The 60,948-nt window shown below is 54.9% G+C and overlaps 3 protein-coding genes across 3 annotated transcripts; all 3 read right to left on the reverse strand.

The window, feature by feature from the left end:
- Positions 1-3,643: 3,643 nt before the first annotated feature.
- On the reverse strand, positions 3,644-10,161 carry LOC111139048 (FEV, ETS transcription factor). The gene is given in 7 exon segments (XM_022491206.1): positions 3,644-4,233; positions 6,149-6,223; positions 6,972-7,083; positions 7,085-7,137; positions 7,140-7,191; positions 7,193-7,204; positions 10,150-10,161. Coding segments are annotated over 7 exon segments (906 nt in total).
- Positions 10,162-11,509: 1,348 nt separating this feature from the next.
- On the reverse strand, positions 11,510-14,710 carry LOC111152039 (crystallin beta A2). Its single transcript, XM_022510359.1, has 5 exons — positions 14,687-14,710; positions 14,339-14,503; positions 13,427-13,568; positions 12,153-12,295; positions 11,510-11,712 (listed from the first exon to the last, which is right to left on the reverse strand). The coding sequence occupies exons 2-5, from the start codon at positions 14,497-14,499 to the stop codon at positions 11,565-11,567; spliced, it is 594 nt and encodes a 197-aa protein (XP_022366067.1). The 5' UTR covers positions 14,500-14,503; positions 14,687-14,710; the 3' UTR covers positions 11,510-11,564.
- Positions 14,711-24,030: 9,320 nt separating this feature from the next.
- On the reverse strand, positions 24,031-57,746 carry LOC111145132 (cilia and flagella associated protein 65). Its single transcript, XM_022499820.1, has 34 exons — positions 57,629-57,746; positions 57,446-57,452; positions 57,122-57,324; positions 55,064-55,248; positions 51,471-51,573; positions 50,759-50,925; positions 50,382-50,581; positions 49,947-50,092; positions 49,175-49,397; positions 48,547-48,812; positions 47,966-48,166; positions 47,370-47,729; positions 45,725-45,862; positions 44,046-44,291; positions 43,231-43,455; positions 42,075-42,233; positions 41,725-41,875; positions 41,155-41,283; positions 40,113-40,326; positions 39,666-39,794; positions 34,650-34,826; positions 34,275-34,341; positions 34,019-34,129; positions 31,636-31,827; positions 31,377-31,535; positions 29,900-30,043; positions 29,208-29,321; positions 28,901-29,012; positions 26,975-27,015; positions 26,547-26,746; positions 26,129-26,260; positions 25,122-25,598; positions 24,298-24,435; positions 24,031-24,193 (listed from the first exon to the last, which is right to left on the reverse strand). Exons 3-34 carry the CDS (start codon positions 57,284-57,286, stop codon positions 24,031-24,033), a joined length of 5,634 nt encoding a protein of 1,877 aa, XP_022355528.1. The 5' UTR covers positions 57,287-57,324; positions 57,446-57,452; positions 57,629-57,746.
- Positions 57,747-60,948: the final 3,202 nt, after the last annotated feature.

Genomic DNA, 60,948 nt, shown 5'->3' on the forward strand with positions numbered 1-60,948 from the left:
CTTGATCCTGAGGTCCTGGGATTGGGCCCCCCAAACTCCTGCATCAGGCTCCCTGCTCAGGAAGGAGCTTGCTTCTCCCTCTCCTGCTCCCCCTGCTTATATGCTCTCTCTCTCTTTCTGTCTGTGTCAAATGGATAAATAAAATCTTAAAAAAATAAATAAAAGAGTGGGCTTCTTTGGGACTTGGGATGGAGTAGAGTCATCTCAAGATCACAGTAGCTCAGGGCTTGGAAACATCACCGAGGCAGAGCTATAGCCAGAGCTGAGATGGCCTGCAGAAGAGAACACCCATCTATGGGATTCAGGGGCTGGACACAACCTTAGAAATCACCTTGGAGAGTCATTTTCCAACTTTTTTTCTTTTTGGACAGAGAGAACCTAGGTGACCTCTGAGGTTCCACAAAGTAGAATTCTCAAATCCCTGGTTGAGCCTCATTATTTTAAGGAGACACAATGGAATCCCAGAGAAGAGATGTGATTGCCCAAAGGTGACGAAGCAAGTGAGTTGCCACACTGGGACTGGAATTCATGTTTTCTGATTCCCAATCTTGTATCTTAGCTTCCAAACTGGCCCTGAGTGTAGGAAAAAACAGAGGGGCAGGTGACTTTAAGGATGTGATTTCCTAGGGGCACCTCCCCCTCGGCTCCTCAACAGTGCCTGAAATCCCACTCTTACCAGCGTACTCCCAGGACTTGAAGAGTCTCAAGGTTGGAGACGTTATCTTGTCCCTGCCTCCCCCAACCCCCTAGGGAAGGGGCTGCTGAGTACTGACAACTGCCTTCCTTCAGGATCAAACTGGCACATCTGTCTATCCGTAGCTTCCAACCATGTGTCCCAATACTGCCTTTTGTCACATACATCCAGATCCTCTGTTACAAGCCAGCTCTTTGAGTGATTGAGGCCAACCCTCATGTCGCTTTCCCCAGTGTGATTTCCAGATTACGTCTCTCATTGCCGTTGGTTCTCCAGCTCTCTCTCTTCTCACTGCCCGAGCCCACTATGCTGTATGTTCTCCCTCTGGTGTTCTCTCGGAATTGTTCTCTAAACACTGTGTCCAGTATACCGGGGCACAATTACTAGCGCAAGTGGGTCATTTCCTTCACCTTCACTCCCATAGCTCCTTCAATCCCACCTCAGATCACAATGATTTTTCCGCACTCCACCTTCAGCCTCCCATTTAATATTATGCTAAGAAGCCACTAATTTATACACAGGCTCTCCTGAGCCACTTCTTGCCACGCCTCACACTCTGACCTTCTGTCCTTTCATTTAAAGATCTAAGAGCAGGGCCTCACCCTCCTTGCCAGAAAATTTCACCTTGTTACATTTAGCCCACGATTCTTAGCAGCCCAGATCTTTCTGGATCTCGGTTCTGTCTCTCTGGTGAATCTGTTCTCCTTCCCAGCTTCCTGCCCCCTGCAAAGAGGTCCTTTGATCCTCTCTCCAAGTCACCGGGCCCTTACAACGTGGGACTCGCCCCCTTGGAATGCGTGAGCCTCATGAGGTCTATAGGGCGTAATGAGATGGAACAAGCTCATACTAGAATATTAGGTGACTAAAGTAGGGTGCCATTTAATTCTAAAAGGCATAGTGAAAAGGAAAGGGATTATGTCAAAGAGATACGAATAGTAACCTCTGTGTAACGGGCCTGTAGGTCATTTCCCCCCCATGCTTCATTACCCCCTTCATCCAACTCATATTTAATGAAGGCCATATGTGTGTTTCTCCCAAATTTCCTATGCCTCCTCTGGGAGCCCAGGGTGTTCTCCCTTCAACCAGCAACCCGAAGGAATCTTGGGAAAGAAGTACCAAGACCATGGGGAAAGGGGTGGGGGCTTGCCTTGGTGTGCAGCCCAAGGTCTGAGCAAGCGCCTCACGCACCTGCCCAGGTGTTGTTTCATCTAACGGGACGTGTTTAAGGCAGTTTTCCCGCCAATAGTTTTTGTAAAAAGCCTCTCGAGAGAGCATAAAGGCCATGGTCCCAGTGCGTGCAGGATTCAGAAGGACCTCCAGGTGGGGAGGAGAAGGGCCCAGCCATTAAGCGTCTGCCTTCGGCTTTAAGGGGGCGTGATCCGAGGGTGCTGAGATGAAGTCCACGTCGGGCTCCCCGCTCAGCAGGGAGCCTGCTGTCCCACTTCCTCTGCCCCTCCCTCCATTCAGGTGCACTCTCTCTCTCAAATAAATAAAATCTTTTAAAAAGCGGGGCGGGCAACAGAATGACCCACTTGAGCCACTTCCAGGACTTCCTGAGGGAGGCAGGGCCGAGGTTCCCCTTTGCCCTCCTCTTTGAAGACCAAAGAAAGCCTGGAAGCGTGGGGGTCCACCTGGACGCGGGGAGATGGAACACCTGAGGCTTCACCAGGTTAAATCCGGACGTAGCAGTAAAACCCGGCCCTGGGTTACCCTCCTCCGACCAGCAGAGGGCGCGCGCCACCCAAGAGAAGGAGGGTGCCTCACCAAGCCACCGCGGGTGGCGGCGGGTGCGGAACCCGAGTCGGGGTGGGGGTGGGTAGCGGGGGAGATGTCCCGGTCTTTCTGAAAATCAGGAGGCAGATCCACAGAAGAGATAGCGTTGGCGATAGAGGGGCGGGGGGAGGGGTTGTGAAGGAGAGCGAGAGAAAGTCAAAGAGAGGGTCGGCTGGGGAGGGCAGGGCAGGTGGGGAAGGAGACGAACTGGAGACAGGAAAGGTTGAGATGGCCTGCAGATGAGACAGGCTGGGATGGAGGGTGGGATGGGGTGAGGTGAAGGGGCAGGTGGAAGGCAGGGTGAGGCAGGCTGGGGTCCACTGCCCCGCGGTCAGTCCGGTGGGGCTGCTGCATTAGGGCGGTCTCCCTCTTGGGCTGAGACCACCCACTAGAGGCTCCCCTGCCCCCTGTAGCACCCAAGTCGGCTTTGGCCTCATTCTCTCCAACTCTTCCTTGTAAAGCTTTTCTGCTCAGGCCTAAGCTGGCCATCTCCTTTCCCCCTGAAAAAAGGTTCGGGTGCATCAAAGAACACGAAGAGGAGGCAGTAGGGAGCTTGGGAACTTTAATGGGTCTGGAAGGGAATAGAAACACACCAGGCCATCCAGAGAGAGGGGGAGAGAGAGAAGGAGAGAGAGGAAGGGAGGGCGCAGAAGCTACCTAGATGAGTCCCAGGGTCAGGGAGCCTCACCAAACCGGTGAAGTCCCGGAGGTCAAGGAGCAGGTGGACTGTGTGAGGCCGCTATCACTCTAGGACGGGGCAGCTCGGTGGGAGAAAGAAAAAACGAGAAAAGACTTGGAATTCGAAAAAGAGAGGTCATAACGGAAGGGGCTTCCAGGAGCCAGGCAGACGTACAGGTGGAGGGCAGAAAAAGACACGGGAGGTCCCGCAACCCCCTTAAGGGCTCTGGGGCCATGAAGATGGAGGTTAAAGAAAGCCGGGGTGGGGGGGGGTACAACGAGGTGGCGGGAGGCGGTGGCAAATCCAAAGTTAAAAGAAGACAGAGGAGGCTTCAGGTCCCTACCCCCCCCCCTCCCCGGGGCTGGGTGCTGCGACGGAGGAAAATCTAAGATCAAAGGAACGGTCGGGGAGGCTCCCGGCCCCTTTCCCGGGTGTGGATGGGACCGAGCGAGGCTCTGGGCGCCCGGGAGAGGCCGCGAGGCACGGGGCCGCCCCGTCTAGTGGTAGTGGCCCCCCAAGTGCGAGGCGGCGGCCACCGCGCCGAAGGGCCCGGGCGGGGGCTGCAAGCCGGGGCTGGGGTAGAGGGCTGCGGTGGCGGCGGCGGCGGTGGCGGCGGGGCCCGGGCCCGGCCAGTAGGAGAAGCCCGCGGGCGCGACACCGGCCGAGGCGGCCATAAGGTTGAGTTTGGAGAGGCCCGGGAAGGGCAGCGGGGCGAGGCCCGCAGGCAGCTTGTAGAGCGCGCCGTCCTGGGCGGCGGCGGCGGCGGCGGCGGCTGCGGCGGCGGCGTGGGCGTGCGCGGGAGGCGGCTGGCAGGCCTGGGCCAGACCCTGGAAGTCGAAGCGGTAGGCGTAGCGCTTGCCGTGCACCTTGCTCATGATGTTCTTGTCGTAGTAGTAGCGCAGCGCGCGGCTCAGCTTGTCATAGTTCATGTTGGGCTTGCTCTTGCGCTCGCCCCAGCGCCGCGCCACCTCGTCTGGGTCCGTGAGCTTGAACTCGCCGTGGCCGCCCTCCCACGCGATGCAGCCGGCGTTGGCGCGGTCCGCCAGGAGCTCCAGCAGAAACTGCCACAGCTGGATCTGCCCGCTGCCTGTGGGGAGGGGGCGGTCAGCCAGGGACGGGACGGGGGAGGCAGGAGGGAGGGCAAGAGGTGAGGCGGCAGACAGCGCGGGCCGGTGGGAACCCGCGTCGGGGAGGGGAAAAGGGCGCGTTGGGCAGGGACAGGGTAGCTGGGCGCCGCTGCAGCCCCTGACCGGGGAGGAGCTGATGGGCCCAGCGGTCCTGAGCCTTTCCTGTGCTTCTGCACAATGGAAACATTGTGCTCCCTCTTAGAAGGACGAAGCACCGCGGGCTCCTGGCTTTGTGAGAATGGGGGAGGGGGACGAAGCGCAGCCTCCTCGGCGTGGAGGCAGCAGCGCACCGGGGCCCGCGACTCTGGGAAGCCAGCAAGGGCCGAACACCGGCCTCTATTGCCACCGTGGGCCTGCGCCCTTATTCGGAGCAGAGAGGAGCCTACGGGACCGCACAGGGTAGACTGCGCAGGTGCTTGGACGGCCACATGTCCAGCTGGACCATGTCCGCAAGTCCAGGGGAAAGAGACCCCGGTGCCGCGGGACCACCCGGCCACTAGACGAGGCCTAGGCCAAAGGCTACAGTTGGATCGGCCCCGCCTGAGGTTAGGGTTAGGAAGGTCAGACTCTGAAGGCTCCCCACTCTCTTCAGGATCGGGGTGCGGAGCGCCGCGCTGGCGCTACTTGGGTTCCGCCCTGGTTTTCGGAACAGCCGGGATTCCCAGCATGGGAAGGTGTCCTACTTTGGGGCGCGATGCACAGCTCTGAAGAGAGGAGATAAGACCGGAAAGCCGCTGGGCTTGACTCCCTGCCTCCTCTCATCTTTGGCCATCTCTGGGCTCATGGGGCCTAGTGGTCCGATTTGGGGATTGCTGGAAGCGCCAAGCAGGATTTTCCTGGATGGTGATGAGAGAGAGGACTGCCCGAGAATTCCCACTCCCCTGTTTTGGAGCCTCAGTCAGACAAGTGGAGAAAAATTTTGATACACTGACTTCTTCTCACTCTCTTTTAGGAGAGAGCGGGGAAAAGGATTTTGCTCAAAGTCGTCTGATTATTGATTCGAACCAAGCCTGGTGGACCTCTCTTCCTCTCTCAACCACTCACTCTGAACCCAGACGCTGGCCCTCACCATCATTTCAACCCCAGTCTCTCCACACCAGCTGAGCGAGTAGCTGCCTGACTCCAGGTCGGGAGCTCTAAGGTCAGGATCAAGGGACAGTTAAGGGAAGGTTTAGGTTAAAATGCACAGCTGGCTCCCACACAGACCGACATCAGAGGCTTGGAAACCCATTCTCCTTGGGAGTCATGTGCCCTTTTGGAAAAAGCAGTTGCTAACGTTGTCATTATGGTTACTGTAACTTGGTGAGCTCTAGAGTACTGGGGTGCGGGGAGGCTGTGGAGAGGCTTTGCCTGGAGGGCCAGCCAGGCTCTGAAACCAACAAGGCAAAGCCAAGAGTAATTCAGCGAACCTGAGAATCAACATCAGTGGCCCCGCCGACTTGGCCCCTAGAGCCTGGCGGGCCTGGGCCAGTGAGGCAGGTAGGTGCTGGCCCAGTGCTAGTGGGGAGAAGGGGTGGAGTGGCCAGGGAGTAATTACGCTTTGCTGGGATGTGGCCCCCGCCTTGTGTTCCTGCTGCCAAGAGGGGAAGGACACCAAGCACCTGGGTCCTGGCCCCTCAGTGTAAAAAGGCCAAGGGTCAGGATCCTCTCCCTCTGCCCTGGTGTGCAGGTCCAGCTCTGGGACTCAGAATATACTGGAGTGGAACCAAAGGCCAAATGAATACCCCCTCCCCTCAGCCTCTCCACAGTCATGCCACATTGCACATCCCTTCCACTCTCGGATCTCCTAGCGGTGGCACCTGTCATTCTGGGGTAGGTGTCCCGGCCTCCATCCACTGTCCTCACCCCTCCTCCCCTGCTCTCGGGCCAGCTCACCTTTCTGTACAGCCGGGCTCAGCGGCCCCCAACCGGGGCTCTTTCCTTCCTTGAAGAGACCGTCTCCGACGGGATCTGTAGCAGCAGGAAAAAAACAGTCAGGAGGACCCGGGCGGAGGTTGTGGGCTTGACCGAGAGGGCTCCCGGCCAAGGCTCGGAGGGTGGGGGGTTGAGGGTTGGTTCCTGGGTGTGAGGCTAGGGGCTCGAGCTGCCAGCTCCTCCTCCCCGATCTTGGCCCGGGCGCGCGCCGCGCGGAGCCCCTCCATAACGCCCAAGTCAGGAAACGCGTCCAGGAAAAAGGAAATCCGCTTTCCGAACGGGCCGGCGGGAGCCTTATAAAGCCGAGCAGGGAGTGCGCCAGCGGAGCGGAAGCGCCCAGAGCCCATCCGAGAAGAGAGGAGGGCGCCTGGAAGGCTGGGCTGGTGGGAACGCTCGGAGCACGGAGGTGTGGAGCCAAGAGGGCGCTGGGGCGACGCTCAGCTGACCGCAGCTTCCCAACGCTGAACGCGCACTGAGTCAGTCCCCTGCCACACCGAAGACTCCTGCTCCGCCTACCAGGCTCCCTCAGCCGCTGAGCTCGCGCCCTCGGCCTCCCAGGTTCCCAGTCTCCTCACTTTGAGTCCTTAGATCTCACACTAAAACCCCAAAGCTCTCCATCTGCCTTTAAGGTCCCCCAGTGCCCTACATTGCTCAGTCCTCCCAGCAATCCTAGTCTCTGGACCGCGTTCCGTTCCCTTGGACCCCAGCAACCCCTTCCCATGCCCGAACCCAAACTTCCGGCCCCAGGTCCTGGTGCCTCCAGCCCCTGGCTGGTCCCTGGTACCTGGCAGGTACATGTTGATCAGCAGGGGCTGGGAGGCGCCGCTCTGTCTCATCGCCGCCAGGGACTGGGTGGTGGGAGGTGGGGGTGGGGATGAGAAAGGGGGACGCGTCAGGCTTTGCGCTCGGGGCACGGATCCCCGCCCGAGGCAACCGCGGGTGACAAGAAGACGGCGCGGGTCCGGCAGGGCCTGGCGGGAGGGAGCTGCCCGGGTGTGGCGGGGGATGGAGAGGGTCCTGGAGCGATGCTCCCAGCTACCAGGCTGCCTGGAACCCTCCGGCCCCCCGCGCGGGCAGGGGCCGCAATTTCCGTTTTAATTAAAGCGAAGCTGCCTCGGCCCCCCGGACCCCGCCCCCGCCCCTCTTATCGCCGGATCGCAATAAAGTCTCCGACGTGCAGCGCCGCAGCGAAGCGCACCCAGCAGCCCCCAGCGCCCCGCAACCCGGGAGACGCGCGGGGGATGGGCTTGGGCCTCCCACTCTGATAGGGGTCGGGAGCGCATTTCTTTTGCGCCTCCTTGACTCTCAGCAAACAGCGATGGGGCAGGGTACCCGGCCCCACCTCGGACCCCAGGGGCCACAGCCCCTCCTTCCGCCCATTGCGGCCCCCATCACCGCTCCACTCTCCTCCCCCTTCCTCCCCCCCCCCCCACCCGGGTTCCCGTCTCCAGGCTGCGTTATCTGCATCTTCACTTTTAAATTTCCGCTTCCCTCCCTCTCGCCTGTCGCTCCGCTCCCGGCCCGGGCAGCGGCTGCTCCCGTTATCTCCGCTCCCTCCTCCTCCCTGAGCCTCCTCCCTCCTCCTCCTCTCTCACTCTCTGCTCTTCCCTAGAGACCGGATCTCTTTCCCCGTCTCCCTCTTGCTTTGGCCTGTTTCTTGCCTTTCCAGGCCTCTGGGCCAGCGCCGGGTCTTCCCCCGCCCCCACAACTTCTAGCGGTTTGTCCTTCCTCCCCCTTTCTAGGTCTCTCCTTCTCCCTCATCTAGCCTCTTCAGTGCCATCCCGCTTCCTGTCTCTACTCTCTCTCAGTCCTATGTCTCTCCTTCCCCTCCTTTTTTCATTCATTTGGTCCTGATAATTTGTGTCAGGCAGGAGGCTCATGAGCCCTCTTCCATTTCCCCCAGAAGAATTGCTCTTCCATCCTTCCCCATCCCCTGTCCTCCCAGCCTACCATCCACCATCTCAACTACTGGCCTCCTGGTTGTCCCTGAACCAGGCTGCAGCTGGCGCCTTGCTCTAGGAGTGGAATGACTGAAAAGCTGATGTGGTTCCCAGGTGGCCCGAAGTCTCTGAGTACCGGTGGGGCTTCCTGGCTCAAGAGAGGCTAGCTAAGGAGGGATGCCAGCTGCAGATGAGGCTCTGGGCTTAGGAACCCACCTGCCACCAGGCAGCACCTGGCGGCTACTGTCAGTATTGGTAATCTGAAGTCCTTTCTCTCTTGCTGCTTAAGCCCAGGAGGTGAGGAGGCCTGGGACTCCAGAGCACATTGATCGGAGTGGGCAAGTTTCCTGCAGGATCCGTGATTCTGGGATGCCTGACTGATGACGGCTAGAGAGTCCAACATGAGGAGTTCTGCAGGGCCCAGGTTCATTCCTCACTTGCTGTAACTGCTGGGGTGTTCGCCTTTGTTGAAGGGGGAGTGAGGGAGGCAGAGTCCAGGACCCTAAAGGAAGATGTAGATGAGAAATTGCGGGCAGGGGGTGGGTGGGGGGACAAAGATAAGAGATTAGGATGTTTGCCGAGACCAAACCCAGGGCTTCACAGGAGGGGAGGGCCTTGGAGATGGAGATGAGGTTCCAGTCCCTTTCCTTCATGCCTTCTTATTTCTTTCCCAGATAGAAAATGATGAGCAGGAGGCCAGAGCTGAGAGAGTGGGGAGGCAGTGGGGTTCACTCAATGCTCTCAGCAGAAGGCCGAGACAGACAGAAGGGATAGGTGCTCAGAGCTGGAGGTCTATCCAGATATCCCAGCTCCGGACTGCTGAGGGATCAACAGCTCAGGCTCTGTGTCTCCGCCTCATTGAGGACTCAGGTGCTGAAGGGGTAGGTGAGCTCTGGAAAGAGGTTGAGAGGTGCTCCCCCTCCATCCCACTGTCCCTGGGTCTTGGCTGCACCAGAAAGGAGACGACCTCTTTCATCCCCTTTGGCCTTGGCTGGGTGCAGCCAATGGATGAGTCCCAGGCAGCTTCTTCTCCATCCCCCTCCCACCTGGCTGGGCCCCAGACCCAGAGGGTTCTGCTGACCATCAACCTGCCTGGAATAGGAGGAGGTTGGAAAAGTGAGAACACTCTCAGCCGGGCCTCTAAGCCCCTACTCCTTAGGCTCCAGTGTGGGAAGCAGAGTTGGACCCCTAGGTCCAGGAAACCCTAGAAGGTTTGTGTTGACAAAGCCTGCAGCAAATATTAGCTCTCTTAACTCACTAGTTGTGCAGATGAGGACACTCAGCCCTAGAGACAGGGAGTGTCCTATTCAAGCTCCCACTGCCATTCTTGAAGCCATCTTGCTGACTCTTCCCAGCAGCCACAGACCTTCCTAGAGGGATGGGGAATACTAGATCTCCTTTTGCCCATGCTTACCCCTGCAAAACAGGAAGAGGGAAGAAGGGCTGCTGGGCTCTGAGGCTCGTTTGTCTGGGTTCTAGGTTCAACTCTGGTTCCCCCATTTCTTAGTTGTATGACTTTGGGGGAAGTTAGTCTCTACATCTATAAAATGGGGATTACAGTATCTACCATACAGAATTATGAGGCTTATATAGCCTGTGCTGACCACTCAGACAGGTTCTATACATTAAGTATTGTTACTATTACCATTCTCCAAGGGGACAGTTAGGAGCCTGTGACCAGGCAGGAACTCCAGACTCTTTTGGGGCCCACAGAAGTGTGGGGTTCTGCTGAGGCCTGAGGCTTTTAAATCCAGCTCTGGTCAGCCTTCCCTTAACAGTCTGAATTTAGGATCAAGAGCCCAGGGTTCAAGTCCTGGTTTTGTCACTGGTCATTTGGATGATCTCATCAAGGCTTCTCCCTCGCAGACAGCCCAGCTTCCTTCCTGATTGGTGAAATGGATTAAGTATGGAAGGTTTTAGAAGAACCAAATGCAACAGGGGCATGGGCTCTAGAATCCATCCATTTAGAAAGCAGAACTCATACCCTATCTAGAATTCTGTCCCTTGATCCCTCGACCCTACCCTGGAATCCATGGTGGCGGGGGACCAGTGCAGGAGAATGAAGGCCCTACTTGGACGGCCCCAGTGCTTTTTCATAACACCACAAGCATTTTTAGTGGTTTCTCCTTGAATTCTCACAACTCCATGAGACCGACAAGGTGGAGATCAATAGCCCCACTTTACAAGTGAGGGAATGGAGGTTCAAGGATGCTATATGATTAGATCCCAGATGTTCTGACTTGTAGTCCAGGGCTCTTCCCACAGGAGCAGATGCCTGACTTTGCACAGGTGGACCCTTGGGAATGGCTCAAGTCCAAGTCTAACTGTTCTCTGATATTGGTTACCTCCTCTGGGTTTGGGCGATGACCTGGGCCACTCCTCCTCATTGATAGGTCCCCTAGGGGCTTGAAATCACAAGCATCCCTGAATGACAGAATGAGGGGAGTCCCAAGGGCTTTGAGGGCCCTGCCTATGTGGGATCATGAGTGTCATTAACTGGGCCAAATGGGGAACTGGGTAGAACCTGCACTGGTGCCAGGGGCTCTGGTGGCTGCTACCACTCAGCCCCAGCATGCCTGAGGGCTTCTGCCACCTGCTCCAGAATCCAAGCTCACTATGGTCTGTGGGTGAGGAGTGGCCTCTCCAAATCACCAATCCTCCGAAGAGAGGGGAGGGAGAGGAAGAATGAGTAGAGGGTTCTTTGGAACAGCTGAGAGGAAGGGTATGAAAATGCTTTGTCAATGCTGGAGCTCAATATCATGATGGGATTGTTATGATTCAGACAAAGGATCTGGGGGCTCCACTCAGAGAAAGTCTCCCCTTTAGAAGGCCCTGGGAGGCAGTGGGACCTCTCGCCCATCTCTCCTCTTACAGCTTTGCTTCTTTGTAAAGCAGAAATTCTATAAAGCTGGGAAAAGGGTGCAGGGTTTGCTCAGTTGGATAGGGAGCCAGGGCAAAGAGAAAGGCTGGAAATGTGCTGGGGAGCTCTGCATAGCGTTAAAGAGGTCCTGCTGTGCAGGCATGCAGGTGCCTGGCCCAGGTGGTTGAAATTCAGCTATGAGCCCTGCTGTAGGACTGTGTGCACCCAAACCAGAGGATGGCAAAGGCACCATGTGTGCTATGGTACACATGGCCCAAGCTCATCGGCCTTTACCAAGGAGAGGTGTGGGACTGGTTGTATTTAACAGGACCCCCAGGATTCTTACCAGTAGTTTTCTCAGCCCTATCAGGGTCTAGCCACATATATCCTCAGCCCATTTATGCTCCGTAGTCAAGAATCCTAAAACCTGAGAGGAGGGTCAGGTTGGCAGGCAAGGACCTTAAGAAGAATTAGGATGAAGATTACAAAGCAAGACATCAAGAAAGAGGCAAGAGGGGCAGGCAGGTTCAGGAGCCTTTATTGAGGGTCCTCAGGGGAGATGTCAAGGCTGCGAAGCTTAATGCTGGACTCTTCGAATGGACTGCAGCAGCCCGGTGTGGGCCTGCGTGCCAAATTCACTGTAGTTACGGAACTCCCCACTGTGCCGGTCCCGCTCCAGTACATACTGGTAGCCCCGGTAGCCTGGGTACTGGTAGGCCACCCACCTAGGCCAGTGAGAGCACAAGGGTGGTAAGCAGCCTCTGCCCCCACCCCCACCAAAGTCCCCCATTAGTAGCCCTCCTTTCTCAGCCCCTGCTCCAAAACCATTGCTTCAACTTTTCCTACATGGATCTCTTCCTGCCCTGCCCACTGCTCCAGGTCTTCTTATCATGGTCTTCCCCTTGTCCCCTATTCCCACCCTCCATTGCCTCTTCATCCATCTTTTAAAAAATCCTTTCCTCTATCCCCACATTGGCTCCCTGACTCCTATCTCCTACTGCCTGGCCCCACAGTCTGTCTCCATCATCTCACTTCCCCCATCTCTCAGCTCCCAGCATCTCTTTACCATGTCTCTTAGCACATCATCACCTTTCCCAACCTCGCTCCCTGAAGACAATTGCCTCCCTTCTCTTCTCATCTCCTTTGTTCCAGTCCCAGGACTCACGCTCCAGAGCTGACTTTGAGGGAACCCACATCCTTGCTGGCCCAGCCCATGGAGGGCAGGGATGGGTAGTCATCGCTGAGTTCAAACTTGCTGCCCTGGAAGTTCTCCCCCTCGAACAGTGTCACACGGCTGTCACTGTGATTCTGAAAGGTGGGAGTGGACAGGTCAGGCCCTCCAAAGAAGTGTTAATGGGTACATTCTCAGTCCCATTTTCCCCATCTTCCCTCCCAACACAGCTGTGCAGACACTTTGGCTCCACAGACATTCCCAGAGATCAGTCCATCATGTCCATAACACTCTGGGAAGCTGGGATGTTCAGAAGTCCCCAGCCTAGTCCCTTCTATGGCTTTGATTGGAGGTGGGGAGACTGAGGGTTTCCCCAGAGACCCTTCCAGGCCAGGGCTAGAGGGCATCTTGTAATATGGACCTATTTGCTGAAGGCAAATCAGAGATCCCGAGAGAAATTTGGCCCATTAACCAAGATAGTTTTCCTAAAGACCTAATTGACTACTCAATCCCCTGGCCAGGACCTTGGGTACAGTCTTGCAAAGGACTGGATCCAGCTAAGGGATGACAGAGTCAGAACAGACAGGGCAGGGATCAGTGTTGGTTGGGTCTTGCCTTCCATAGCACTAGAGTCTTCCTCTCCTGGAATGGAGAAACTAGGCTAAGTCAACATTTGCTCTTTGGCCTCTACCTCTCAGCCGCAGGCCTCAACAGAGGGAACCTAAGTCAGCACAAGTGAGAAGTGAGATCCCGCCCTCCAGTGACTTATTTGATTCATTGCCAACCCTTACTCCACATACATACACACAGAGACTGACCCCTTTTCTCCAATGATCCCTAAATCGAGTTCTAGTCTTGTCTTCATGTTAACACTTGTGTCTGAAGGCTCCTTCTGAGCCCCATTTCCACACCTGTGTATGAGGCTAACAGCAGCCACCCCAGCCTTACAGGACTGTGTGATGACAGAGGCACTCTCTCATAGGTGTGGAGGACACGAAGTGAGGAACCATAGGTGCTCAAGACCGGCCCAGTCTCAGTGCTGTCCGTGGTGCTGATTTTGGGTACCTGACTTGGGCCCACTTTTTGAACTTGTAGAAACACTTCTGGTTCTGGGAAGTAATGCCGCTACCACCCATCTAGGAATTGTATTTGTATGTCCCCATACAGTGACTGGACAGCCTTTCTGAGGTGCCATGGTGGGGTCAGGGTCTGAAGCTAGGAGCTAGGTGGTAGGGGCCGGTGGCGGGGTGGGAGGCTGCTGTGCTTACTGCGCAGAGCACTGGGCGGAAGGAGAGCAGCTGGTCACTGTGATGGCCGCCACTGCCACTCCAGGCACTCCAGCGAGGATAGTCACCCTTCTCCAGAATGAACTGCTGTCCCTGGAAGTCGGGGTACTCAAAGGCCACCCAACTGGGGAAAGATAAAGGAAACTGGGAGGCATCTGCCCCAGCCTCACACCTTCTTCCCCCACTCTTAACCCCACTGTGTTCGAGAAGACTGAAACCAGTCTTTTTCTCCAACCCTAGGCCCTTACCCTGACATACACAGCTCATGGCAATCTGGCCCCCTCTAGAAGCTGAAGACCCTAAATCTTACTATCCAGGATTTGAGGGACCCAGACTTCCAGCTTAGGCTCCGCAGGTTGGAAGGAATTTTCCAGCTTCTGAAGATCACCCGACCAAGAGTTCCTACCTCAAGCATTTAGGTGCTTGCAAAGGTAGGTGTAGGACGCCCCACCTCCCCAACCTGCAGTAGAGATCCGTGATAGCAACAACCTGCAGTAGTCGGGGGCCCCAGGCTCTCAGAGACCAGGGTGGAGCGAGAGGAAGGGATTTGGCTTCTTCTATTATACCAAGCGCAGAGCCATCTAACTGCACAGAGAAAAACTCTGGATAGGAAATAACTACACTAGGAACCGCTTCAGGGTTCAGGCTGGTTCCACCCGGCACCCGCAAAGTGCTGTCCGTCGCCTTTATCTCTTCGGTTCACACGTTTTGTCTTATGGCGCATGGCGAGTTCTGGGGAGGCCAAGGGGTTCCCTATGTGGGTCGGTCTCTCCCAGGCAGGGCTAACAGTCTAGGGAAAGGAGGACCGAGAGCTGAGGTCCCAGGCTTGGAGCTTAGGCCAGGGGATCCCGGCGCCCCCCAACGCAGCCTGGCGGTTCCTGGACCGACACTCACGCGCCATTTTCCACCTTGACAGAGCGCACCCTGCGCAGGCCTCCGCGCTCCGCGATGTTCGCGCAGTCGCTCAGCAGCCGGCAGCGGCGGCCCTGGAAGTCCTCCTCGTCCCAGAGCGTGAGGCTGGCGGGCGCCGGGCCCGGAGCAGGGGCGCTGCTCATGCCGCTGCGGGTGAGAAGGGCAGGACCAAAGGTTCAGCGTCCGACGGGCGCCCTCCCGGGCCCAGACCCGCTCAACCCGGGCTGGGGCAGGGTGAAGAACGCCCGGCTGGACCCGGGCTGCTAGCGGCTCTCCGTCACCTCGCCCTCCCCCGCCCCGGAGACACCCTGTCCGAGCCCGAGTATTCACCGGGTGGGGTGAGGGCTGTACTGACGGAAATCAAAGAGGCTGCGCGTGGGCCGGGCGTGAGGGTCTTTATAATGGGCCTCGCCCCCCTCCCGCATTCTCTTCCGCTGGGGTGGGGTTGCTGAGTCAGCGGGCAGGCTGCGGTCAGTTCTGGTGTCCTCTGGGGGAGCCCAGGCCTTTCCCGAAGCCGCCAATCTGGCCCCATCCCTCGGGGATCACAATAGAAAGTGCTGAGGCACACGTCCCGCGCCCGCCGCAGCTGAGGCTGACTCCGCTTTTTCTTTTTGGGTGGCCTGAGTCAGGCAAAGCGCTCCCGACCTCTGTGCAGAATGCGCCCTCCCTGGCCCAGACCTTTAGTGATGGAGGTACCAGGCCACGGGTACCAGAGTACCTGGGTTCCAGGCCACCCGGCTAAGACCTCAAATTCTTGACTTGAGGCTCGGGAATTCTTCCCAACGTCTAAACTCCACCTACTTCCTCTTTTGAGCGACGCTGGACGGGATCAGACGCGGCTCTCCGCAAGAGACTTTCCTCACACCCTCTGTCGTCTTTCCCACTGTGGCTCCTTTCCTCCCAAGCTTGAATTCCCAGACGCGCGCTCAACTCCCGGCTCGGCGCTCCCGGAGTTTACTTGGGCAGAGGCCAAGAGAAAGCAATGACCAGGACTGGCCGCAAGGCGGCGCTGAGCTCAGGAAACCTAAACCGCCCTAGGGAGGGCGCGGATTTATAAAGCGCTTAGAAATAATAGTAACTAAGGGAGCGGCTCACTGTAGGTAGAATGTTTCAACCTCAGCGCTACGGTCCCAGTCGCCAGACAGAGTTCCCGGCTCTGAGGACTCCGGTCTGGATCTGAAGTTTCTAGGCTCTTGCCCTCAATCCCAGAGCCGTGGGGGGAGTGGGGGGGGGAGAAAGGTGGAGAGGGGGGGGGGGGGGGGAAGGAGGAGGAAAGGCTTGGGGCCTCCAACGGAAGCTGCAGGGAGCACATTTCCTCCCAATTTACAGCCGAATTTCCTAACCGTCATAGCCCATACCCGTCAATAAGGCACAAAGACTTCTGGCAAAATCGTGAGTTTCCCTTAATGGAGCGGGTATTTCAGCAGAAGTGGAGGGGAGAGTGAGAAGGCAACTACTATTTTGTTGTTCCCATGAGCCAAGTGCCTTCTTTATAGACTCAACAACAGTCCGGTGAGGTAGGCTTGGACATACAGACGTGGAAACTGAGGCACCAGGGGGCATAGGGCCTCCTCCACATTCCCGCAGCCAGTGTCAGAGGACGATTAGAACCTAAACCCCTTGACTCCAAACCCAATGCTCTTACTGCTCAACATCCTGTGACTAAAAGGACTCATGGGCCATAAGCAGCTGCCCCAGCTCCTGGCAATCTACAATGCTGGCCAGCCCTCCTTTCTCTCAATGGCCAAGCTCATTCCCACCTCAGAGCCACCCACTACCTGGAGTGTCTTAGTCACAGATCTTGGCAAGCAGGTTCATTTGTTACCTCCTGGGTGATGCTGTTCCTGGCACTTACTGTTCATCATATCAGCCTCTTTTCCTTACAGTGTTTATCATTTTGTAAAGTCGATCATCTTTTGTTTATGAGTGTTCGGGGGTGCACTGAGCGTCTCCCTTACTAGAGTGTAAGCTCCATTAAAGGAGGCAGGGGTTACATCTATCTTGTTGTTATCCTCAAACCCAGCAGTCCTGGACACAGAGCAGGTGCTCAATAAAACCTGAGTGAGGGAACTAGGTGGTCAGGCTGGGCCAAATGTCATGGGGGAAGGAGCATAGAGGAAATTCCCCAGTGAGAAAGCAACGGAAACGGTTTGCCCACTCTACCAGCCCCCTTCCCGGCCCCAGACTTCTGGAGTGCTGAGAACAAGCGCTGGGAGCCACTGGAGCCCCCATTGGGTCTCTCTTCAGTGGTGAGGAATTGCTCTTGAGGATCATAAGGTATATGAAGGAGGGAGGGAGGCCAGAGCCCGTTCTGGATTCTTCATGTCCTGGCCCTTGCCCTTGGGCTCACAAGTGGGGACTACAGACGCGGCGGGAGGGGAGAACCCAATTTCTCTTTCCTCCCTTTCCCTCCCTCTTCCGTCTCTATCGGGCAATTCTGGATTCGGCCGCCAGGAGGCGCAGGCGGACCGCGCTGGGTGGGAAGCCGGCAAGGTAGAGTGGGATGGAAGCGGGAGTCGGTGGGAGGCTGAGGTCCGAGGGGCGGCGCGCGCGAGCAGCGAGAGCGTCTGGCTGTGCGTCTGCGCTGGTCCGCGACGCGGGCGTCGGGTGTTAGCCTCGAGGGTGAGCGGGTGTCTGTCAGAGGATGGACGCTGCGTCTTCGGGAGCTGGGGCTGGGGGCCTGGGCGCGGCCCCGGGATCAGGGTTCCACCTGGGTGGGCAGTTTCCAATCCAGCTGTTGGCCAGAGGACTATACGCTACAGCTACAGGAGGCGCGCGCGCGCGTGTGTGGCCAGGAAAGTAGTGGGGAGGTAATAACAGCTGAGATCCCTATTAGAATGAGCTGTCCAGCTGGGATTTGGGATGGAGACCCTTCGTGTGAGACAGGGCACCTTTCTAGCCCTAAATCCTGATCTTGGCTCTGCTCTAAGAAGCTGTGAGGCACTAGCCAGCCTCTTCCCTCCTGTGTACCTCAGTTTCCTCATCAGAAAAATGGTGTGTGGGGGCCCCCAGCCCATGGCCTTTAGTTCTAGCTGTCTGTGACCGGCTCTCTCAGAAATGGGCACACCCACCGAGGCCACCAGTAGCCAGTTGCCTAGCCCTCTCTCAGGGTCCCCACATCCCCCAGACCTTCCCCCTGGCTCTGGGTTTCCAAGCTGTGGAAAAAGGGAAGAAGGAGCCACTGAAGAAGAAGGGGCTGTCAGGCGGCCCTGCCTCATGTGCTAGAATGGGACTCTGGGACACTTGTCCCTTTTTTGTGCTATGGACCCCCTCCCAGCCTCCTTTCTCCATGAGGCTGATCCAGCTCCAGCCCCCCAGCTTCCCCCCACCCACTCCCCTCTTAGCCACCCCCCACCCCCGGCAGCTGGTCCTGTTTGTTTTCCTAGATCAGTTGCGCTGAGAGCTTCCTGAAGGATGGGTGCACAGGTGGCTTTGTTTGCCAGCTCAGTGCTCACTCCCACCTCCTCCCCATCCACAGCCTCAGCCTTTGGGTGTGGATGGGGGAGCTAAGAAAAGAAAAAAATAGTGTCCCCAGATCTAAACTTCCAAGAGACCTCAAGATCTTATAGGGATCTCATCACCCTCAAAGAACTCCCCATCCCCCCCTCCAGTCCTTCATCCCATATGGGGACTTTTGCTCCCATAGAGAAATCTTCACAATTCTACCAAAACACAAATCCCACATGGTACCTTAAGATCCCACAGAGAAACCCTCAGACTCAGTCGTGTGTCCTCAGGGCCTGAGACCCTCAGATCTCACTCAGAGCCCCATCCCATACGTGGACATACAGATCCGATAAAGAACCCCTCAACCTGATCCTGGGTGCCCACCCAGGTCTCTATCCCATTTAAAGGCTTCCCGAGAATCCCCAGAGACATCTCTCTCACGTAAAGCCCCATCCCTGAACAGCCCTACTTCTCTGTACTGCTGGGCAGCTTAGAAGCACCCAGCGGCCAATGTCTTCTCCTCAAGCCTGCCTGCTTCCATCCCTTACTCCTCATTTCCCTGGGAAATCAGCCAGGGCTTTGGTGACTGAAGATGCAAATTCTGTGAAGGGCTCCCTCCTCCTCCCCAGGTCCCCTCACCAGCCTCTCCTCTGCAGCCCTGATCCTCCTCCCTCCCCTCACCCCCACCCAGGTCTGGAGCCCGGAACAAGCAGAAGAGCACCTTCCCTGGGGCTGTGAGGTCTGGTCTCCTGGGAGACAGAGATAACTGAGTGGGAGATCAGCTCAGTTCAGGCAGGGTCTGACAGCTGGCCCAAAAGAGGGGGGGTCCTGAGGGGCTGGGAGCCCCACCCACACACCCATTGTCCTTCCCTGCTAGAAACAGAGCCCCTCTTCTCTGTCCCTCAGTGGGGACACGGGGCTGGCTACCATCCAGGGACATGGGAGGCAGCTTCCTCCCTCACCCCCTCCCCAGACACAAAGCCATGGGGTGGGGGTGGGGGCTGCACAGATGCATTCACGCAGTTCCAGGCACCCAGACACTCACACTAGGAGAGTGTGAGCACTCTCCTAGGATTCAGCAGACCCCCAAAGTCACACTCATGTACAGGCAGACGCTTGTTCACTCACTTGTTCCTCAAACATTTAATAAAATGTGCCACATGCTCCTCTGTGCTGGGTGTCGGAGTCACGCAGGAGTATGCCCTTGTCACTTACACTCGCACCTATCCCGTTCCATGGTCACCAGTGTCCGAGAGAAGGAGAGAAGGCTGTTCCGTCAACTGCCCAGGATCAGACACACATTGGAGGCTTAAAAGTGCTCGGGAGTCTTGCACTGCTGCCTGGGTTCGAATAAGCAGTTCCACTGCTTATCATTGGCACTCTCCTCCTCAGTTTTTCCTTCTGTAAAATGGGAACCATAGTCTTAAAAGCTGTTGTGAAGACTTAAGAGCACGTAGAAGCAGAACGGGCCTGCACTACTTACCCAATAAATGTTATCTATTATTGCCCTTGTAGTTGTGATTATAACTGGCTTTGCTGCTTGGTTTCCCCCTGCTCCCCACACCCCCAGGCCTAGCAGGGAGGGAGGCTGGAGTCAGGGCAGCAAGCACAGCTCTGGGATCTGCAGGCCCCTTCCCACATTGGCCTTGTGGAAGCACTCAGGATGGGGAGCCTTCCTGCCTCCCAGCATTCAAGTAACTCTTCTCCTGATCTCAGTTTGGGAGGGTTGGGAAGGTCAAAGGGGTGTATCTCAATTTCTTTTCCTCTGCCCTTCTAGAGAAAGCACTTGGGAGTGGAACTGGAGACCTGCCTTCTGGTCCTGGGGTTTTTCTGGCTCCATATGTGCCCTTGAGCCGGTCACTCCCTCTCTTGAGGCCCCAATTTTGTACTAACTGCTTATCTTGGGGGGGGGGCTCTTAACCCTGACAGCTCTGATCCTGTGATGCCTCAGGAAGGCTCGCTCTCTTCCCTCACCAACCAGCCTCTGCACACACACACCTCCACCACCACCTAGCCAGAGTGAGGGGGTGAGTTGCCAAGGTCGCCATGGGGACTAATCTCTAAGAAGGTCAGTGAGGCTCCGGACCTGCCTTGGCCGGATGGGGATTAGCACCTGGTTATGAGCAAACCGCCCCCACCCCATGGTGCCTCCACTCCCAGGTCCCCTGACTCTCACCTAGATCCTGGGCAGAGGTTCCAAGTCTGGACCACAACCAGTAGGTGGGTAGGGGGTTAGGGCAGCTGCAGAAGCTGTCTCTACAGCTGTAGCCAAGAAAGCAAAGGGCAGAGATGGGGTCCGACCCATGCCCCTCACTGCTCAGTGTCCAGCAGGGTCTGAGCCTGGCCCCTCTTCGTCTTTTGCCCATTAATGGGGAGCGATGGGTCTCCCAAGGGAGGGGAATATCAGCCCTACCCCCAGCTCTGGCTGTAGAAGCCACCTCTCTCTCTCCTCTCTTGGGGGTAATTTCACCCAATGTGGGGGTGGAGGCTGCCTTCACTTGGTGAACCGCTACCTCTGCACACATCAAGCCTTCCACCTCCGATTACCCTGACCTTTGACCTGGCATCTTCACATCTGTGAGAATTGTACATCCCTGATTATGTCCAGTTGCCTCTGTTCTTCTTCTATGGTTTCTCTCTACCTTCTTCCTACCTCTGGCTTTCAAGGGGGAAGGGGAGGGCTGCAGCTGCTCCCAATCCTGAACTCTCTCCTGGGTCTCCCATCCTTCTGGGCTGCATCCTCTGTCTGTCCTCCCGCCCTGCTTGTGTTTTCCACTCTCCTCCCCTCCCCATTTCTCCTCTGCTCTCCCAGGCCCCAGGCTGTCCACGCTCCAACTGCTCAGTCTCTTTTTCCGCTTCCTCCACTACCTGTCCCCTCCCCCGCCTGGGGTGCTGACAGGGATGACAGGAAGCAGGCTCAGGCTGGGAGCAGGAAGGGGGAGGGGTAAGGGGGCTGCTCGAACACCAGCTGCTGAGTAACCCCCCCTCCCCAAGCCCCGCACCTGCAGGCCAGCCCGGCGCCTGGAGTCTCCGCCCCTGGCCTAGCTGGGAGGAGGGACTTGGATGGGAGGCCTGGTCGCTGGCCTCGTTCAGGAAATGCGGGTCTTGGGGATAGGGGTTGGAGGTCTGGGGAAATTAAGTCCTGGGGGGAGGGGAAAGGCAGTGGCTCTCAGTCACAAGGGCAGACTCAACCCTTGGTGGCCTCATTCTTCCCAAACCTGCCCCCCCCCGCCAATGACTGTGTGGAAGAGGATCATTTCATGGGGGAGATCTCTTCATTGTGCACCCCAAGATCTGAAATCCCAGCCAGAGGTGGAGAGCTCCAGCCCCCTATCACGATTAGGGAGAAAAGAGGAAGCCCTCACAGACACAGGGAAGATGTGCTGGGAGCCAGGCTCGGCCCCTGACAGGCAAATCATTCAGTGCCAGAGGAAAGGAGCAGAGGTCTAGGCCCAGGACAGAAGCCTGGTCAGGGAGGGCAGAAAGGGGGCTGCACACACCCCAGCCTGGGGAACATCGATGCCTCCCTCCCCAGGGCTGCTGAGGTCCGCCCCTTCCCAGACCGGTCTGGAATCTGTCAGAGCCATCTCGTCCCCTCCCCCTCCCTTTCTCTGCAGAGAGGACTCAGCAGATCCCTTGCTGCCTGCCTGCGGGTAGGGACAGGTAGAAGGGACAAGCCAGTACCTCCAAGAACATCCAAGATGGAGCTGGAAGGGACCAGTGACTCCCAACCCGACCCTCGTTCTCTCTCTCTCTCTCTCTCTGGGGGAGGGGGTTGACCCCTGCCTGGGTGTGTAGTGGTAGAGTCCCTACCCCATGATGCTTCCTCACCTTAAGGGGAAACTGTAGCTTCTCACTGCTGAGGCTTTCCTCCACTTGCCAACTACAACTAGCTCCTCTCTCTGGGGCTAGACCAGCATCACCATCCGTTAGGGGAGGAGGAATGGAGGACACCAGAGTCAAAGGACAGAGATTCAGCTAAGGTCTCAGACTGGCCTCAGGCTGCATGGGGAACCCTTAGTGCTAGACTCTGGAGGCAGGAGGCCAGGGTCTAGGGCAGTCTCCATCCCCTCCCCCATGTCAGATCTTAGCCTTTGGAATCCTTGCACAAGGGGGCCGATCTGTCTCATGTTTGGGTTCTCCTGCCTAAGAAGTGGGCCCTTCATACCCACTCTCACCCCACCTGTAGCTGTGTGAAACAGGCGGCCTTGGGATTATGGAGTTTGGGAAAGGGGGTGTGCTGCGCTTCCTGGGGACTCCATCTGGCAAGGGCTACTGGACCCTGAGTGTGTCCTTTTCAGTCAGTCTGTCTGTCTGTCTCCCATACGGGAAGACTGAGGGGCCAGGGAGATGGCAGGGAGTGAACCCTTGGGATGTCAGCCCCAAACAGATCTGGAGAAGCACACTTGATCTTCACCTGGCCATAGCTCCCCCAACCCAGATTTTCCACAACTCACAGCTACAGCTCCAGCCCCTTGAAGGCCTCCAGCTTCCCAGGTCGGGTGGCTCAGAATTATTGCTAGAAGCCAGAAATCAGGATTTGGGGGCTGGCGAGGCCCTCCCAGCGGGCCAGACCAATGGCTCTCATGGAGCAAAGAGGAAAACCGCGGGAGAGGCTGGGAAATGACTTGCCCAAGGCCATAGAAGTCGCTGGGACAGAGCGGGACTAGAAGCTGGGTTTCCACCTCCGGAAAGGCTCCTGTTCCTGCCACAGCCCCTTATGCCACCCGGTGGAGCCTGCTCGGCTGGCCCAAATGACCCGAATCAAGCCGGGCAGCCCATGAGTTTCGGGCAGGACAAGGCAGGGCGGGCGGGGCCGGATGGGAGCCGGATGTCCTCCGGGAGCGGCGCGCGGCCTCTCCGACCCGTATGGCGGCGGCGGTGGCGGCAGGTGCCTGCGTGGCGGTCGGGCCCGGCCCCCGGGCGGGTGCTGAGAGGCCACCCCTGCCTCACGCGAGCCGAACGAACAAAACGCTCAGGTCCGGTTTGTGCGAGGGGCTCGTCGCGGGGCGGGAGCGGAAGGCCGGGGGCCTGGCTGAGGCCCTGGGCGATCTCCAGGTCCTGGTCTTCTGCGAACGCAGTGCCACACCGCGCGCCGCTGGCCGCCGCCCTCACCTGCGCGCGCGTCTGCGGCTGACACGTAGCCGGCCTAGGCGGCCACCGCAGGTGCGCACCTGGTCAGCCCCTCCCTTCCTCCCTTCCTGGCCACCCTTCACCTGGCCGGGCCCTGCTTGGTTTGGTCCCCAGCCTACTCCCTGGAGCTTGTGCTGGAGCCTGGGCTCCGCGCGCTCTTATACGGCCTGTTCAGTCCCCGCCCCTACACACACACACACACACACACACACACACACGCACGCACGCACACACGCTCACACCTGTCCGGGCGCCCGTTTGCTTGGAGCAAATATTGACTCAGAGGGGGCGAAGCGCCCCCTCCCCCTCCCCGCCCCCGCCCGGGCTCTGGGGCCGGAGCTCTTCCGAGGCCTTGGCCGCGGGGGTGGAAGGGGGGGTGTCGGGGACCTGGGCGCCTCTGGAACAACACCAGATGTCACTTTTCCACCCACCTGCCTGAAAGAGGGGGGAGGAGCTGAGGACAGAGGCCGCCGGGGGGAGGTTAGGGGGAGCGCGAGGTGGGTATCCTAGGGAGGGCGGGACATCACCTGGGCTGGGGATTCAGATTCCCGATGGGAGTCGCTTAGTAGGGCCTGTGGGCCACTGTCTAGCTGTGACCTCAACCCGCGTCCCAGAGTGTAGCTCTTAGCCCTCCGCGATGTGCCTCGGTTTCCCTTCCTTCTCAGCCTCTTAGCTCAGTCCCCGGAGCCAGACAGATGCTGAGAAAAGGCCGGCGGTAGAGGGGCCGAGCCCGGGAGCAGAAGCAACGGGGAAAGGGGAGGGGTGGTCACCTCGTCCTGCAGCCACCTGCTGCGCGGATACCGCCTGGCGGTCAGTTTATGTCAGCCAGGCAATGCCGCAGTAAAGGCTAGTTAGGCCCGCTCGAAGCGCCCTCCACTGGCCAAACCCGGTCCAGCGCCCGGCAGCGAGCGGCCGGAACTCTGGCCCAGCTACGCGGCGGAGTGGAGAGAAGCAACCTCCCAACCCCCAAGTCTGCAACGGGTCGCCGCAGTCCACCTCAGCCGCTCCAACCATCTGTCCCTCCCGGAGCGCGCTCGAGAATTCCTTCCGCGTTGGGGAAATAAAGTGAAGGCAGATACAGAAGGCTAGATGCTTTAGTGGCCGGGCAGTGGAGAGGGGGGCACAGAGGGCCGCAAGTCGGCGGGGCTGGGGTGTGGCATCCTCAAAGAGTCGGTAGGGGGCGGCACCACCAGGCGGGACACCTCGGCCTGCTGCAGCCCAAGGGGCGCCGCCGAAAGCAAGTCGGGAGTCTCAATCCTGGAAGACAGAAAGCCCCAGAGGGAGGTTGGAGAGAGCCTTTGGGCCGAGCCTACCCGCCCCTGCCGCCCCTCGCGCCCCTCCGGCGCAGTCGGCGCTCACACCTGGAAAGGCTGAGCGGGGGCAGGGCGATGACGCGCGGCCGCGAGGTGAGCACCACCTCCCCGCGGCTCGCCTCCACCAGGATGTTCTGGATCATGTTCTCCAGCAGCGCCTCCTGCAGGTTGGCGAACGCTGGAAGCCTGCGGGGCGGGGATGGGGGCAGGACGCGGGTGTCAGCACCGCCACCGACGGCGCTCGTGTTCTCCGCGGGCCTCTTCCGTGCGGTGCCTTGTGTGCCCTGGGCTCAGTCTACGTGGATTCTCATCCCACTCCCCGCCCGCCCAGCACTATAAGGCATCCTTGTTCCAACTTTACAGACGCTCTAACTGTGGCTTAAAGGGACCAAGTGGCCAAACATCCTGCCGCTGGAACAAGTCGTGGGCTGGGAACCCAGGCAATTGTCGGTCCCATCTCAGAGCCAGGTCTGGGGAAAGGCATCAAGCTGTGAGAGGGTGCCCAAGGGACTGGGTAGGGCCTAAGGGATCCCAAAGCAGACAGGAAGAGCCACAGAGCAGCCCCAGGCAAAGGCCCTCCAGGAAAAGCTGGCACTTCTCTCCTGGCTCTAGAAAACCATTCAACTATGCCCTGAAGTGGTGTGCTAGAAAATAGTTTAATAGCCAGGTCTGGGAGAGAAAAACTAAAGCCCAGATTGGCATTCTGTAAATACCTCGCTGAAGGCCTTAAGGTACCAGCGGGATGTCACTGAACGCTGAGCTGGGAAGAGCCTTGCACCCAGACAGAGGCTGGCTCCCAGCGCACCTCGGCCTCTTGGGATCCTTCTGCACACACCTGCCTTGCGAACCCTCAGCCAGGTCTGGCTGCTCACCGGCTGATGGTCTCCTTCTCATCCTGCTCTTGTTCCTCCTTCACCATGACCTTCAGCTGCTGCTGCCACCGCCATTTCAGGGACTCCTGGGATGTGGGCTGCAGTGTGGGCTCAGTCTCCGTCCAGGACAACTTCTCTTCCTTCGCCCCCTCCTCCAGCTCTCCCTTGCCTGTCTCCTCCTCCTCTATCTCCTCTTCTTCCTCCTCTTCCTCTTCCAGTTCCTCCTCTTCCTCTGCACTCTTCTCCTCCTCTTCTCCCACTTTCTTGTCCCACCTCAGTTTGTCCTCCTCGGACTCCTTGTCTCTGCTGGCCTCCCAGCTGCTGGAGGATGGAGACAGGACAGGTGCTAACTGCAGGGTGTTGCTCTGGGCCGTGATCTTGGCTGACTGCTCATTCCAGAACTGGCAGAAGTAAGGCATCTTCTCCACCAGGCTTTGGTCCACGGCTTCATGGAATATCTTGTCTTCTAGCAGACCCCTGTGTGGAAGGGAGGAGGAGGAGGTCCTCGCTGAGATGGCTTGCGAGGGGGACTTTACACCCCCTGTGGGGCTCTGGCTTCAGAGCCAAGCCTCAAGGGGCAGTTCCTGACTTCTGTGTCTACAAATGGGTGATTGATGGGGGAGGCCAGCCCTTAGTCAGTTGCCCCGCCCACCCCTCCTTTGGAGGAAGGCATCTCTGGGCTCCATGGGTTCTTAGAGGCAGAGCCAGGAGGTCAGAGTTATGCAGATAAGGGACAGGAACCCCAGGGAGACAGTGAACTGGCTCAGACCTTATCTACTAGCCCTGGACAGGACAGAACTCAGGATCCATCCCTGAGGATCCTTCTAGCAAGCTCCATTAGAGCTGCCCCATCCTGCAGGGCCTGGGGCCACCAGTAGAAGGATCTTGTGAGGAAGTTCTATTTTTCAGGAAAGGAGGGGCTGGGACTTCAGGGGCCATGGGTAGACACAGAGCTGGTTGGCTGAGCTGGTGAGATGACGGGGATGGTGAGGGTCTGGAGGGGTCACCTGATGATGGTGGTGAGACAGTCAATCAGGAGCTGCTTCTCCTGCTTGGAGATGGGGGCCCACTTGTCTGGGGCTTCTTCCTCAGAAGACTCCAACTTTTCCTCCTTGTGGTATTTCCTCTTTGGCAGCTCCCTGGAGCAGGCCATGACATTCTGAGTGGCCTGGGAAAGCCACCATGCTGGGGGGGTTCATGAGCAGTGGCGGTGGTCATGCAGTCAGGAGAACATAGATGAGCTTGGGACAGCCCACCGCCTTGGCCCAAATGTCATGCTACGGCATATGGGGACCAAAGCCCAAATCCCAGGGTCAGCACAGGACCTGGAGAGGCTCCAAGTTGGAAAGGGAAGGAAGGAGGAAGGGCAGGAAGCCTAGGTGGGTTCCCAGGCGGCAGAAACCCCCTCCCTGCCTGAGAATTCACCGGTGCAGGAAGTGCTGGGGAAAGTCAGAGAAGTTGGCCAGGAAGTAGTCGGTGGCATGAGCACGGGCCGTGAGGCCCAAGCACAGCATGCCTGGCGAGGGCGGCTGGGGACGGGGCCAGAATATCTTCTTCTTTGGGATCTTAAGTTTCCAGCTGACAGGCTGGTGGAGAGGCTGCTGATTCTTGATGGGGGGCAGCGTCTTTGGAAAGGGAGAGACGTGGATGACAGGGATTTGGGGATGTCACTCCCTCACCGATGTGTCTGTAGCCCCCCACCCAGGCCTTTGGAGCCAAATCGAAGTGTGACCCCAACCATTGGCACTTCCATCCCTCCCTTCCAGGAGGCTGGGCCAGCAGTTTCTAGCTCCTTCTGGGAGCTAGAAAGGACTGCTCAATTTATCCCAAGGAGACGGGGCATATGAGCTCACCTTGTACTTCCTCTTAGGGACACAGGCTCTACAATATTCTCCTCCCTATGGAAGCAAAGAGACCCGTATTTAGGATATAAGAAGACTGGAGGGACTCCCCTCTTCTTACCCTTTCTGCCAGCCCACGAGGTGGGGGGCGGGGAGGTGCCAGCAGCCAATGCCAGGACCGGCTGCCCTCCTGATCTCCCCCACCTCCCAGCCACACCCCCTTCTAGGACCTTCCTTAGGGAAGTGCTGCCCGCAGACAAGGAACATCAGATCACCCAACTGAAGGAAAAAAAGGAGATGCCAGCAAATATGCGCGGACAGTACCAAGGTGCTCGTCCTCGTGCCTCGGGACTTTGCAGTTCAGTGCGATAAGGAAATTCTCTCCTTTATTAAGATTTAATTCAGAAATCCCTTCTCCCACACCCACCAGACAGGGGATTGTGCCCTCATAGTTGGGCCAGACCTTCACAGGGGTGCAGAGCCTCCCTGGGGGCTGAGTGTGGTGAGGACAGAGGTGAGCAAGGTGCAGAATAGCAGCCCAGGGGCGCCTGGGTGGCTCAGTGGGTTAAAGCCTCTGCCTTCGGCTCAGGTCATGATCCCAGGGTCCTGGGATCGAGCCCCGCATCGGGCTCTCTGCTCAGCGGGGAGCCTGCTTCCCCCTCTCTCTCTGCCTGCCTCTCTGCCTATTTGTGATCTCTGTCAAATCGATAAATAAAATCTTAAAAAAAAAAAAAAAAAGAATAGCAGCCCAGGGAGGCTGGGAAGCTGGGGGAGGAACCGAGGGATGTGTGGTCTCACGTTTACTCTCCGGCTCCCCTACAGATAGGAATAGCCTGCTTAGTGCGTGCTTCCTGGGTGCCAGGCACTGTTGTAGGCACTTCACAGGCTTTAACTCTTTCAATCCTCACAACAGTGCTGTGAAGCGGACACTATTTTACTTGCATTCAAAATATTTTTTAAACTTTTATTTTTACCCTTCTTAATATGGAAAATTTCAAATGCATTGGAAAGTAGAGAGAATGTACCAAGAGTCCACCCAGCTTCAACAATCAGCAGGTCACGGCCAGTCTTGTCTCATCTGTGCCCCACTTCTGGATTTTTGTTTAAGATTTGTTTATTTAGGGGCACCTGGGTAGCTCAGTGGGTTAAAGCCTCTGCCTTCGGCTTGGCTCAGGTCATGATCCTAGGGTCTTGGGATCGATCCCCGTGTTGGGCTCTCTGCTCAGTGGGAGGCCTGCCTCCAGCCCACCCCCTGTCTGCCTCTCTGCCTACTTGTGATCTCTGTCTGTCAAATAAATAAATTAAAAAAAAAAAGATTTGTTTATTTATTTGAGAGAGCACCTGTGCATACACGAGTGAGTTTGGGGAGGGGCAGAGGCAGAGGGAGAGAATCTCAACCCCACTCCCTGCTGAGGGCGGAGCCTGAGATCATGACCTGAGCTGAAATCAAGAATCAGACGCTTCCCGGACTGCGCCATCAGGCACTCCTGGATTATTTTGAGCTCAATCCCAGATGTCACATTACCCCTGTTTTATAGTTAAGGGAACTGAGACAATAAGTGACTTGACCAAGATCTCAGAACTAGAAATCTTCAAAGCCAAGAATCGAAACTGGGCAACTTGTCTCCAGAGCCTGCCTCTGAAACCCCTGTCCCACACCGTCTTCCATCAGAAGGTGAGCGGTCTTGCCTCCTTTGGCTCCCCGGTGCCCAGCACTTAGCAGGCACCCATTAAACACTGGCTACATGAGGCTGGGAATGGTCAGCCAGTCTTCTGTGTACAGAAGAGAGTCTCTTGGGGAGATGCTATGCTTGGTCTAATGGAAGCAAGCTGATCTAAGGTAGGCTGGCCAGTTTTGCATGTAGGACCACCTCACACCCCCACCTCTCTCCCCTCTGGTAAGGCCAATCAGAAAGATCTGTGATGTTCAAGGCCCACTCACCTTCCCTTTCCTATCTGTGATGGTGAACTCCACTTCCTGCCGTATTTCCTCGTCCTTCCACTCCTGTAGTTCCTTATGGTATTGATTTAGGAGTTTCTGTCGGTATACCTATAGCCCAGGACAAGGAGGGAGAAGGCCAAGGTCTGGAGGACCTGTGTGCTGTGGACCCCTCACTCTTCCAGGGGCTGGCCCCTGCCTTTCAGTAAAGGTCTGGGGATCTCATAGACCACTACCACCCCCAACGCCACATCCCAGTACTGGGAGCTATGCTCCATCCCGGTTTCTTTCTGATGCTGGTCCTACCTTGCATACCAGGTCCATGCTGTAGAAGCTGGCATGCACTGAGGCCTTCAGGGTCACCACAAAGGGAATCGTCTCTTCAGGAGCCACCTTTCCTGTCATGGGACTCACAGACACCTGTTTGTTTGGGGGAAGGGGTCTCTGGAGCTTCACAGGGATGGGATGGAGTGGGTAGGATGGGGTGGGATGGGATGGGATGGGATGGGGACGGGTGGGGCTAGATGGGGTGAAATAGGACAAGATGGGATAGGATGGGGTGAGATTCAGTGGAATGGGATGGGTTGGGATGGGGTGGTGTAGGGTAGAGTGGTGGGCGATGGGGTGGGGTTGGACAGAGTGAGATGGGTGGGACAGGAAAAGATGGGGTTGGGATGGGGTGGAGTAGGATGGGGTTAGATGGGGTAAGATAGGACAGGATGGGATGAGATGGGATGAGGTTGGATGGAGTGAGATGGGTGGGATGGGATAAGATGGGATGGGATGGAGTGGGGTGGGATGGAATTGGGCAGGTTGGGATAAAGTGGGATAAGATGGGGTGGGATTTAGTGGGATGAGGTGGGATGGAATGGGACGGGATGCGATGGCCTGGGGTGAGATCGAGTAAGAAGAGACAAGATGGGATAGGATGGGGTGGAATAAGGTGGGCCTGGAGTCCCGCTAGAGGTTCTGATTCTCTGGAAATATGGGACTCTCACCTCCCCAAACTCTGGAGGCTTCAGCTGCCACTCAAAGACAATTGTCTCACTCTTGGAGATGTTGTTGAGGAACAGCAGGCGGCTGCACTTGCTCTGCACAGGTATGTTTCCCAGGGAGATATGGGACTGGGACAGGAAGATGTTCTGTTTGTGGAGACAACACAACAGCCACTTTGGGAGGTGAAGTTACCGAGTGCCTTCGACAGGCGTCAGGGTAGGCAGTTCACAGGCATTTGATCCTCACCATGCCCCCGTGATACACGTATTATTGTCGTCCCCACTTTACAGCCAGTAAAGTGCTGCTAAGGTTTAGAGAGCATAAAGAATTTGTCCAAAGGTCTCTTACAGGCACAATGGGGATAAACCCAGACAGTCTCACCCTAAAGCTTATGCTTTTGACCATTAAAATAGGCTTGGGAGGGCTGAGAAATCAGAATTTGCTTAGAGAAGACAGAACTAAAGCCAACATAATTTGAATCCCTGAAGAATGCTTATAGATTAATGGTGGGGGGGGGATCAGCAGTTGGCATTGTCAATGGGAACAGAATAGTAGGGGGTCTGGAAAGACTGAGGTCACATGGGAGGGGCACTTTCTCTCTGTCCAGACCCTGAATGTCTCCAGAGCTGGGACTTTGTCTGGCTCTTCTTTGTGTCCTCAGGGCCTCCAAAGTGCTTGTCATGCAGTTAGAGTCCAGAGAGGGTAGGAGTGGAAGGCTGGACAGGCCATTGTATAGGTGTATAGCAACTGGGTGGCTGTACAGAAGGATGGATGGAGAAGTGGGTGAGCAGATGGTTGGATGGATGAGTAAATGAGCATGTGGGGGGCGCCTGGGTGGCTCAGTGGGTTAAGACTCTGCCTTTGGCTCAGGTCATGATCTCAGGGTCCTGGGATCGAGTCCCGCATTGGGTTCTCTGCTTGGCAGGGAGCATGCTTCCCTTTCACTCTCTCTCTGCCTGCCTCTCTGCCTACTTGTGATATCTCTCTCTCTGTCAAATAAATAAATAAAATCTTAAAAAAAAAAAAAATGAGCATGTGGGCCAGTGGGAGGAGATGGACGGATGGGTGGATGAATGAATGGGTCAGACGTCCCAACAGTGGGGTGTGTTTGAACTAAAGATGGGGTTATTGACCCTAGATATTTTATGGCAAAATCCATCTAGGTCCAGGGAGGGACTGTTCTGTATGAAGATAATACTTTATAGCCCTGAATTGAGAGAGCTTCCTTCTATCCCTTCCAAAATCCCCATCCCAATGCCCAGAGTGACTTGAGCAGGAACACCTGTGGGCACTAGGGGGCAGGGTAAGCCTCTCATGGAGCCAGTCCTGCGTGCTCGATGAGGGCAGGTTCCAGGCTTTACCTCTGTATCCCCTCCTTATCACCTCTATCGCATTTCCTTCCCAACTTCCCTCTGCCCTGGCCACCTGGGGCCCTCAGGCTCCTCCTAGGCCTCAGGCCTTCCACCTCCCTACCCCTACCTGTCCAGGAACCATCAGCCTAGAATGTATGGAGTGGTCGTCCCAAGAGGAGATGTTGTGGAATGGGGCTGTGTCCCCCATGACCTGGGGGTCATAGCCCACTCCCTGGAAGCGGATGATGGCTGAGTTCCATCCCAGGATATGTATGGGTACATCTACCTAGGAAATTAGGAGGGTGGGGAAGGGACTGGTCAGAGCAAGGCTTGCTGAGGAGGCCAACACCAACCCCCACCCTTACTCAGCCCAGGCTGTGGCTCACCATGTAAGTCTTGGCCTCGATAGGGGAGAAGATCCACAAGACCTGAGCAGTTGTGCCCGGCTGGATCTCCCCTTGGGGGTTGAGGCAGCAGAAGATGGGGTGATCGAAATTTTTTTCCTGAACCTGCGACAGGATGTTGGTCTGGACCTCGTATGTCACAGGCACCGAGCCACCGTTATACAGCTCATAAATCTGCAAGGGCGGCAGGAATAATGAAGTCTCCACACCAGATCAGGGTTTGGAGCATAGAGAGCCTGGAATTCTGTGTCCACGGTGGGAGGACAGGCTGATCTCCATGATGTGACTTTACCGCTCCAGAACCCCCTAACCACCTCTGATTTCCATTATGGCCTGATCATCCAAGAAGTATGTAACTGTATTTTCAGTCTGGGACATTTTAGGATAATCTGTAATCCTTATTTGCTATTCATTTACTTTTGTCAAGGTAAAAGGCGACACTAACACTCGTGTCTCTAGCGTGGGGATTTACAGAGCTGTCCATGCACGCACCCTTCTAGCCCTTCAGGCTCTCGTTCTAACCCTCCGGGAGGCTGCCACTTTCCACGTCTGCCCTTAGAGGCAGTCCTGCTTAAAGGCAGATGAGGGAGGGGAAGGAAGCTATGATGTCCCCCAAGACTAACTCCAAAGTGTGGGAATCACAGAATGTCCTGGAAGAAACCCAAGATCTGGTCCAAGCCTTCATTTTAGGATAGGAAAATGGAAGCCAGAGAGAGCAAACAGTTCATCTGGACCTAGGTCTTGTCCCCTCATCTTTCCCAGCACGCACTCCTGAATATGCTGATTTTATTTCTCTAGCCTGGGCCACGTCCGAGCTTCAGACCTGGTATCCGACTTCCGCTTCCCAAGCCCTTCCTGCCCCCTCGCCAGCCACGGATTGTCTCACAGACATCTCAAATTTGGTAAAAACCCAACTCTTCACTCGAAAGCCTATTTCTACCTCCCTACTGCCTCGGAGTGCACCTCCTTTCAGTAAATGCTCAAACTAGGAATTCAATACAGCTCAATCCCTCTCTTTCTCCTACATTCTCAAGCTAGCCCCAGCAAGTCCCTATGATTCTGCCTCCACAATGTAAGTTAAATCTGTTCACTTCTACTTCTGCTGTCCTCTCATGGGTCCAGGCCACCGTCTTGTCATCCTCTCATGAGTGAAAGAGGAAGCTTGGCCAGTTCTGGAGGTTGCTTGGAGGCACAGTTGGGTCTCCTGGCTCTAGATCTGGGGGCATTTTCCATGGTCTATGTTCAGGACCACAGGGAAGTGGTCTAGTCTCTCAGGAAAGCTCTCCAGGGGGCACCAATCAGTGCTTTCCTTTTCAAGGACCTGGGCCTCTGCAGCCTTGGCCTGGGGAGGGGCAGGGGGGCTTCCAGGAAGCCAGTAGGGTAAAGGGTGGTCTCCCAGGTCCGGAAAGCCCATTCCTCTGACTCTAGGCTGGACGACCAGAGACTTCTGCTCAGAAATACAAGGACTTCTAAATGGTTAGAAATTTCACAGCCGGGGCACCAGGGTGGCTCAGTGGGTTAAAGCCTCTGCCTTCAGCTCAGGTCATGATCCCAGGGTCCTGGGATCGAGCCCCGCATCCAGCTCTCTTCTCAGCAGGGAGCCTGCTTCCCTTCCTCTCTCTCTGCCTGCTTGTGATCTCTGTCTGTCAAATAAATAAATAAATAAAGTCTTTAAAAAATATTTAAAAAAAAAGAGAAATTTCACAGCCATGACATGTTTGGGAAAATACTACATCCCCCTCTGGGAGATTTCCAGTGTACATGTTCAGAGCAAAGGAACCCAATTCCCTCCACTTGATAAAGAAAATTCTATAGCTTCGCAAGGATTCATAGTCTAGTTTTTCACACTCCAGAAAAACTTCCTTCCTGGAGCAGCAATTTTCAACCTGGGGCTGAGACCTATTAGTGAGCAGGTCATGAAAGCAATTTAGCAGGTGGAACAGAATAAAGTAAAAATGGAAAACATCCAAACACTTTGCATGTAATAGTGTGCATACTGATTTGTGATATTTTAAGTATATGTTGCGTACTTATGGGATTATTATGGGATTATTATCCAAAATATATTAGTGTGATTCCTGGTCAAAGAAGTTTGAAGAATCCTGTGTTAGGGGAGAGAACCCCCTGCTTTTGCATGGGAACATGGGAACGAGGCAAAGGGCTTCGCACCAAGCACCAGGAAGCAGAAGCCTCTCATCTTGGATCACTCTCAGTTGCTCAAACTCAGTGTTTGACCTGTAGCCCCACCTCTCAGCATGAGGACTTCTGGAGGGCAAGGTCTTTGTTACCCTGTAGAGGGCTGATGCAGATAAACAGAGATCAATGTTTAGCCTTCTTGGTAACTGGGACAATGTAGACCACTCACCTGCCTTGGGGGCAGTGTGTTGCCAATGGGGACAGGGACAAATTCGTGGCTAGTGGAGGTGAAGTGCACGTACTTTTGCTCCAGCTTCACTGTCACACCTATGAAATTTAGCTGGAAATAGAAAGCCCATGAGTAGCATCCTTCCCCAGGAAGAACAGAAGCACCCAGCCCAAAGTTCTGGACCCTAGGTCCCCAGGGGCACAGTTCCCTGCTCCTCTCTCGGGTGTCCAGGACAGAATGAGGTCGAGGGTCTCACCAGGATCTCCCGGCCGTGGGACACCTTGAAGAGCACTGGGAGGCGATCAGTGCCAACGAACACGTGGCTGGAAGGGAGGAGACGAGTCTGGGCTGAAGTTACAGAGCCCCAGTACCCGCAGGAGAGCAAAGTGCCTGCAGCTTTGAGGGGGCCAGCCCCTGGGAGATTGTGGCAGGAACCCCCCGAGTTGGGATGGGGCAAGAGGGACATGAAACCTCCCTGCCAAGTGGGTGGACGGGGTCCTCCCCTGGCGGTGGGCACCCTGGTGGTGGAGTCACCAGAGTCCAAGGAGGAGCTACTCTGGGAGCACAGGGAAAGCAGGGGGTGGGGTGGGTCTCCAGGACTGGAAGTGTGGACAGGCAGTGGGAGGAGCACCTGTATTTGAGTTCCACCACCTGCTCCTGCCCGGGACTCAGGCTCCCAGCCTTGGGGCTGACGGAGAACACGCAGTTGTCCTGCACACGCATTTGGTGGAGCTCAGTGGTGTCAAACTCTGCTTGCCGTGCCCACAACTCCAGGTCAATCTGCTGGTCATTTGGAAAGAGGAAGGCCCTGGAAGAGGGTGTGCAAGCCTTTTAGAACAGAGAGGTGGGAGCTCTGCACAGCAGGCGGAGTGGATAGAGGCCTCCCAGGAGGCCTCCCTTACTCCCTCCCCCCCGATTTGGCAAGCTGCCCCACGCGTGCCTGAGCAAACATGGCTCTAGCGGACTCTCACTTCATAACGACCCCAAAGCCAAACCCAGAAATGGCAGCAGGTCCTTGGTGATGGAGTGGAAAGTGGAGACTGGGGCTTCCATTGTCAGGGACAATGAAGAGTCAAGGGGGACAACCCGTGTATATGGGTAACTTTGAGCTAGCTAGCCACTAACCCCAGGGGGATGATTGTGTGACAAAGCCCTTAGGAAGGGCCATTTGAAGCACCTACAAATGCCAGCAGCACACACCAGGCCCCCCTCCCTCCAGGGGGAGGGTGTCTAGGCCAGCGTGAGCCTGGGGCGGAGAACAGATGCCCCAGTAGGGCTGGTGTTCTCGAATCTAGAGCAAGTCTGGGCATAGAATTCATGGCCCCCAAATGCCTCATGTTGTGGGAAAGTGCATACTGCCCTCTAGCTGGTTAACACAGCGAGAGGTGAAGGGGTCCCCGAGTTATGATCTGAAAAGGAGGACCCCTCCGACTGCAGAGACACAGCAGAGAACTGGCCTCAAACTGGGCAGATGGCAGGAACAGGGAGCAGCCAAAGGGGAAATGTTCAAAGAATGGAGGAAATTGCAAACCTAGACTCCCTTGAATCAGTCTTTTTTTTTTTTAATGGAATTTTCTTTTTAAAAAAAATTTATTTATTTATTTATTTGACAGACAGAGATCACAAGTAGGCAGAGAGGCAGGCAGAGAGAGAGGAGGAAGCAGGCTCCCCACTGAGCAGAGAGCCCGATGTGGGGCTCGATCCCAGGACCTGAGATCATGACCTGAGCCGAAGGCAGAGGCTTAAGCCATTAAGCCACCCAGGCACCCCTCCCTTGAATCAGTCTTAAAATAGTTGCACATCAGAAATGTGATAAACATGGGGTGCCTGGGTGGCTCAGTCGTTAGGCTTCTGCCTTCGGTTCAGGTCGTGTTCCCGGAATTCTGGGATCGAGCCCCGCACTGGGCTCCCTGCTCAGCAGGAAGCCTGCTTCTCCCTCTCCCACTCCCCCTGCTTGTATTCCCTCTCTCGCTGTGTCTCCCTCTGTCAAATAAATAAAATAAAATAAAATAAAATAAAATAAAGGAATGTGATAAACAGTTCCACTCAACACTGGGAAGTTTTGAAAGAACAGACACCTTCAAACAGGAAAGGAGAAGAGGGCATGGCTACCACTTTCTGCTGTGGGAATTTTGACAGCATCTACTAGAATAAAAACTGCATGAGCCCTTTGACTCAGGAATTTTCTCCTGGGGAACTAACCTGCAGGAATAAAGGTATACGTGCACATGCTCACGCTCACACACGTGCGCACAGCAACTCACACACATGCACACGGATGTTTATTACAACTTTCTTTGTAGTGGGGAAAAGAAAAACCCACTGGGAACAACTAATGTCATCCAATACAGGAGGAGTTTAATACCTTCAGGGCCATTCATATTACAGAATATTATGCCAAATATTACAGAGAAATAGTTAAGGGGCGCCTGTGGCTGAGTGGGTTAAGCGTCTACCTTGGACTCAGGTCATGATCTCAGGGTCCTGGGATCCAGTCCCGCATCGGGCTCCCTGCTCAGCAGGGAGTCTGCTTCTCCCACTTCCCCTCCCCCTCCCCCTGCTCATGTTCTTTCTTTTGCACACACACTCTCTCTCAAATGAATCAATTAAAAAAATATTTAAAAAAGAGTTAAAGAGTTTTATGCACTGATCAGTATTGATCTGAAGGGAATGTTATGGGCGTAATGCTGAGTGAAAATGTTAATGATCTAACAGAAAGCGGTATGCACAGCATTGTGCCAATACTGTAAAAAAAAATTCAAGGGAAACAGAATAACCTTGGGCTGTGTTCACATGTGGATGGCACACGGGCTGGGGATGGAAGCCCCCCACAAACCCTCCATCACCCCCAGAGGAGCGGACATGCAGCGGGAGCCGGGGAGTTGCTTGCTTTGTGTCTTTTGACAGGTGAATAAACTGCTTTTTCACTTCATCCAGGGGATACTGATCAGCAGCACAAGTGGAGATCTTGCTACTTTGGGGGGGTTATCTGGGTAGTTTCAACACCTCTGTTTTCCTCGCTGCCCTTGCTCAGTCCCCCTCCAAATAATCCTGACCCCTTTTTCCCTGCCAGTCCCTTAGTGTGGGCGCCCTTGCTGACTCCCCTGCCTCAGGCTGCTAGTCCATTTCTCTCCCTGCACCCCACACCCTAGACCAGAGTGGCAGGTCTCAAAGGTACATCATGTCTTTGTCCCCTGTCCCCGTTTACATCGCCACCATGCCCTCAGGAAGAAGTCCAAACTCTTAGGAGAAAGGTCCCGATGCCGTGGCCCTTGTCTGCCTTCCCAGTCACATCCGGGACCCCATCCTCCTTCTCTGTCAACACTCTAGGTGGGCTGAGCCCTTTTCTCTTATGCATGTAGATACCAGGCCCTCTGTCTGGAAGGTTCCCCCCCTCCCCGCCTTTTAAAAAGATTTTATTTATTTGTCAGAGGGAGAGAGAGAAAGCACGCACAAGCAGGGGGAGCAGCAGGCAGAGGGAGCAGCAGGCTTCCAGCCGAGCAGGGAACCCGACAGGGACTTGATCCCAGAACCCTGGAATCATGACTGGAGCCGGGGACAGATGCTTAACCGACTGAGCCATCCAGGCATCCCTGTCTGGAAGGTTCTCTGCAGCCTCTCTGCGTCTTCTCCCTACGCTGCTGGTCTAGCTCAGTTGTAGCTTTCTTCAGCCCACATCACCCTGCCTCAGACCCCTGCAGCTCCTGGGGGGCCAGGCGTGGACCTGTCAGCACCTCGATTCTGAGGGCCATGTCGGGAGCCCAGGCCTAGAAGCCCCCAGTAAACGTTTAGCCAAGACTTAATGAGTGCATGAGGGACCAGGAGGTGCTAGCCTGAGTATCTGATTGTTGGTAAGGCCTTCCACCTCCCTGGGAAGGAGCAGAGGCATAGGGAGAGAAGACCCGGAGGGAACGGAGAAGGCCACTCTAGGCTCCTCTTCCCTCCGATGCTCCCCCTCCCTCTTGGGGTTCTCACTCTGTCCTGCCTGCGCTGCCTCCAGGCCAAGTCCACACTCCCCATTTCTTACTGATCTTGGCAGGAATAAAACCTTCAGTCTGTTCTTTATGAGCTCAGCAAAGACCAGCTAGAAGTTTCAAAAATAGCCTTCTAAGAAATTGAAAGGAAACACAACAACACAAAAAACCTAGGAGAGTCAAGCCTTCCAAGGAAAGTTCGCTGTGCTTGGACTCCTGGAAGAAGCACGGACTGCCTTCCTGAACCTCAGATGATCTCCTGATGGATGGGCTCAGCTCAGTGGGCACCTTGCCTGGGTTTCCTCCCACCTTGGTTTCCAGCCACCTGGACTCTCTCCACAGAGAGTGTGAGCCGGCTTGCTCCTACACAAACACACTTGCATGCGTAACCTACCAAAATACCCTGTTCTGTGCCGGGATGGACTAACGCCGCTTTTCCTGTAGTGCCTGGCTCCTGGCCACACCAGTAGCCTCGGGGAATGATGGATCTGGAGCTCTGGCGGGCCCCGGGCCTTCCCCACCTGGCTAGCAGCCCTGCCTGCCAAGCTTCAAGTCATCAGGGCCAGGAGCCCTCAGCTACTCATAGTCCTGGCCCCTCTCAGACAGGAGCCGGCCTCCCCACTTGCTTCCCCTTCCAGCTTCGCCCCCGCCCCAAGACTCTGCTCAGGTAGGAAGGTTCCTGAGACCGCAGAAGCGCCCCACCCCACCCCACTCCAGCCCCCGACATGCCCCTGGCTATCTCTCTCAAGCCTGACCCCAGTGGGTGCACTTCTTTATCACTTCCGTTTAGGCAAGAAAAGTTAGAAGTCATCAAGAGGAAATTTACTAGGAAGTCGAGACGCGTGGCAGAGGTGAAGAGGAACAACAAGAAAACGCTCTGGCACGGAAACAGGATGTTTACCGGGCACAAGCTGGGGCCCCGACGGGAGGAAAGTCAAGCACAGGAAGGGCCACGCTTGGCAGGCTCAGAGCCCCAGGCCTGGGCTGCTGTGACCAGAGAGGCGCAGCCTGCCCTGTGGCCAGCCTCCAGCCTTCCCGCAGCCCAAGTGACTTCTCTCAGCCACGTCTTCCTCCCTGACACCAGCTCGGTAGCAGCCTGTCCCTGTCCTTCCCCACCAGAGATCTTCACTCAGCCCCACACAGGCTTGGCCTCCCTGGACTGAAACTCTACTGGGGGTGCCCCACTGCCTAGCACAGTGCCTGGGACACGGAGGCACTCTGAAGACTTCTTGCTGTCTAACCGGTACACTCTGGCGTTGAACCGGCTCTGCCTGCTAATGGATGAGTGGCCTTAGTTAGCCTCCATCTGCAAGAGTCAGCAGAGGAGGATTTTTTTCCCCTGGGGTTGGCGTGAGGCTTGGAGGAGAAAAGTCTCATAAATTGGTACTGGCACGCAGCAGGAGCCCATAGGACACCTCTCACTCATTAAGTAATTAGGATGACCATGCCAGTCTCCATCAGTCTCTCCCATTCTTGAGCCTATGGCCATGTCTCGGGCAGTGACAGGTTTGGAGCACTGAAGGATGATCCCCAATCCCACATTGGCCTCCCCCCCATGAAGGAGGGGATCCACTGCTCACAGGCACCAGACAGCCAGGTCCACCCAGAGCCAGAGATGGCCTCCAGCACCTGCCTCCCGGGCCCCCGGGCAGCCCCCTCCCAGCCCCCCATACCAGTCCAGGGACACCACTCCGTGGTTCTTCAGGGCAAGGAGCACCACTGAGGGTGGGGCCTCCATTGGTGCCGCCCCGAAGTTGAAGTCGAGCTTCAGATGGGTGAAGACAGTGGGGATCTGGCTTGTGCTGTGTGAAGCAGAGACTCAGATTCAGAGACAGAGGCAGACAGTATGGAACCCCCCACCAGGGGTGGATGGCTGGCCAAGCAATCATCTTCCTGTAGGTGAGAATTGGAGAATCTGGGACTCGGGGGCTGGGGTGGGCTAGCACTTGTGACCTTGAGCCCATCCCTGACTTCTTCAGGCCGCTCCAGGGATGGGCAAGAATCTGGGGGGAGATGGGGAGACACTCCATGGATAGGTCCTGGTGCCGGGGGGAGGGTGTGGGCAGAGAGCTCCAAGAATACCCCAGATAGACCCTGCCCCCGCCCTGGGCCCACCTCACCTGTGCCGGGTGGGGACCTCGTAGGTGAGCTCTTGGGGGGTAGGGTCACGCTCCAAGTAACTGTTGAGCATGTCTAGGGAGAAGAGGCGCCACAGGTGTTTCCGGGTGATGCCCTTGGCGCTGCCCACGGGGCAGACATCCAGGATGGAGAGCAAGGGATACACAGCCATCAGGAAGACACAACACAGCTCCTGCCTCTTCCCAGCCTTGTTATCTAGGGGAGAGAGGTGTGGACGTGAGGAGTGGCCTCACCTCTCCGCTGCCCCGGGCTCCAGCATGCAGGCTGAGCATGTAGGACCCCTGGCCACCTTCCCAGGACGCTTGTCAGGAGCAGCAGATATCTCCCAGGCTCTGGGACCTTTCCAGAACAGCCAAGCCTCGTCTGGTACTTTCTATGTGTCAGGCATTGTCTGAAACGCTCTGTGTGCATCGTGGTGTTCACTGGGTGCCATCGCTTGTTTGCAAACTGACTCTCACTAACAGCTTTATTGAGGTAGAATTTATATACCATGAAATTAACACTTTTAACCCATACAATCCAGATTTGTCCTATATTCAGAGCTGTGCCACCATCACCACTATCTAATTTAGAACCTTTCCGTCACCCCCAAAAGAAGCCTGGTACCAAAAAGCTGTCACTTGCCGTTCCCCTCCCCCCACACCATCCCCCAGCCACCACTGATCTACTTTCTGTCTCTATAGAGTCGCCTGTCCTGGCTGGACATCTCACATAAATGGAATCATACAATATGTGGGGTTTTGGTGATTGGCTTTTTTCACCTGGTGTAACATTTTCCAAGATTCATTCATGGGGTAACACGTATCAGCCTTTTTTTTTTTTTTTTTTTGGCACATGTGCACACACATACATGGACATCTGTGTGGACGGATGTGGTCATTATGAGGCATACACACCAGTCACCCCAGCACATCCCAGCATGCTAACGCACACCCTGCTGGCACTGTCTGGATCCCTGGCACCCGCCCACCCCAGGTCCCGCTCACACAGTCCGTCCCCTTTCCTCTCAGGTGGCCCACGTACCTCTGTGGGAGAGGAGAGCATAGCTGATCTTCCAGCAGTACTGGGAGCGCTGGTGGGGACAAGCGGTCAAGCAGACGGTGTCCTGGGACCGGGGTGGCAGGCTCCCCTCTGTGCGGTCCAGCTGCAGGGCTGCTCAGGGATGACCCAGGTGGGGTCAAGGGCAGAAGAAGCCCTTAGTGCAGGCCAGAGAGTCCCAGCCTCTCCTCCTGCTCCTTTCCACATACCCTCCCCTGGGCGCAGAGTACTGGCTAGAGGGCAGGCCCAGAGACAGGAAAACAGGGAACAGAGTCCCTCTTCCCAGAGCAGACAGAGGAAACCACGTTCTGTATCACTGGCATCTGCTAAGCACTTCACTCTGCCTCGCAGCCCTGGGAGGCAGGTGCCGGCAATCGTCCCATTTTACAGATGAGGCAGCTGAGGCTCAGAGAGTCACCCGCCCCATGCCACACATCTAAAAGGTGGAAGCACCAAGTTTTAAGCCCTGCTCTGCCTTCCCCCAAAGCATGACCTGGTTAACCCTCATCCCCACTGCTTGCCTCCCTGCCCCAGCCCCGGCCCGGGCCCGAGTACCAAGAGGCCCGTTGTCCACGACCTGAGGGCTGCACTGCTCCAGGAACAGGCGGTAATAAAGGGTGCAGTTGCCGTCATTCAGAAGCATCAGCGACCTGCGCTGCTTGCTGTTCACCAGCACGTTCCCGAATTCCAGCTCCTTTTCCTTCACCTGAGGGCCACAGTCAGTTGGCCACAGCCCTGGCTTCCCCATCCCTGGCTTCAGAGAATTAACGAGGGAGTACAGGGCCAGAGGGCTAGACGGCTCCCATCCCTTGCCCTCTTGGAGTCGGGCACCCTGGGGCCTTTCCTCCCAACTGTGCCCTGGCCCGCAGCTCCCCAGCCCCACCTGCCAGGGTTCTCCTACTCACAGAGAGGCTGCTGGTGATGCCCACGCCCACGAGCCTGAGCATGTAGTGGGTGGTGGCGGGGGGCTTGGTGTTTGGGGGCAGACCGGCTTCCCAGACCCACATCCCCACTCGGAACAGGTACTTGGTCTCCTCCAGAGGGCTGAAGGTCCATGTCAGCGTCTGGGGTCACAGAGATCATCCCTGCGTGGGGTCTCCAAAACCCCTTGCCCAGACTCCTGGCCACAGGAGATCCCACAGTGGGGGACCAAGCTACGGTACCTCTGAGTGTTAACCCTGTGCTGGGCACTTCCCACACATCGGATTTTATGTTCACTCCTTCAGCCTCTCCATCCTTTACCCCACGAGGTAAGTGGTATTATTTAGTACCTCATTTTATGATGACACACTGGAGACAGAGAAGTGGGGTAACTTGTCCCAGGTCACATGGCTGATGAGGGGCTTGGTGGGAGCTGGAGTGTGAGCTCCTGAAGCCAACTCCAGAGCCTATGCCGTCTTTCGCCTCCCTGACTACCACCTGGGTTCTTCCAGACACCATGTGTTGGTGGTTCTGGTGTCTGGCCACCCCAACTCGTCTATATGGCCCTAGACTAGGAAAAGGGGCTCTGCTAATTTGGGTTCCAGCCAGTGCCCCACTCCGGACTGCTGCTGAGACCTCGAGGACTCCCCTTCCTCACGCCTTCGTGATACGCACCCACCTGGCCCCAAACCCAGCTGCTCCAAACCACCTCGCAGCGATCTTGCAGCTTTGGGGACCACGGATGGAGAGAGGACTTGCCCCTTGAAAGTGGTTCAAGTGCCAGCTCTCCACCTCCTCATTTGTAATATTCATAAATGTCTTTCTCTTCTCTAAGTTTCAATTCTTCTCTGTAAAATGGGGGCTAAGACCATGGTAGCTGTCCCACCTGCTTGTAAGGCAGGGGAGGTGGTTATAGATTAAATGGGAGGGTGTACACTGTAAGTCCGGCCTCCGGAGAGGCGTGAGTAAGAGATGATGGTCAAAGTGAAGGTGACCTTGGATCTCCTTAGAGACAGCAGCCCCAGCTCAACGTAGACTCTCCCCAGTGTGAGCCTTGGCTGTGGGCAGGGTGCGGGGAGCATGCAGATGGGAGCACAGGGGTGGGGTTGGTGGGGGGCAGCAGCAGGGTGGGGCACTCACAAGGCTCTCACTGGGCTGGATAAGCCCCCGCACAGGCTGGACGGCCAGGATCTTTCCGTATGGCTGGGAAATCCTCCATTCAAACTCCAGAGGCAGACGCGAGGGGTTACGGAAGGTGAAGAGGCTGGTGGAGGAGCAGCCCACCCAGGTGGGCTTGAAGAACACACTCTTAGAGGTGTCCAGCTTCAGCTGTAGAGGCTCCTCCCGGCTCTGCATGCTTACCTCCTAGGGCCGGGGGAGGGAGGGCAGGGCCCCGATGTCACCCCACTGCCCTGGCTCCCCCAAATGTCCGAGAGGCCACGGGTGGGCAGCTTTTCCCCGGGGAGGGAAGGCAAAAGGCCCTCCTCCAGCCTGGGCACAGACAGCTTCTGTCAAGGCAGAGTAGGTGGAGACCGACCCAAGAGATGGTTCTTGAGAAGAACCCAGGGACCGAGACAGGAGGTACCGATCATTTCATGGGCCAGATATGGGCCCACCAGCGTGGCTCCTTTTCCGGCCCAACCCCACACCTCCCTCTGCAACCTGCAATGAGTCTTATTTTGCCCCCACTCATTTCTTTGGGACCTCTGCATCCCTTTTCTTGTCCCAGACACCTTGAGGTTGACATGCTGGGCCTGAGGGTGGGAGAGCTGTTCACAAATGGGGCCAAGGTGTCTTTGCCCTCCTGTGGCACTTCCTGGGGGGAGGAGGGAAAAGCAGCCCCTTGGCTACTTTAGGGGAGATTTGGAGGCCGACCCCAGAATCTGGGTTTGAGAAGGAAAGCCCCAGACTATGGCCCACTCCTCAGGACCCGGTCCCCTAGCCCTGCCTTTTACCTTGAGATACTGGGGACAAAAATTAAACTGCAAGTAGAAAAGGTGTTGCTTCCAGCAGTTGCCCTTGGGGTAGGTACAGATGAGGAAGATCTGGTGGGCCCTGGGGGCCACGAGGCCTGAACTGGGCCGCAGGAAGATGTCTGAGCTGCTTTGGGGGGCCAAGTTGAAGGTCAACATCATGGAGCCTTTGTTGATCAAGAGCAGGCTACGGTAGGAGGGTTCGCCGGCGGACACTGCAGGAAAGAGCTGGGGTGCACAACAAGAGGGATCCATGCTCAGATCTATATGCTTCCTCCTCCCCCACCCCACTGATCCGCACGCGAGCACCACATCCCTCGGTAGTCCAGATGCCCGGGGGCTCAGGGAAGTCTGTGTGGGCTTGGCTGGGCCTGTCTTCAAGGAGAGCCAAGATACCTCCACACATCCCAGTCACTCCCCTGCGAGCAGTGAACAGAGGGTCACAGCTTGGCACCAAAAAATGATTCTGTCCTCCAGAGACCTCCAGACAGGGAGAGGGAGTGGTCGTAGGGAAGTGAGCCCAGGAAACACAGACATCTGAGTCTTCCTCCTCAGAATTAAGGAGGTCTTTCATTTTAGGGTGCCCACAAATCATCCTTTGGAGAATTCACTTTCAGAGATCCTGGTCCAGAAGCTCTGGGATCAGCAGTCCCTTCTAGATAACTCTCTTACAGACAGCTGAGAGGAACCCCTTGGCCCCTCTTCGAGAAGGGGAAAGCCCCAGAATTCCCAGCTTCCAAACATTCCTGAAGCGCGTAGGGTATGGTCAGCTGCAGGGTAAGAGCTAGGCCAGGCATATCGTACAAGGCCTGAGATCTCGGACAGGGTGCCCACCCAGCTGGGACAGCTGGGTGGGGGGTTGGGCAACACAGGCCCAGAATCAGATGGACAGTGGTAAAGGCCACAAACCACTGGGATGAACCAGCCACGAGAAAGGGACAGGGATCAGGGAGGGGAGCCCCATGCAGTCAGGGAGGGACCTGAGCTGAATCTCGGGTGGTGAAGTCAGGTGGGAATTGGAGAGCAGAAGTGCAGCTGGTGGGGGGCGTGCAGCACAGAGCCCTAGAGGGGTGTCTTTCCAGCTATATGAGGCATGAGGGCAGCGGAGATGGATGGAAAGGATGACAAAGGTCAGGGAGGCCGGAAAGAGTTGTCGAAGGAGAAACCAGGACTGGAACTCGGCCGTCTGGGTCCAGGCTTGATGCTTTTAAGCCTTCTGTCATCTGGCTGCTCGGGTCAGACCTGGCCTCCAACGGTTCTTCGGAGAGGCCTGGGAATTATGACTCAGGAAACCGAGGGTCCAGCTCTGTGACCCACAGGAGCCTGGGCAATCTCCAAGGCCAGGGGCTCATGGTGGGGGGTCAGATCCCTGAGCAGGTGCTTAGCAAACAAGGCACAGACAAATGAAGGAGCCAGAGAATCTTCAATCTCAGTGCGAGATAGCCGGGGAGTATTCCAGATGGAGCAAGGAGCGGCCAGGGGTCCGAAACCAGACTGGCCCACAAGAGAGCCCTCCATGCCCGGAGCCCTAGGACCTAGCGGTGGGGAGGGTGGGATGACCTGGGAGGGTGTTGGGATGTATGCAAGGCCGGCAGAGTGTGGACCGGACCAAGGCCAAACTCCCCCGTCCTACCTCCCACTGCCGCTGGGGCCATGCTCACCTTGGGGGCATGCAGGGAATACTGAGGGACAGGGTGTTCCAAGGCAGCACGATAGCTGTGGCCTCGTGCGCGGACGGTCAGGCACCAGGAGGGACACACGGTGCAGTCCTCCTCGATGTTATTATAGCTCTGCAGAACCTGCACAGGGGGCCAGACCAGTGGACGAGCTGAGAGTCCCATGTCTGACCCTGCGGGGCCCCCCAGCCTGCCCCCTGCGCTACAGGAGTCCCACACCAGGCACAGAGAGAGGACAGGGTCTCCCTGAGAAGACAGCGCAGAGAACAGCCATCTTAGCGGCTCTGACCGTAGGGCACAGGCGCCGCGCTCGGCGCTCCCGCAAATAGGCTCTGTGATAACCACAGCAGCAGCAGGCTGGGGCCGAGGCTGGGGCCGAGGCTGGGGTGCGAGGACAGCATTTCTCCTGCAGGAATGTGCCTAGAGATGCGCCCGCCAAAAGAAATAGGACGCGAGCCACGAAGGCAAGCCACAAAGGTAGTTTTATGTGTTCGAGCAGCCACAGTAACAAAGTGAAATGACGAGAAGTTAATTTCAGCGATATGACTTATTTATTCCAACGGATCCCAAATCTTACCACTTCAACCTAAAATCAACATATAAGTGACGCGTGAGATACCTTACATTCTTTTGGCGCTAAGTTTTTGAAAGCCGGTGGGTCTCTTATGATATGTCTCATTTGAACTGGCCACATTGTGGGTGTTCGGTGACTATGTGTGGCTGGTGGCTGCTGTAGCAGACAGGGCCAGGCCAGAGACAGTAGCTAACAATCTGGATGGGTCAGCCTTGGCAAAGCCAGGTGTCCACAGCCTTATTCCTATAATCCTCCACATCCCCCCTGCCCCCCACCGCCCGCTGTCAAGATATTAGAACAGAGGCAGTTAAAGTCTCAGCTTTGGAAAGCCTTCTCAAAAGTTCAGATATGGCCCCACACTTTTAGATGAAAAGACCGGGGCATCAGGGACATTAAGGGACTTGCCCAGAGTCACAGAGCTGATAAGGGATGCTAATCTCTCATTCCTGGCACCTTGGCCCCTGGCAGAGAATAGCAGCATAGGTAGAGCCGATAAGGAAGGGAAAAAGCAGGACCAGAGATGAGGGAGTGACCAGCGTCTGTGACCAAGAGGCTGGGCTGAGCACAGCCCGTGGTCCAAGTTCCCTGGCCAAGGGAGGTATGCTAGAAGCCCCCCACCCCCCGCCCCCGCCTAATTGTCCGGCTCCCCTGACTTGGTCTCCCAGGCTCTGGTTCCTGCCCATAGTTCTTCTGGATGGACCACTCCCTACTTCAAGGACTAGAGAGAAGCCAGGAGCTCCAGGGAATGACTCCTTGTGTGGTGAATTTTCCCAAAGGGCTGGACCCCAGCTGAGTTCTCCCTCAGCTGGATGTGGGGTACAGGGGTGACACAAGCCCTAGAGGCAGTCAGATGGGCCAAGAACCCCTTGGCCAAGGCAGCCTATAAGCCTGGGAGAAGACAAACCAGTAAGGACTGTGGAGTGTGGCCAAAGAGGAGCTTGGCACAGAGAGGATGGATCCTACAGGGTCTCCTGCCACTTCCTCCAATCCCACCTTGCCATTCAAGCTCCAGGGCAGGCAGGCAGCCCTCCCCTGATCTCTTCTGCCCGCACACACCTTATAGATAGCGAAGGCCTCGAGCTCCGCGGCGTACAGGCAGTTGGGGTGAGGTGGATGGAAGTGCAGGCGCATGGCCATGGACTTCAGTGGAGGCACACTGCAGGTATCTGGGGTCACCCAGAAGGGGCAATCAGACCTATGTGTCCAGACCACCGTGATCTTGCCCTTGGTGTGGTTCATCAAGCACAGGGGGACAGGGTTGGGGTTCTCAGGCCCGGGGCAGGCACCAAAGTCCACCTCCATGGGCTCTATGCTGACAGGTGGGGGGAAGATGGCCATGTCATTGGTGCCATCGAAGAAGTACTCAGTCATGGGGGAAACGAGAGGATGCTTCGGGGATGACGCATCCGCCAGGTCCTGTGTGGGGAGAGACAGGTGAGCGGGGGCCCAGCTGCCATTCCTCCTGCCACTGCCCCTCATTCGTGTGCCCCTTTCTGGAAAAGACGACAGGGGCTCCACACAGGTCATCCCCAACTACTAATGGCACCCGCAGGGCTCTGGGGGAACATGACTTGCTAAGAATTTCTGGAGAAGGGGGCATGGACCTGGGGAAGGGAGCCTATCTGTGGGAGGCCCCAAGTGGTCCACCAAACCTCAGTGGGAATCCTGAGGGCCCCATTCTTATCCTGCTTCAGCTTCTTCTCCCTCAGCAAGGTGCTCAAGATGTCGGGAGGGTAGAACGTCAGGCCCCGCGCCAGGTGTGTGCGGTACCAAGCCAGATGCTGTGGCCTTAGGATGGCTGGCTTGGTGCTGTCTGAGTGGCAGGTCCCAATCAGGTCCAGGAACAGGGGGTCCTATGACATGCGTCTGTATGAGGCTAGACTTTAGCCCCTGCTTGCCCCCTGGGCCAGATGCCAGCTGGTCAAGTTGCAATCTGGATGACTTTGCCCATGGCCCTGAGTTGGGTCCTGACTTTAAGGCTCTCTACTCTGAGTCCAGTCCCCCCTCTCCCCAGCCCACTGGTGGCAGCAGCAGCAGCAGAAGCAGAAAAGCCCTTGACCTGGTCTGCAGTGAGCCTTCCTATGCCCTTGGCCCGGCCCTGGCAGAGATAATCCAAGCAGAGTTTCCAGAATACAAAAGAGTGATCGCCAAGCACTGCCTTCATCACTGGGCCTCAGATTGGTTCCTCCAAGTCCCAGGAGAGCCCCTCCTCGCCTCTGCCCCCACTGCTCACCTGGTGGTGGATGAGACAGGCCACTCGCCGGGAGTAGATGATGGGGTGAGTGGGCCGGAAGGCACAGCGCAGGGTCATGCGGGCCTTGCCCACCAGAGTCCCAAAGGCCGGTCTGATGCCGAAGACACTCTCTTGGCAGTCGATGGCAAACTGGAAGTAGGCTGTGCAGTCCGACTTGTTCTCAATCCATAGGGGCTGCTCCGAGAACTGTCCAAGGTTGACCCAGCTGAAGTTGACACAGTTGTGTTGCAGGGACACATCAGGACCTGAGTGGAGATGGGACTCCTGTGAGCCCTGCCACCTGGGTGGGGCTGGGCTATCAGCCTCCCTGAGGATGGCTCAGAAGGAGTCCCCCTAATGGAAGGTGGCCCTTCCTGGCGACAGAAGGCTGAGCCCCAGCAACCCGAGCTGACCTCCAAGTTCACCGGGGTGGGGGGGGCGGGGCAGGAATATTATCTCTGGGCGTCCAAAACTGATTCCATGCTGAGCCCACCAGGGGGCAGCAGACACCCAGGCTGAAGGGCACGGAGGCACCAGGCCTTTCAAGCAGGCCAAGATCCCTTCCCAGTCCTAAATGGGGGCTGCTCCTGTCCCCAGAGGCAGTGCGGTGTCCTAGGGTGGCCAGTACCTCTACAGAAACCAACGACTTTGAGCAGGGTTTGGGAGGCACAGCCAGAGGGCACGATGGACAAGTAGTCAATAGTTCTGACGTCCAAGGTCTCGGGGTGGAAGGACACTGAAACTAACTTCTTCCCGCCTGGAGGCACAATGCCATTGGTAGTGGGGCACGAGAAGGCATGATCTTTGGCCAGCATGTCTGGGGCTACTTCGATCCGGAAGGGGGCGCTCACCTGTGGGGCCAGGGAGGGGCAGAAGGGTCAGGTCACAGGGTGAGGCAGCTGTCCTTACCAAAGTGCCCGGCTGAGCAGGTGAGGACAGCCGAAGTCCATCCTGTGCCCCACTTGTCAGTTTGAGTACAGAGACCACCTCCGCCAAGAGGAAAGAAGAGGCCAAGCTATGTGCTAGGCACTGGGACTGCCTGGCGGGCACTCTTTTCTTTCCCCGAAGGTATCAGAAAGGCTAGCTGTGGTCCTGGGGGTAGGACCCCCTAGGGCTGCTCTTGGAGTTGCTCCAAGGGATACCCCAGCCTTGGTCCTGGGGGTAGGACCCCCTAGGGCTGCTCTTAGAGTTGCTCCAAGGGATACCCCAGCCCAGCCCCCAGCTGAGAAGAGAGGACACCTGTTGACACATGCGTGTATCAACAGACGTGGGTTATGTGAGGCTTGGGGCCAAAGGCATGGAGAGAAAGAGGGCACTTTGTAAAGGGGAGGGGTCTTAGAAGCATCCAGTCCTGTGGTCCTGCCTGCCCACCCCCTGACCCCCCCCAACAGGAGGCATACCACTGAAGGGTTGTAAAGCTTGATCTGCCTCTCCGCGGTGCAGCCCACGGCGACCGTGCCGAAGTGCAGCACTTTCTGGGCGCCTTCAGCATCCTGGTCCTCTGGGCGCTTCTGCTTTATGCTCACCAGCAGTTGTGAACACTTGGCTGGGACAGAGACGGGGAGTCTTGGGAAGAAACCCACCAGGGTCTCTGTTGCCCCAGCTGAACAGTCCCTTGAAGAAGGCAGGGATCCCCAGGGAAGCACTGGTCTGCCACACCAAGGAAGGCAAAGAAAAGGCAAAGCCTGCAGGGCTGGGGCGTGGGTGGGGGGGGAAGCTGGTGGAGGTCCTGTGGAGGACAGGCCAGCGGGGGAGGTGCGGGGGTGCACTCTGAGGCTCTGAGACCCAGAAGGGGCAGCAGGGGGACTCAGGACAGGTGAGAGGTCGGGCCTCACCCACAGCCTGCAGCTGGATGCTGCTTTTTTGCTTGCTGCCCTCTCCGTACCAGCATGTGGCCTGAACTTCATAGAGGATAGCCAAAAGGGGATGAAAGGTCACCTTGATGTAGGAGGCCTGGCCTGGCTCCAGCAGGCCCGTGGTGGGCAGTATATGGAATGGGCTGGGGAACTCCCAGGTGAAGAAGGTGGGCAGGTCCCTGGTGGGGGCAGGGGGGTTGCAGATCAGAGCCACTGGGCTCATTTGGACCCCTGTCCCTACTTTAGAAAGGCAGAGATGCTGGGCCCTTCTCTTCTTCCCCTCCCCCAACAGCATCCTGGGACCCTCCTCACTGAGCTCACTCTCCCCACCTCTGAGCCTCAGCTGCTCCCCTCACCCCACATTTTCCAGGCAGAACCAGGCCTCGGCTGTGTCCCCCACGGCACACATGGGCAACTGTAGGGACGGTGGGCAGATCAGACTGTGGCGAGGCAGGGTGGCCCTCAGGTCCACACAGAACATTCCCTCTTCTTTCTCAAACCAGAGCTGGTCCACATACTCCTTCTGCAACGTGGGAGGTGGGAGGCCGGAGGCAGTCAGATATCCGTGGTAAGTGTATGGTGTTCAGGGACCACAATCCCTCCTCCCCCGCCCCTCCAGCTCTTGGTTCTGCCCCCAACATAGTCGCTGAGGGCGGGGCTGGATCATGGCCCTCCCCCATCAGTGTCCGAGGAGAGCTGGGTACTTATCCTCTCACACTGTCTTGGTCTCAGAGATCAGGGGCCTCTTTTGCGAAGAACAGAGTATTTGGGGGAATGTTCTGAGAGTAGGAAGAGGCTAAGGGTAAGGAATCTAAGGTTTGTGGCCAATACAGTAGCACAGACTAGTCTCCAACATCCGACTGGGAACCCCTTGCTGTCCAATAAGTTCAGGCTCGGAGCCTCTCCAGGGTTTCCCAAGCTGGAGCTTCTGCTACAGCTGGCAGGATGGGTGTGTGTGTGTCTTGGTGGGGGAGGGGGGTTCTTTTTGCTGCTCTGCTCTGCTTCCTATTCCAAGGTCACGGTGCCCGTGTCCCTCCCTGACCACCCCCTCTCAGTGGCAGACCTTACCTCCTCCAGAGGCCGGAAGATAATGGGGAGTGTGAAGGTTATGCCCGGGCTCAGCAAGATGGGCAGGGGGATGATAGTGAAGAAGAACTTGGTCTTGGGGGGCCTGCAGGAGAGAGCCGGGGCTTAAGCATTTCACGATCAGGGCTCAGATAACAAGAAAAATCCTGGAGCGTTGAGCTGGAGGAAACCAAGGCTGAGACCAGAGGGGCCAGGGTGCCGATCCAAGCCGAGATCTAGGCAAGGCTGTGGAGTCCAACATGGCTCAAAACCATAGATAGTGCAGACTTCTGAAATAGTCACAGGAAGACGATACTACCAATAACTCTGTACCAATAAATGTTTAGGGGCACTGGGTGGCTCAGTGGGTTAAGCCTCTGCTTCGGCTCAGGTCATGATCTCAGGGTCCTGGGATCTAGCCCCGCATTGGGCTCTGCTCAGCAGGGGGCCTGCTTCCCTTCCTCTCTCTCTTCCTGCCTCTCTGCCTGCTTGTGATCTCTGTCTGTCAAATAAATAAATTAAAAATTAAAAAATGTTCAAGTTTAGATGGCATAAACCCATTTCTAGGAAAGAATTACTTACCAAAGTGGACTCAATAATTAGATAATTCACTTTATGGCCATCCTACCTAAAATCATCAAAGCCATTGAATAAGTAGTCAAGAATCTTCCCATAGAGGGGTGATTGGGTGGCTCACTCAGTTAAGCATCTGCCTTTGGCTCTGGTCATGATTGCAGGGTCCTAGGATGGAGCCCCGCATGGGGTTCCCTGCTCAGTGGGGAGCCTGCTTCTCCCCTCCCTCTGTTGCTCCCCCTGCTTGTACTCTCTCATTCTCCCTCTCTCACAAATAAATCTTCCCACAGAGAAAACACTAAGTTGGATGGCTTCACAGCAAGTCCTACCAGACATTTGATAAAAAATAACCCCAGCCTTACCTTCGCAGTAATATAAAATGAGGGGAAAAATCCCCCCAATATTATACGGATCCATTGTAACATTGTTACCAAAATCTAACAGAGGCAGGAGAGGAATGAAAAATTATAGGCTCATCTCTCTCATAAACAAAAGGAGAGAGCCAAAGGAATTTTGCAACGTATAGAAAGAATACTGAATTATGACAAAGTTGAGCTCGCTCCAGTAAATACATGGTTGGTTTAGCAGAGGAAATCAATTAGTGTACTCCACCAGGTTAACAAATTAAGGCGGAAAAAAAATCAAATGATCATCTCAATAAAGAAAAATATTAGGTAACCTTCAACTTGTTTGTGAGAAAAACTCTTAGCAAAGTAGGAATAGAAGGGAATGTCCTTAACCTGATAAAATCTTTAAAAAACCCAAGTCAAAACCAAAAGCCACAGGAAACATCCAAACCAATGGTGATATGTTGGAATTTTTCACATTAAGATCACAAACAAACAAGGATAAACATCAGTGGAGGAGGAGATCATCAGGGAAAGTATGAACTTTTCAACAAATGGCTTGGGGATATTTGGACATTTGTTTGAAGAAAAGCATCATCGGATCCTTACTTGAAACCATTCAATAAATAAATAAATAAAATAACATTATTCACAAAAATCTATTCTGCATAGATAAAAGACAAACATGAAAAGCAAAACCATCATCTTTAGAAGATACTATAGGAGGGGTGCCTGGGTGGCTCAGTCGTTAAGCATCTGCCTTCAGCCTGTGTCATGATCCCAGGGTCCTGGGATCGAGGGTCCTGGGATCGACCTCTGCATTGGGCTCCCTGCTCAGCAGGAAGCCTGCTTCTCCTTCTCCCACTCCCCCGCTTGTGTTCCCTCTCTTGCTGTCTCTCTCTCTGTGTCAAGTAAATAAATAAAATCTTTTTTTTAAGATTTTTTTAAAAGATTTTTTTAAAGATTTTTTAAAAAATCTGTTTTTTAAAAAGATTTTATTTATTTACTTGACAGAGAGAGAGAGATCACAAGTAGGCAGAGAGGCAGGCAGAGAGAGAGAGGGGGAAGCAGGCTCCCTGCTGAGCAGACAGCCCGATTCGATTCGGGGCTTGATCCCAGGAACCTGGGATCATGACCTGAATGGAAGGCAGAGGCTTAACCCACTGAGCCATCCAGTGCCCCTAAATAAATAAAATCTTAAAAAAAAAAAAAAAAGAAGATACTATAGGATAGCGTCTTCATGACCTAGGCAGTGGGAGAGAAGGACTTCTTAAAAGCAGCACCAATCATAACCTAAAAAGATTGATACATTTGATTCCTTTGAAACGAAGAACTTCAATTCTTAAAAAGACATGGTAAATAAATGAAAAGACAAGTCACAGGTGGGAGGAGATATTTACAACACATAACTGACAAAAGATTAGTAGCGATAAGAACTTCTATTTGATAAAAAGACAGGGGCACCTGGCATGGGACTCTTGATCTAGGGGTTGTAAGTTTGAGCCTTGCATGATGGTGAAGTTCATTTAAAAAAAAAAAAAAATCTAAGAGAAAAGTGAGTCCAGACTTAAACAGGAATTCCACCAATGAAATGGTCAATAGCACACAAAAGACACTTCGCTGTGTCGGCAATCAGGGAAATGTAAATCAGAGCCACAAAAAATCACCACTGTTGGAAATATTTTAAATTCTGACAATAGCTTTGGTTGGTAAAATTGCGGAGGTGTGGGAATTCGTGCATGGCTGGTGGGAACAGAAATATGAATGAGTACTTTAGAGAAGAATTTGACTTTACCTATAAAAGGCAAGAATGGACATGCTCTAGGTCACAGCAATTCTCCTCCTATGTATCTACCCTAGGAAAAAACCTGCAGGTGAAGATCTATACATGAATGCTGATCACAGTCCCAGACCAGAAATAACCCAAACACCCCTCAGCAGAAGAATGGATAATATATTACAATATAAGCATCTGATGGAATATCATACTGTGATGACCAAGAATGAACTATTGTCACATGCAGATGAGTCTTCCAAACCTAACTTAACAAAACCCAAGGAGATACAAAAATATACCATACTATTCTACCTACATCAAGTTTGTTAAGAAGGTAAAATTAAACTATATCATCTAGGGATGCAAACGTAGGTGGTAAGTCCCTTCATTAGAGAAAAGCAAGGAAATCTTTAAGTCAGGAGAGTGGTTACATTTTTATGGTCGTGAAGGTGTTTCAACAGGGGAGTGACACACCATGGGAGAAGGTCAGCTTCAGACACGTACTATTCTATTAGTAATCTGGTCACGAGGGCTCCTCTTTCAATAATTATTCAAACTGTGCCTGTTTTATATGCTCTTCTAATTTTAAACGATAACTTAAATTTTTGAAAAGATATATTTATTTATTTTAGAGAGAGACAGAGGGCGCGGTGGGGAGGGGTGCGAGGAGAGGAAGAGAGAATCTCCAGCAGACTCCCCGCTGAGCGAGGAGCCGGGTGCAAGGCTGATCTCACAACCCTGAGATCATGACCGGAGCCAAAACCAAGAGTTGACGCTTAACTGACCGAGCCACCCAAAGGCCCCTAATTTTATATGAAAATTTTAAAGTTTTGTTTCTAAAGAATGACTGGGGGTCTTGAGGGCTCAGGGGCTGGATCTTTGGTTCCTGATACTCATACCTGTACACCATCTTCTGGGTCTTCAAGGACACGTTTTTCAGAGCCAGGTTCTTGGTGATCTCCTTCCCTAACGTCCAACCTCTCCACTGCAGTACCTTGGCCACCTCAATGCCCCAGATGACTCTCTTCTTCACTTTTTCTTGCTTCTTTGAGAAGCACACGTGAGTGTCCATCAAGCTGGCTGGCTGTCCAGTTGTCAGGGAAAAGGAGGAGAAGAAAGGACGTGTTAACAGGGTAAGATTCAAATACCCAGAGAACAGGCAAAGATCTCCCTTCTCCAGGAAGTAAGGAATTACCCCATTTCTGGCCCCTGTGGCATGGTCTTGGAGAGAGAGAGTGAGGGGCAGGTAAGCCCTGGAGTCAGATATTACCATTTCTGAGGTCATGGCAATGGTTTTCCAACTAGATTTTCCGTGACCCCACTCCTGCAGCCTTCCCTGAACCACTCCATCAGACACTGAGCAGTCTTAGTCTGCTCTGTTCCTCAGTGCACCTAAAGATACCAGTCCCCTCTGGTTTGGCCTTGTCCTTTCCCTCCTTCCCATCCTATGCTTTTGCTGCAGAAGTCTCTCATAGCTGGAGTGGTCTATCCTGCACAATTTTGGAGATGATAAGAATACTCTACCATTCCCTCTCCCATCCCTCAACTGCCTGGTAGAGCAGGGGAAGGAGTCAATTTGCCTGCAAGAAACCTCCACAACCCGCCCTGATGTGGGGCCACTCCAAGGGATGCTCCTGACGATGCTAGAGGAGCTGTGTGCCAACGCTTCCCATCAATAACGGAAAATCCTTCCCGAGCTGATCCCTAGCCCCATCTACCTGAGAAGGGGGGGGGATGGAGGGGCAAAGCAAAGGTGAAGAGAAGATGAGCAAGATACCTCTTCCTACCACAGTCTTTGCGATGAACACTCCACTTACCGCCATGTTACGTTATCTTTGGGCAAGTATTGCTTCCATGTTGTTACTTAACATAAAGATATATTCATCTGCTGGACAAATATTTGGTGACTACATACCACATGCCAGACATTGTGCTAGGCACCAGGACCACAACAGTGAACAAGATAGACGCATCTCTTCTCTCTTGGAGCTTACACTCTTAGTTTAAATATTTACAGAGTGTCAGGTGGCCAATGTGGTATTTTCTTTCCTGGTCAGCCCATGGAGGAAAGGTGACATGGGTGGGAAAGGGTAATTTCCAGTAATATCAGTTGGGACATCAGTCAGGTCCAGTTGGGAAAACAGAAGCCACCGTGGGTGTTTAAAATGAGGAATTTAATGCACAACCAAGGCATAGTGAAGGGCCCAGAAGCTAGCAACATCAAGAAAGGGCTGCTGTGCTTGGTTAGGGGAGGTGCTGGGCTTCTCAGAGCCCTGACGCCTGTCGGGTGGGGACTGGAGTCATGGGGAGATGCAGCTGCTGATGGGACTACGGTCTCAAAAGCCGGGGGGGGGGGGGGGGAGAGAAATACCCTGGCCCCTCCCTTCCACTCCACTTCCAATCTCCTGCCAGCTCAGGGCAGAGTAGGGAAGGGCGGCAAAGGAACATGGGGCAGACAGGCCCAGAATGGCACAGAGGGAGGGAGTGAGATGACCCCCAGTCCTCAGGAAAGCAAAGGCAAGCACCACTGCATCTAGAGAGACACAAGAATGCACACACAACACAGACACATGCGGCACCCCACACAGTCACATCCCACACACTCCTAGACAACCGCCTTCCAGCCCTGCCACTGCGATGTCACAGAGAGACACCCTGAGAGCTGCAAAAAGTCAGCAACATCCACATCTGGGTCATGTATACGGGGTCAAGCCCAGGAGAACTTTCTGAGGGAAGAGACTGGCACCTCTCCAGCGTTGTTCCCATGCACCCCCGGTGCCCACAGGCACTCTCGCCATGGCCACCGCTCCAGGCGGCGTGGTGCTCCATGTATGCAGGGTATAGTGTTGGGGTTTGGACAGAGGAGTCAGGTCCTTCCAGACTGCTACCCCGCCCCCCGTCACCTTGCCCCCCGCCCTGTTGTCCCCCTGCCCCACCCACCCTGGTCATGTGCTCACCCGGGCGCTGGTGTTGCTGCTGCTACAGACGCTTAGCACCACACTGCTGCCCATGACGGTGGCCATGGCCGCTGTGCTGGCGCTCAGACAGGACCCAGAGTTCATGGTACAGTCCCCGCTGTCCCTAGTCTGCGTCAAGGAGCTTGGGGCTGCCTGGAGGAGCATCAGCCACCTGGAACACAAGTCCAAGGGGAGCACTCCGGCTGAGCCAGAAGTTCCTGCCAATGGGGAGCTAGGAAGAGACCAGAGGGGAGACAGGGACATCAAAGAGAGAGGCTCGTGGAGTAGACTCACTGAGGCTCTCATTATCAAAGAAGGGCCCACTTTCCAGCTGTGGCAAGGAGGTAGGAGATGGCGCCACGAGCAGTGAGCATGAATCTAAGATCCAGTGCTTGACCCAGGAGCCTAGAAACTCCCCATTCAGGAGAGGGACCCAGGAATGAGGCCTGCCACAGCCATGCATGGCATTTCTCAGGAAGCCCCCAGGGAGTGAGGCACATGCATTACCTTTAGCTGGCTTTTGCCCTCTACTTGTTTCTTCTGAATGTGTCTGGCCTCCTCTACGAAGAAGGGGCAAAGAAGAGGTGAATGAGATTGGATAGTTCTTGGTCTTTCAGGTTTTTTCTATCAGTATGCAACATGCAGTCCAGGTTTAAAGTAAGCATTCACTGAAATAACCACTCAATCCAGAGATAAGCAAGTCAACTTCTAGAGCAGAGGGATCCAGGGAGAGACTGTAGCTGGAAATTATAGGCAAATATATGCAAATTTAATATGCAAACCATGTGCAAAATGTCATATATATGGAGAAGTGCTTTTTTCCCGGGGAAACTGTCCACAGCTTTCACCAAATATTCAAAAGGATATTTGGTCTTGCTCTCGGGAACACACATGGGACCTAAACTCCAAAACCCCTCTTCCTTTAGGGGACTTCCTTTAGCACACACACCAGGTGTGGCTACTATATTGGACAGCATCAATCTAATACCTTTTTGAACATATGTATATTTTTCAGACTACTCAGTGTCTTTCCCCACCTCTTCGAATAACAATCTCCAAAATAGCAACGACTTTTACTGACATTTAGTGAGAACTTATATACCAAGCAGTGTTGGAAGGCCCTCTCATGTATTTTATTTTATTATTATTTTTTTTAATTTTATTTATTTATTTGAGAGAGTGAGCAAGTAAGAGAGAGCACGAGAGGGGAGAAGGTCAGAGGGAGAAGCAGACTGCCTGCTGAGCAGAGAGCCCGATGCGGGACTTGATCCAGAGACTCCGGGATCATGACCCGAGCCAAAGGCAGTTGCGTAACCAACTGAGCCACTCAGGCGCCCCCATTTATTTTATTATTTTTTAAGATTTTATTTTTAAGTAATCTCTACACTCAACGTGGGGCTCAAACTCACAAACCTGGGGTCAAGAGTCACATGTTCCACCAACTGAGACAGCCAGGCGTCCCTTATATATTTTAATCTTTACAACAATTTATGGTGAGATGCAAGCTGTCTTTTATTTGTCCTAAAATTCTCTCTCTTCGAGGCATCTGGGTGTTGATCTCAGGGTTGTGAGTTCAAGTCCTATGTTGGACTCCACTGGGGCATGCAGCCTACTTAAAAAAAAATCACCTCTTTTCAAGTTTGGGGTTCAACTTTTAACTCCTTATTATAACATATTACACTTCAGTCAACAATTTTATGGTTATCCTTTAGAAATTTACACAGTTTCATCAGACACTCTCCCATCCCCTCCGCATCACCATCCAAAGCAAAAGATTCTGTTGATTCAGTTTTTCCTAATGGGCAACACCTCCAAAACCTCTGGAGAATATCTTAGATCCACTCACTGACTCATTCATTCATTCACTCACAAAGCATTTACTGAGTAGCTATTATATATGTGCAGTGCTAAGCAATGAACAAGACAGGGAAGGCCTCTCCTTTCCACTGTAAAGAGGATGTTCAGATGGAATAAAGAAAATGGGGGCGCCTGGGTGGCTCAGTGGGTTAAATCCTCTGCCTTCGGCTCGGGTCATGATCTTGGGGTCCTGGGATCAAGCCCCGCGCCGGGCTGTCTGCTCGGCGGGGAGCCTGCTTCCCCCTCCCTCTCTCTCTGCCTGCCTCTCTGCCTACTTGTGATCTCTGTCTGTCAAATAAATAAATAAAATCTAAAAAAAAAAAATGTCAGCTGGGGATGCAGGGAGGGGAGTCCCATTACTTTTTGGCTATTGGATGGCTTTGTAGTCCAGCCTGACTCAGTAAAGTCTGTGACCTCAGGGGATTCTATAGATAGCCACTGCCTCAGAGCTCTGAAAAAATCTCCAGTCAACAGCCGTAGAAGAAATTAGAGATGATGGGGGTAGAAATCTGGTCTAGATCAGGTCTTAGGGCTTAGGGAAGAGAGTGCTGCTCCTGGAGCAAGGAAGGCTGCATCGGCTCAGGCTGGTTGAGATGGACAAGTTTCTCCACCTTCTTGAGCCCCAGTCACCTCACTAAATGAAGGTTATCTTACTTCACAAAGTTGATGTGAAGCTGGAATGAAATAAGGGATTTGAAAAAGCTGTAGATGAACCAGTGTTACTGTAATTAACAATTATAACTTCCATACTCGGTTGAGCTACTCTTCCAAAAGACACCCATCTACAGTGACTGTGAAGACGCTGGGCCAGTTAGGGGTTGTTTTTAAATCCAATTTTCTAATCATGAGGACTTTAGAAAAATATATATCATCAGCTTCATTTGCCTCATTTCCAACGTAAACATTCCTAAGATGATCACTGGAAAAGTCACGTAGTGTGGAGTGGAAAAGAAATTGATAAAATGAAGTGATAAAAAATACTTAAGTTAGTTCCTCCCTTCTCTAGGAGATCCCAGGCTGATCTCACCCAAGTCTCAGTCCTACGGGGCTCTCTAAGGGACATGAAGGGGACCCCCGGCCACAACTTCCCAAAGGAGGTGGTCTTCCAGGACAGATACCTTCGGTCGCCACTCGCGCCTTTCCCCAGGTCCTGGGACCAACTCTCCGAACTCACTCCGCCGCCATATTGTCGTCTCCATAGAGACAGGACGCTCGGGGAACGGCGTCTCTCGGTATCCCAGGACAACGACGGCATCCCAAATGAGTCAAGCCTCAAGGAAGGCGAAAGCGCCGGCCAATTTTAATGCTTACCCTTTTTGTATTTTCTGGTTTTCCCTTCTAGTAGTTACTGAGCTTCTATCAGTCGCGACATGGAATGTATGGTCTCCTACTTGTCGTGACGTCCTCGCAATCCTTATTTTAGTAGACAACCAAATTCACAGGAGGTAACTCCGTGGGCTCGCCCCAGGAGTGGGAGCCGTTCCAGTTCTTTCCGGCCGCGCGATGGTGACATAGGGTCAGAATCTCAACCGGAACTTCAGTCTGTGACTGCGATTGTGAACTTAAAAGCACCCAGTAGTTATTTCTCATTTGCATATTGCTTTACGACTGGATTCCTTTTGCAGGTGGGAGAGAAAGTGTCCTATCCGTGTTCTGCCGGCATTTCCTCCTCCCTGGCAGCAAACTAACTCTTTTCTGGGGATCTGGAGGTTAATGGTTGAAGAAGGCGCTGGTACGCTAATGTGGATTCTTGGAAGCCCATTTGTTGATTTGTCCACATTTGCTTTGTGGAAAAGTTCTGTAGAACAACAAAAATTCAAGGGAGTAAACTTTAAGTAATAAATAATTATTACTTATAATCCAGTTGGTTTTTTTAAATGGATTTATTAATTGGGCCGCATCCCATCTACAAGTAGAGGGGAGCTCCAGGGAGTTGTGCAAAATGGAAGGTTTATACAGGCAGGAGGGTG

The sequence above is a fragment of the Enhydra lutris genome, unplaced genomic scaffold (assembly GCF_002288905.1).
Source record: "Enhydra lutris kenyoni isolate GAN:26980312 unplaced genomic scaffold, ASM228890v2 scaffoldscaffold1, whole genome shotgun sequence".
NCBI lineage: Eukaryota > Metazoa > Chordata > Mammalia > Carnivora > Mustelidae > Enhydra > Enhydra lutris.

Bases quoted from the DNA above. Each gene is read 5' to 3' on its own strand.
- LOC111145132 (XM_022499820.1), bottom strand. From the start codon at position 57,286: ATGCTCCTCCAGGCAGCCCCAAGCTCCTTGACGCAGACTAGGGACAGC. The intron at 34,342-34,649 runs GTGCTCCTCCCA...CCTCCCTTCCAG, and splicing joins GTGGTGGAACTCAAATACAG to CCACGTGTTCGTTGGCACTG. The intron at 24,436-25,121 runs GTGAGCAGCCAG...CCCGCCCCGCAG, and splicing joins GAGAAGGAGACCATCAGCCG to GCTTCCAGCGTTCGCCAACC.
- LOC111152039 (XM_022510359.1), bottom strand. From the start codon at position 14,499: ATGAGCAGCGCCCCTGCTCCGGGCCCGGCGCCCGCCAGCCTCACGCTC. The intron at 13,569-14,338 runs GTGAGTGTCGGT...ATCTTTCCCCAG, and splicing joins GTCAAGGTGGAAAATGGCGC to TTGGGTGGCCTTTGAGTACC. The intron at 12,296-13,426 runs GTAAGCACAGCA...CCCACCTTTCAG, and splicing joins TCCGCCCAGTGCTCTGCGCA to AATCACAGTGACAGCCGTGT.